Here is a 59807-nt window from a genome sequence, read left to right on the forward strand (position 1 = left end):
AGAAGCTGTTTTTCAGTCTCTCGGTACTGACCTCGCCTTCTGGATGAGAGCAGGGTGAACAAGCAGTGGCTCGGGTGGTTGGTGTCCTTGATAATCTTTTTGGCCTTCCTGTGACATCGGGTGGTGTAGGTGTCCTTGAGGGAAGGTAGATTGCCCCCAGTGATGCGTTGTGCAGACGTCACCACCCTCTGGAGAGCCTCAGGGCGGCAGGGTAGCCTAGTGGTTAGAGCGTTGGACTAGTAACCGAAAGGTTGCAAGTTCGAATCCCCGAGCTGACAAGGTACAAATCTGTCGTTCTGCCCCTGAACAGGCAGTTAACCCACTGTTCCTTGAAAATAAGAATTTGTTCTTAACTGACTTGCCTAGTAAAATAAAAGGTAAAATTAAATTAAGGTTGTAGGCGGGGCAGTTGCCGTACCAGGAGGTGATACAGCCCGACAGGATGCTCTCGATTGTGCATCTGTAAAAGTTTGTGAGTTTTTTTGGTGACAAGCTCGAATTTCTTCAGCCTGCTGCAAGCCTTCTTCACCACGCTGTCTGTGTGCATGGACCATTTCAGTTTGTCCTTGATGTGTATGCCGAGGAACTTAACTTTCCACCTTCTCCACTACTGTCCCGTCGATGTGGATAGGGGGCTGCTCCCTCTGCTGTTTCCTGAAGTCCACGATCATCTCCTTTGTTTTGTTGACATTGATTGTGAGGTTATTTTCCTGACACCACACTCCGAGGGCCCTCACCTCCTCCCTGTAGGCCGTCTCGTCGTTGTTGGTAATCAAGCCTACCACTGTAGTGTCGTCTGCAAACTTGATGATTGAGTTGGAGGCGTGCATGGCCACGCAGTCGTGGGTGAACAGGGAATACAGGAGAGGGCTGAGAACTCACCCTTGTGGGGTAAGGTTTGATTTAATATGTCCGTAAGCACACCAGCCAGCTGGTCTGCGCATGCTCTGAGGAAGCGGCTGGGGATGCCGTCTGGGCCGGCAGCCTTGCGAGGGTTAACACGTTTAAATGTTTTACTTACGTTGACTGCAGTGAAGGAGAGTCCGCAGGTTTTGGTAGCGGGCCGTGTCAGTTGCACTGTATTGTCCTCAAAGCGAGCAAAGAAGTTGTTTAGTTTGTCTGGGAGCAAGACATTGTGGTCTGCGACGGGGCTGGTTTTCCTTTTGTAGTCTGTGATTGACTGTAGACCCTGCCACATCCCTCTTGTGTCTTGAGGGCTACTCGGACATGGGCGATGTGATCCTCCAAGGTGGCAAAGTAGACCAGGTAGACCAGGATGTCGTCAATGTACATGACCATACACGACCGTCAGGTGCCCTCATTCACGAATGCCTGGAACACTGACGGAGCATTAGCTAATCTGTAAGGCATCACCAAGTACTCACAGTGCCCAAACATCGTGCTGAAGGCTGTTTTCCATTCAACCCTGTTGCAGAGCCTCCTGGATGTACTTCTCCATGGCCTCGGTTTCAGTCACCGACAGAGGGTAGACGCAGCTGCGTAGAGCCTGCAAGCAGGCCGATGGCACAGTCCCCGGGGCGGTGAGGAGAGAGACAGGTGGCGCGGGTCTTGGAGAAAATCTCCCAGAGATCCTGGTAAACCTCTGTGATGTCCGGCTGGAGGTCAACCACAGGACCTTTAACTGACATTGAACCACAGGGTAAGGGAAAGCAGGTCCTCCGGCATCCGGGTTCCCAGGTGGTGATTTTCCTCCTCGACCAGCAGATGGTGGGGTCATGACGTTGGAGCCACGGGAGGCCAAGGATGACTTTGTGTACGGGTGCTGTGATGAGGAGGGGAAAGCTTTCTTGGTGTATGGGTCCAATGGTGATGGTGAATAGTGCTGTGATGTGTGTGATTGTACTAGATCCCAATGGTCGATTATCCAGGGCTAGAACCAGAAAAGGAGAGGAGAGCGGGTACAAGGGGGTGTTCAGGGAGGAGGCGAGGGCCTGGTAGATTAAATTCCCTATGGCACCGGAGTCCCCTAGAGCTGAAGTGACAACACATGAGGGATGTCTAGCCAGGAACAGTTTGGCTGAAAGTGATGATGGAATACTCAAGCCTACCGCGGAAGACGGATGATCATGAGGCCGCCCCTCTGCCCCCGTGGACCCAGGGTTGGGATACACCAGACACCGCTGAAGCTGGTGCCCCTTCTGGCCACAATAGAAACAGCCCTAGCTGTCTCCGGTGACGGAGAGGTGTGTGGCCCCTACCTACATGGGTTCAGGCTCTGCCTCAGAACGGCCAAAGGAGGAAGGCGAGAGGCGAAGGGGACCGCCGGCGCTCCCGAAGAAGGTTGGCCAGACGGATGGCCACTGCGATGAGCCCGTCTCAAGGAAAGGTGGTAGTCCCGGCACATCAACTCCGTCTGGACCTCCTCGCACATTAGTCTTCGGAATAGGGTGTGTAGCGCCGGCTCAATCCCTCCGTGGGAGGTTGCCAAGGGCCAGCAGGGTGCAGTCTGGGCACCCTGCGGGAGTTGGAATATTCACTTACCTCCCTCTATGCCTTCCGGTGGATGCTTGAAGACCGCCCTGAACAGAGCCATGAACCTCTCGTAGGAACCCAGCTCTTCCTCTCCTCTCTCCCAGACAGCTGTAGCCCACTCCAACGCCCGGCCGATCAGCAGGGAAATGACTGTGGAGTCCTGTCTTACTTGTCCGGGAGGGACAGTCGGAAATCATTTCACTGGGCGGACTGCTGTGTAGGCTTGGGGGCTGGCTCGCTGGAACTACTTGTGGTAGGAGGCCCTCCGCTAGTTGGAGGTGAATCCTCTCGGATGGTGTCGAGGCGGTGGAGGATGTGGAGGACATCATCCATAGCCGCACCCAGTTGCGCCAGCTGATCATGGTGTTGGTGGAGTAGGTGTCCCTGTTCGCCAAGCATCTGGGAGATGTCTTTCTTTTCTGCTGCTTCCATATAGTGAGGAAGCATTCTTTAATGTATACACTGGGAGTCAGGAAGCAGGTGCAGAAGGTGAGTTTAATTAATCATTAGAAAAAGGCAGATAAACAAAACAGGACCAGTGTACTGAACGTGACAAAACCAATACTGGCTGATGAGTGAAGCTACTGAGGGCTAAATAAAGGGAGAATAATCAAGGTGATGATGAGGTCCAGGTGTGCGTAACTATGGGGAACAGGTGTGTGTAATGATGGTTGCCAGACCAGTGGTTAGTAGACCCCCCCCCCCCCCCCCCTAAAAGTGTAATCTGTAACATCAAGCTTTATATACGGGCATATCATGATGTTTCTACTTAGCAGGGTTTCCCTCATGATGGCGCTCATGGTAGCACTGTCAAACCTTTTGAGATTTCAACAGATTTTTACAGTTTATTGTAAAATGAATAAATGATTGTCTTTATGTAAGGACATTCCAACCTTGTTTACCATTACCTAGTCCAATTGTGGCATGATTGAACTATTTGTATTCGTTAACACCAGTTTCAATGCAGGACTTTTCTTTTGAAGGCGAACCGCTGATTGCACTCATCGCGAATATTGCTCACTTCACAGTCGTGACCAGAAGAACGAGCTGAGCTAACGTAATCATTCGGCTGGTCAAGTTTGTAACGGCAACGTTAAAATATCAGTGCAGTCAAAGGCTGTCGACAAAGGAAAGCCAGAATATCATTCTATATTGATACCCTTGTCTCAACTGTAAAAGTAAAATTGTCAATTTTTGTAAAGCTAGCTAGGTAACTAACACGTTAGGTAGTTCGCCTTACACTACAGCTAATTGATATATGCTAGTTAGCATCACGTAGTTAGCCTGTGCTCTCCTTCGACAACCGCTCCCTGCTACGCACTGGCAGAATGGCCTTAAAACGAATTCACAAGGTAAATGGATTGTTGTTTGACGCTTTGCCGTAAATACTGCTTAATAAGTTAGATCGTCTGTAGCAGGTAGCTAATGTGAAATTGATATGTCGTTTTAGTTAGATAACTACGTTAATGTCGTACAGTGGGCAGCTGACTATAACGTTAGCTAGCTCGCTATAACCTTAGCTCGCTATAACGTTAGCTAGCCAAGCGTGCTGCCTTGGCTTTTGGTTAGCCATTTTAGCTAGCAGTAGCAAAGTGGCAACAGGGCCTAGCTTAGCTAGCTAGTTTTAGCCACTTTAAAGTGAGTGTGACCAAAACATTAGTAAAGAATCTAAGTAGCTAATATCCAAGCTAAATGACTTGACCAACGTTAGGTTAGTTAGTGTAAAGTTTGTAAGCTAGTAACGTTATCCCTTAAACTTCTACTGGAGCTAATAAGATATGGTGAAACCTGATGAGAGGGAGGATAAGGCTGTTGCATACCACTAACGTTACCAGCTCGTGGCATGTTTCGGGTTGGAGTTCCTTGTTGGAAATATAAACCTTGTCATGCAAGCTAGCCAAGTCAAGTGTTATCCTGGTGTGGGTATTTTATTCTGGCCTCTACTATTTTAAGAAACCACGGGCATAAAAAATAGACTTAGCTAGCTGCTGTGGTGTTACTACTATGTTCGTCTGGAATTGCTGTACCCCCCCCCCCCCCCCCCCCCCAAGCCAAGTTCAACATTAAACACCTCTCCTAATATTGGTTTAGAGGTGGCATTCACTGGCACTTGAGTTGAAAATGCAAGTAAATGTAGTTAGTTGAACGCATACCATATTACTGCGCTTTGAATGTTATAGGGCCATGGTGTTAAGTGATAGGTATGCCTATTCTATTGTCATTGGCAAATATTCAAACTAAAACACCATGGATGAGGTCACCACCATTACATTGCTGTAGTAGGTGTTAAACCAATGTCTACACCCGTAACTTTTTTTTAGGGCAGGGGGGGGGGGGGGGTGTTATGTAAGGAGTATCTTATAAATGTTCCTTTTGAATAGATGTAAACGAATGTTGGCCTATGCTGCTAGCTGTTCACCTTAAGTGGGACAGGGCCCATGCCTAAAAATAAATTGTTGGTATTCCAGGATGTTGCTTAAAAGCCCTTTGAGTCCTGCCTGAAAATAAAGGGGAACATTGGTTGTTACTGTACAAATAACTTCTAGCATAAATAACCTATTGGAATTAGTTTCAAAGGTACTAGTAGATTCAAAAACATGAGCTGGCACACACCCAGAAAAATTAGTTTGTGTGGAGGTGCTGACTAACGGTGAATAAACAATAAGGTACAGTGATGCCTTTACCAACGACACGTTGGTAAATACCCATTAAAGTGCTGTGAGTTTATATATGGAGTATGCAACTTTATTTTGATAGATTATAGTTTCAAAGATACTGACACAATTGAACTGAATTGAACCCAGCATAGTTTATGAAACCAACAACAAAATGTAGACCTAAATATTAAGTACGATGCATATAACTCTGATTGATTAATTTGCTTATCAAAAACCTAATTTCACTAAGCCCACTCTTTAGGTTTGCTCAACCACAGAGAAGTGCTTGAGTGCAGATAGACACACACTGACAGCAATGCTGCTGTTGTCTTTCCCTCCCGTTTGGGCTCCCACAGTATAACACTGGTCAGGCCAATCCTCATTCTGACTCAGGTGTTTGAGTAAGACATTGCCACAATTTGTCAGGGTTAAGCTTTCATCTATATCATGCAAAGTTCAGTATTCCCTATCGTCCGATGCTAATTACTTGCCCCAACTCACATACGCATCACTCAAGTCTTTACAGGCCAATGTTTATTACTGAGTTATAGCAGGTCTGTATTTACATAATGGGTCAGTGTTGATCTTTCTAACCGGTTAGTTGACCATAGTGGTGGAATCCTAGGCCAATGTCACACAGGCTGTTACTGGTTGAGTGACAGCTGTGTATCTTTATACGCTAGCTCAGATTTGCACAAACGCCACCTGTGCCTGACGGAAATACAGCCCACAGCTTTCAACCTGTTCAAGGCTTGACTTACACGTCTTTTACTAATCTATTTGATGACAAACATTGTCTCATCCTCTCCCAATCAGACCGGTATGCAATATAGACGGTAATCAACAGGACCCTGAACAGCTTCTGCTCCCAAGCCGTAAGACTGCTAAATAGTTAGTCCAGGTAGCTATTGGTTATCTGCATTGACCCATTTTGCACTAACTCTATTGACTCACCACATATGCTGCTGCTACTGTTTATCTATCATGTTGCCTAGTCATTTTATCCCTACCTACAGTGTGTTTGGAAAGTATTCAGACCACTTCCCCTTTTACACATTTTGTTAAATCACAGCCTTATTCTAAAATAGATTTGAATATATTATCCTCCCCCTAATACCCCATTATGACAAAGCGAAAACAGGTTTGTAGATATTAGTGATATTTTCCTTGCCCAAAAAAACGATACCGATAACCAATATTTAAAAAAGAGCGGCCTTTTAAGCATTCTAGTACAGTTAAATAGTTAAAACACACATATGGACACAGCGGTCTAAGGCACTGCATCTCAGTGCAAAAGGCATCACTACAGTCCCTGGTTCGAATCCAGGCTATATCACGTCTGGCTGTGATTGTGATTCCCATAGGACGGCGCACAATTGGCCCAGCGTCGTACAGGGTTTGGCCGGGGTAAGCCGTCATTGTAAATAAGAACAAATTCTTAACTGACTTGACTAGTTAAATACAGGTTACACACATCACACTGACCAAGTTATTGTGTTGGCATTTACGTATGTCCCCAGTACCAGTAAAACATAATCAAAACCAATTTTTTTCGCTTACTTGCTGTGCTGTTTCGTTGTTTGTTTGATAAGTCGTTTGGCGTGTCAAATAAGCTTGTGGACCAATCAGGACAAGAATAGGACTGCACATCACATAATTTAATGCGTTCATTTTTTATGTAGTTATTACACATTGATTACACTATCACTCATATTTCATGTCACAACGATTCATTGATACGTATGCTATGATGCTAAAGTTGTCTCACGCACCTACAGTGCTGGTCATAAAAACAAAAGGTAGCTAGCTTATGGATGCAAACAATGTTCTTCGCCAAAAACATAGCAAAACATTGTTTCATTATCTATAGTTTGCTATGTGTCATCATATAAAATAACTGTAATTTATAAGACAGTTCTTATTTGATTAATGGTCGGACCCATCTATGTGAAGCTAGCCACAATAAGGATTAGCCACAATAGTGGAATTTGCGGTCAGCCTTCAAAATATAAATATGGTGTAATTCTGCTGTTTCTATTAATTTCCATCACTGTCAATGACATACTTTTTTATTTTGAAGGCAAAGTGCAAATCCCACTATTGTGCCTAATTCGTTTTGTGGCTAGCTTCACAAAACAACCCGGTCCAGTCAAGCCTAACTAGCCAGATGAAGCTAGCTGGATGCTTATAACGTTATCTTTGGGCAACAGGGTTAAGTAGCTGTCTAGCTATTTATTTTCATGAGCTGAAGTAAAATTTCAATAGGCGAACAACAAGTGGCAACCTAGCTAATACTTACAAGGATTCCTAAATCGTTGCTAAGAATAATGGAAATGACTGCAGTTTTTACTGGTCATTGTTTTCAGGCTGGTTGTATTGTTGCTAGCTGGGTACCAAGCTAAAGCTAGCTACCCTAGAAGTTGCGGTCTAACAAATGATGCTATATTACCAAAGTGCTATTGTAAACACATCGTTTGTGGCCGGTGTTTGCAGACTTTTTCGTACAGCTTTGACAGTGCTATTTTATATTTGTTGACACGCAAAGACCCAAACAGCGTTCCATAGTATGTATGTCGTGAAGCTAATCACTGTGTATCTCCAGTAGGGCAACATCTGAAAAATAGCACACTTGGTAGTGTGTCCTGGTGCTCAACCAGTTGGCGAGAGCCAGCATCACCCACGACAGAGAACAGTTGATTGTCAAGGGCAATGAATTCCATTATCTTGGCTTTAATGGATTTCACCTTTGAAATGTTATTCTTTCAAATGACTGCTCGACTTGTTGACTGCTCGATCCACACAGAAGACATTGTGGGCTAGTTTAGGAATGCTGTGTTGCACGAATAGCGCACAATTTTACGTGTCATCAGTATGTCATGTACCTACGTTATATAGGTATGCACGACAGCTTTGACATCGGTTTTGCATGTATCGGCCGATTCCGATGTTGGCATTTTTAGTTAATATCGTCCGATTCCGTTATGTTCACCGATATATCGTGCATCCCAAGTAGAAATGTTTGCAAATGTATTAAAAGTAAAAACGGATACCTTATTTGCATAAGTATTCAGACCCTTTGCTGTGAGACTCGAAATTGAGCTCAGGTGCATCCTGTTTCCATTGACCATCCTTGAGATGTTTCTACAACTTGTGGTAAATTCAATTGATTGTACATGATTTGGAAAGGCACACACCTGTCTATATAAGGTCCAATAGCTGACAGTGCATGTCAGAGCAAAAACCAAGCCACAATGTTTGAGTTGTCCGTAGAGCTTTGAGACAGGATTGTGCAGAGGCACAGATAAGGGGAAGGGTACCAAAAAATATCTGCAGCATTGAAGGTCCCCAAGAACACAGTGACGTCCATCATTCTTAAATGGAAGTTTGGAACCACCAAGACTCTTCCTAGAGCTAAACCTGTTTTTGCTTTGTCATTATGGGATATTGTGTTTAGATTGATTTGAGGGGGGAAAAACAATTTTAATCCATTTTAAAATAAGGCTGTAACGTAACAAAGTGGAAAAAGTCAAGGTGTCTGACTACTTACATACTTTACTGTATATGTACATATCTACCTCAATTACAACTGCACATCGACTTGGTACTGGTACCCCGTGTATATAGCCAAGTTATCGTTAGTCTTTGTGTATTTATTCCTTGTGTTATAATTTCTATTATTCTCTCTGCATTGTTGGGAAGTGCCCATAAGTAAATATTTCACTATTAGTTGCACGGTATACCGATAACATGATACTTATGATACCAACATTTTAGAATTCTGTAGTAACGTTTCATATGATACTACCACATTTTTCAGCTCTTCTAAAGAACCAGCTGGCACCTATTATAAAAGTTTTATGGAGGCAGTTTTGTTCCTAAATTCAGTTGAATTTAAGCAAAATCCACTGGTATGCGCCGGTCTAATAATATCCACTTCACTTTAATGTGTAAATCACGTGGCAGCTGTAATCCGCCAGCCGCATCCCCTGCCAACCCTCACTCACCTGCTTCTCTCCATCCGCTTTTCCTGCGCATCTGTTGCGCCACCCTTTTTTAAAATATAGTTTAACTGTGATGGCGAGCAGGGATGCAGACCCTGATGAGTCTTCTGTTATATTTGTACATTTGTGACATTGGAGCAGAGCGAGAGAAGTTGATACATTGTATAATGTAATCGCCTGTTATAACCATGAGCACAGGCCAGTCTGATTACACTGCAAATTCGCTGTCATGCAGACTCTGAGCGCCAGAGAGGGGAAATGGAGCACAGCTTTGCGGCTGGCATGCTTGTAGCTTTACAGCAGAGAACGGCTTGTCTCTAGCCTAAATGCTTAAAAAATGACCTTTATTACAGGTGCTACCTATAATTTATACTGGTCAAAAATTTAAATGCAACATGCAACAATTTCAAAGATGTAACTAAGTTACAGTTCTTATAAGCAAATCAGTCAATGGAATTAATTAAATTAGACCCAAATCTATGGATTTCACATGACCGGGAATACAGATGTGCATCTGTTGGTGAACCTGTTGGTGTGCCTGATGAACCAAACCACACATTTTTCTGATGATACCAACATATTTCATCACTTTGCTGCAGACAAGTTTAATATGGTTTTTCCAGGATAACTGTTCATAAATTAGAACTCCAAGGAATCTAGTGGATGTGACTTGTTCCATTTCATTCGCACCAATTGAGATCCTAGCTCAGTTTTACAATATTTCGTGTTCTTACTAGTGAATACAATAAAGTTGGATTTTTGTCAACGTTTAAAGATTAACAAATTATCTGGAACCATTCAGAAAATGTGGCCATGCCTGATTTGGCTTCATTAATTAGTAAATCAAAATTCTTGTGTGATGAACATCTAATTGGTATCATCAGCAAAGAGAATGGGAAGTACGGTAGAGGACACAGCAGCAAGGTCATTGATATCGATTATGAATAACAAAGGTCCAATTATCGAACCCTGTGGGACGCCACAGGATATCTTGGCCCTGGTAGATGCTAATGCCATTTGCCCAAAAAAAAATCTCTATCATAAACATAACTATATAATCATGAAAACCGTAATAATGCAATTTAGAAAGTAATAGTTTGTCAACCATGTCAAATGCTTTGGATAAATCCCAAAAAATGCCAAGAAGGGTATTTTTAAGTTTTTTTAAGTTGCAAAAGAGCCATATCTGTGTGATATTTTTTACAAAAACCATATTGGTGCTCACAGAGAATAGTTGATTTTTAAAAAAAAATCTACGCTCTTTTGTACACCAATTTTTCTAGCATTTTAGAAAAACAAGGTAGTACAGATATTGGGTGACTATTTGTAAAACATCTTTGATCCACAGATTTTAATGATGGATAACAATTTTCTAATCTTTAGGAACAATACTTGTTTGCATAGATTTGGTAAAGAGTTGAAGTCGGAAGTTTACATATACTTAGGTTGGAGTCATTTAAAACTCATTTTTCAACCACTCCACAAATTTGTTGTTAACAATCTATAGTTTTGGCAAGTCGGTTAGGACATCTACTTTGTGCATGACACCAGTAATTTTTCCAACAATTGTTTACAGACAGATTATTTCACTTATAATTCACTGTATCACAATTCCAGTGGGTTAGAAGTTTACATACACTAAGTTGACTGTGCCTTTTTAAACAGCTTGGAAAATTCCAGAAAATGTCATGGCTTTAGAAGCTTGAGATAAATGTACTTTGGTGCGAAAACTGTAAATCAATCCCAGAACAACAGCAAAAGACCTTGTGAAGATGCTGGAGGAAACGGGTACAAAAGTATCTATATCCACAGTAAAACAAGTCCTATATCGACAACCTGAAAGGCCGCTCAGCAAGGAAGAAGCCACTGCTCCAAAACCGCAATAAAAAAGTCAGACTACGGTTTGTAACTACATGGGGACAAGGATTGTACTTTTTGGAGAAATGTCCTTTGGTCTGATGAAACAAATATAGAACTGTTTGGCCATAATGACCATCATCATGTTTGGAGGAATAAGGGGGAGGCTTGCAAGCCGAAGAACACCATCCCAACTGTGAAGGATGGGGGTGGCAGCATCATGTTGTGCTGCAGGAGGGACTGGTGTACTTCACAAAACAGATGGCATCATGAGGATGGAAAATTATGCAGATATATTGAAGCAACATCTCAAGACATCAGTTAAAGCTTGGTCGCAAATGGGTCTTCCAAATGGACAATGACCCCAAGCATGCTTCCAAAGTTGTGGCAAAATGGCTAAAGGACAACAAAGTCACGGTATTGGAGTGACCATCACAGAGCCCTGACCTCAAGCCTATAGAAAATGTGTCGGTAGAATTGAAAAAGCATGTGCGAGCAAGGAGGCCTAGAAACCTGACTCAGTTACACCAGCTCTGTCAGGAGGAATGGGCCAAAATTCACCCAACTTATTTTGGGAAGCTTGTGGAAGGCTACCTGAAACGTTTGACCCAAGTTAAACAATTTCACGGCAATGCTACCAAATACTAATTGAGTGTATGTAAACTTCTGACACACTGGGAATGTGATGAAAGTAATAAAATCTGAATTATTAAATAATTCTCTCCTATTATTTTGGCATTTCACATTCTTAATATAAAGTGGTGTTCCTAACTGACCTAAGACAGGGAATTTTTACTTGGATTAAAGGTCAGGAATTGTGAAATTGAGTTTAAATGTATTTGGCTAAGGTGTATGTAAACTTCCGACTTCAACTGTATATATTGTTTTTTAAAACCATCTGGCTTATGCCGCTCTATCATTGCTCATCCATATAATTATATGTATATATTCTTATTCCATTCCAAGCTTCTAAAGCCATGACATCATTTTCTGGAATTTTCCAAGCTGTTTAAAGGCACAGTCAACTTAGTGCATGTAAACTTTTGACCCACTTGAATTGTGATACAGTGAATTATAAGTGAAATCTGTAAACAATTGTTGGAGAAATTACTTGTCATGTACAAAGTAGATGTCCTAACCGACTTGCAAAAACTATAGTTTGTTGACAAGAAATTTGTGGAATGGTTGAAATCCAGTTTTAATGACTCCAACCAGTTTTAATGACTCCAACCTAAGTGCATGTAAACTTCCGACTTCAACTGTACGTATGAGATGAGTAATGCAAGATATGTAAACATTATTAAAGTGACTAGTGATCAAATTATTAAAGTGGACATTGATTTCAAGTGCAACGAATGTGAAACGGCTAGCTAGTTAGCGCTGGTGCGTGCTAAATAGCGTTTCAATCGGTGACGTCACTTGCTCTGAGACCTTGAAGTAGTGGTTCCCCTTGTGTGAAAGTGGTTCCCCGCGGCTTTTGTGGAGCGATGGGTAACGATGCTTCGTGGGTGACTGTTGTTGTGTGCAGAGGGTCCCTGGTTCGCGCCCGGGTATGGGGCGAGGGGATGGTCTAAAGTTATACTGTTACATAGGCAGCAGCACCTCTAGTGGCAAGCCACATTTCTTCAGCCTCCTGTGGTTGAAGAGGTGCTGTTGTGCCTTCACCACACTGTGTGGGTGGACCATTTCAGTTTGTCCGTGATGTGTACACCGAGGAACTTGACTTTCAACCTTCTCCACTGCTGTCCCGTCGATGTGGTTTGGGGGGTGCTCCCTCTGCTGTTTCCTGAAGTCCACGATCAGCTCCTTTTTGTTTTGTTGACATTGAGGGATGGGTTATTGTCCTTGCACCTCTCTCCCAGGGCCCTCACCTCCTCCTTGTAAGTTGTCTCGTCGTTGTTGGTAATCAAGCCTACTACTGTTGTGTCGTCTGAAAACTTCCTGATTGAGTTGGAGGCATGCATGGCTACGCAGTCATGGGTGAACATGGAGTACAGGAGGGTGCTGAGGACGCACCCTTGTTGGGCCCCAGTGTTGAGGATCAGCGAAGTGGAGATGTTGTTTCCTACCTCCACCACCTGGGGCGGCACGTCAGGGGTTGAGACCCAGGGCCTCCAGCTTAATGATGAGCTTGGAGGGTACTATGAGTTTGGAGGGTACTATTGAATGCTGAGCTGTTGTCAATGAACAGCACTCTTACATAGGTATTCCTCTTGTCCAGATGGGATAGATTCCTCTTTTCCTCTGTCCCTAATTAACCTTTAGAAATACTTACTGTGCAGTGCTCTTTGCAATGGCAACAATGTAAATACAATGTAAATGCCCTTCGAAATACAACTGTGAGGTCTGTGCAGTAGCAGTATCATGGAATTTGCTGTTTCCAGTTGTCCCATAAAAGAATCACCAATGCACATGTGTTTGCAACCACAGCCATTATGCTGGATCAGCTAAATAGGTGGAGTTGAAGGGATGAGAAACTCAATAACTATGTTGGTAGGGGAATAGTGGGACTGATGGTGTCCTGGTTTGGTCCCTCTTTCAGGAGCTGAACGACCTGGCCAGGGACCCTCCTGCACAGTGTTCCGCCGGCCCTGTTGGAGATGACAGTAAGGCCAAACTAAGCACTTTTATTTGAGTGAACATTCTCAACATTGAAACATGTTTCTAACTGTATCTACTTTCTTGTTTTCCAGTGTTTCATTGGCAAGCTACAATTATGGGGCCTGTAAGTATAATTTATAAAGTGTGTGCTCGTTGAAGTTGCATTAGTTTTGGCTGGTCAGTGTGTCGTTGACATTTTTGTTTCTTTTCAGAATGACAGTCCATACCAAGGTGGCGTTTTTTTCCTGACCATTCATTTCCCCACAGACTACCCCTTCAAACCACCTAAGGTAATTATTTTCTCTCCTCTTCCTCTGTTCTATTACAATTAATAGTTTTCTTGATGCATGTAGACGATTGAGGAAGTATGGTTTCCGTTGATCTTATGTAATCATGTGTTTGATTGCTGCTCCAACCTTTTCATTGCAGCTAGCATTCACCACAAGAATTTATCACCCAAATATTAACAGTAACGGCAGCATCTGCCTGGATATTTTGAGATCACAGTGGTCTCCAGCATTAACTATCTCTAAAGGTAGGATGTTTGTTGTTTTTCATGCTTTTGATACACATTTTTACCTTGACTTCATTTCAATTCACATGCCTAAGATCTACTTCTAATACTTGTTTCTAATCTCCTTTTCAGTACTTTTGTCCATTTGTTCTCTCTTATGTGACCCCAACCCTGACGACCCGTTAGTGCCAGAAATCGCCCGTATCTACAAAACAGATACTGAAAAGTAAGTATACTGTAGACCCAGCTTTGTCCTACATTTTGTTCATGAACTGCATACTCTAATATTTGCGAAAAATATTATGCCACTTTTTGATCCGAGACTTGAACGAGATAGGTGCTAAATGATAGTTAATTCCTATAATGTCATATCTTTATAATATAGGACCTTTCCTTCCATGTCAGGTATAATAGACTAGCGAGAGAATGGACAGACAAGTACGCTATGCTTTAGGGTAAGACTGCCCTGCATTGTGAAGGGAGTGGACCGTGTGTGTGTCTGTGGTGGAGCTTTATGGGTTGTGACCAGGGGAGAAGGACTCCTCTCCCTTCTCATTGAAGCCACGAAGTTCAAGGCCGACCGTGGTACTGCAGGCATTGTTTGCAGAAAACGACCCCCGTTATAGTGAAGTGGAAAATGACAATCTTTGTGTAAATAAAAATAGAATTTTTGATGACAATCATGGCACCAATAATTACTTTTACTACACCAGGTGTATTTCCTGATTATTTTAAAATCGTACACAGGTTATGAGTATAATTTTATAGCTAATGGCAGCCTGCAGTACCCCGGTCGGCCTTCAATTTGAGATACTCAATGAGAGGGGGCAGCACTGAGCTAGCCTGCAACGTCACTTCCCGGTGTAGCTCAAACTGCATGTTATGTCTACATAAATCTCTGACATGAGACGCCATCGCAACTGATTTATTTGACTTCAAATGCGGGAATGAGTGGTGTCATGCGATCAATAGCTTTGGCCAGACATTTTTTTGTGGGTGGGCCTGCAGAAATGTGAGTGGGCCCAAAAAAAAACGCACAACGTCTAACTTCCTGCAATTCTACACATTTTGTCATTGGGTAGAGAGGAAACTGTGCCGTTTTATAGCTAATCTCATGCTATTCTACACATTTTGCCATGAGGTTGAAAGAATTTTGCATTTGAAAGCTAATTAAAGTTAAAGTATAAATGTAACTGTGATAAAGGCACTGGATTATGAGCTGTCTTGTTTGCTAATGAAGTAAGCAGTGGCATGGTGCATATAGCCATAGAAGCACAGTGGTTTCTGCCTCAATGCAGTCATATTCTTGGCTTATTAGTGGTGTGGCTTTCAGTTAAATGTCATTCCAGTTCATCTGAATGTCATTCCAGTGCATTGCTTGCTATGAATTCTATCTGATGGTGTTTGCATGTTTAGGTAAAAAGACAAATGTCCTGTTTGGAACACTAACAAGTAGAGAGCATTAAAAAAATATACACAGTACCCCTCAAAAGTTTGGACACCTACTCATTCAAGCGTTCTTCTTTATTCTTTACTATTTTCTATATTGTAGAATAATTGTTTAGACATCAAAACGTAAACAACACATATGGAATCATGTAGTAACCAAAAAAGTGTTAAACATATATTTGAGATTCTTCAAAGTAGCCACCCTTGATGACAGCTTTGCACAATCGGCATTCTCAATCGGCATTCTCTCAACCAGCTTCATGAGGTAGTCACCTGGAATGCATTTCAATTAACACGTGTGCCTTGTTAAAAGTTGATTTGTGGAATTTCCTTAATGCGTTTGAGCCAATCAGTTGTGTTGTGACAAGGTAGGGGTGGTATACAGACGATAGCCCTATTTGGTAAAAGTCCAAGTCTGTATTATGGCAAGAACAGCTCAAATAAGCAAAGAGAAATGACTGTCTGCCCTTTGGTCTAATGAGACCAAATTTGAGATTTTTGGTCCCAACCGCTGTCTGTGTGGTTCCCACCATGAAGCATAGAGGAGGTGTGATGGTGCTTTGTTGGTGACACTGTCAGTGATTTATTTAAAATTCAAGACACTTTTAAAAATTTATATTTTAAACTTTTACCCCTGTTTCTACCCAATATCGTGGTGTCAAATTGTCTCATCGCTGCAACTCCCATACAGTCTTGGGAGAGGCGAAGGTCGAGAGCCATGCGTCCTCCAAAACACAACCAAACCACACTGCTTCTTGACACAATGCCTGCTTAATCTGGACGCCAGCCAGACCAACGTGTCGGAGGAAACGCCGTACAACTGGTGACCATGTCAGCGTGCATGCACCCGGCCCGCCACAGGAGTCGCTAGAGCGCGATGGGACAAGGACATCCCTGTTGGCCAAACCCTCCCCTAACCCGGACGACCCTGGGCCAATTGTGCGTCGCCCCATGGGTCTCCCGGTCGCAGCCGGCTGTGACAGAGCCTTGACTCGAACCAGGATCTCTAGTGGCACAGCTAGCAACTGCGATGCAGTGCCTTGGACCACTGCACCACTCGGGAGGGCCCAAGATACACTTAACCAGCATGGCTACCACAGCGTTCTGTGACCCAAAACACACCTCCAGGCTGTGTACGGGCTATTTGACCAAGAAGAAGAGTGATGGAGTGCTGGATCAGATGACCTGGCCTCCACAGTCACCCGACCTCAACCCAATTGAGATGGTTTGGGTTGAGTTGGACCGCAGAGTGAAGGAAAAGCAGCCAACCAAGTGCTCAGCAAATGTGGGAACTACTTCAAGACTGTTAGAAAATCATTCCTCATTAAGCAGGTTGAGATAATGCCAAGAGTGTGCAAAGCAGTCAAGGCAAAGGGTGACTACTTTGAAGAATCTCAAGTGTAAAATGTATTTTGATTTGTTTTAACAGTTTTTTTTTTTGGTTACTCCATGATTCCATATGTTATTTCACAGTTTTGATGTCTTTACTATTATTCTCCAATGTAGAAATAGGAAAAATAAAGAAAAATCCTTGAATGAGTAGGTGTCCAAACTTTTGATTGGTACTGTGTGAGATGTATACCAAACATTAGGAACATCTACCTAATATTGAGTTGCACCCCCCCCCCCCCCCCCCTTTTGCCTTCAATATGTCAGGGCATGGACTCGACAAGGTGTCCAAAGCTTTCCACAGGGATGCTGACCCATGTTGACTCCAATGCAGTTGTCAAGTTGGCTGGATGTTCTTTGGGTGGTGGACCATTCTTGATACACACTGGAAACTGTTGTGTGGGAAAACCCAACAGCGTTGCAGTTATTGACACAAACTGTTGCGCCTGGCACCTACTACCACCCTCTGAATTGCACACACACAATCCATGTCTCAAGGCTTAAAAATCCTTTTACAAGTCTCCTCCCCTTCATCTATACTGTTTTGAAGTGGCTTTAACAAGTGACATCAATAAGGGATAATAGCTTTCACCTGAATTCACCTGGTCAGTCTGTCATGTAAAGAGCAGGTGTTCTTAATGTTTTGTACACTGTGTGTATATACACTGAACAAAAATATAAACCCAACATGCAAAGATTCTACTGAGTTTTTCTAACCTCTCTGGATTAAAACCTAATTATATGTGCTATATTATGCATGGGATCACACAAAAAAAAATCACATTTTACATTACTGTGTAGTTTACCAATAAAATGGTCTAACGGGGATGTGGACATACTCAGTATACATATCCCAAAATAAAGAAATGATCTCACTCCAATAAATGTTTATAGAAAGTTAGCAAAAATAGATACATCTTGCGACCATGGAAAGGAAAATGCCTGTCTATTTGTGGAAAAATCACCCTGATTAACTCTTTAGTCATATCACACTTTACCTATTTGCTTATGGTTTTGCCTAGTGACCTGCTTTTTAAATTATATGAACAAAAAATATTCAATTTTATTTGGAATGACAAGCCTATTTATATAACGAATATGAATTAGGAGGGCAGAAATGATTAAATATTAAAGCATTAGACCTCATTAAAGGCATCAGTCATACAAAAGTTATACTTAAATCCAAACTGGTTCTCTTGTAAATTGGTAGGAATGTCTCACCCCATCTTCAAGAATACATTATACAACTGCTCAATTTCGGTTATTTGAAATCAAAATCATTTCCAAAATATCGTCATATTTTAAAACAAGCTTTAGAAAGTTGGTTGCAATTTCAGTTAATCCACCTGAAAAGACAGAACAAATAATACAACAAATATTGTGGTTAAACTCAAATATACTAATTGATCAAAAATAAAAATAAACCTTTTTCGATAATGTTTTAAAGGTATAATTTTAGTGAATGATATCATAAATTAGGACTGGTGGAGTTGTCACACATGCAGCTAACACAGACATGGGAATGTCTGCTCTACCCAAAATTACAACCAACTTATTGCAGCATTACCACAAAAATGGCAGAGGAAAAAAGTAAGGAACTTGAATGGCGGCCCTGCATTAAAGAACATAAATGGTTAAAGAAAAGTTTGATAAATACAAACATATATCAATTTAAGGACCAAAAGATTAACAGCTGTGCCAAATACATTGCAAAATAGTTGGGAAGAGATTTTCGATGTACCCATTTCATGGCAAAGGGTTTATGAATTGATACGCAAAACACCGGATTCAAAACTTTGAATTTTTCAATTTAAATTACTGTACAAAATTCTTGCGGGATACATTCTTCCCAGCTCTGCAGATTTTTGCTGTGAGGCAGTCATTAGATCATTCATTTTGATACTGTCCATATGTAGCTCGTTTTTAGTTACAGGTCCAGGAATGGCTGAAGAATTGCAACATTTACCTAGAACTAATGCTGCAGATGGCAACACTGGGTGATTTGAAAAGCCATAGTCAAATCGATCAATAATCATTAATTTAGCAAAAATGTTTATTTTAATTTACAATCTGTAGAAGCTATGAGAATAGAAAGGTTCAGTGCTGTTGTGAAGCATCACAGCACAGTTGAAAAATATATGGCAAATAGAAATCCAAAATGGATGGTGATGGGAGGGGTTGAATGGAGCTGAAGGGTGGGACTAATAAACAAGATAACAAATGTAAAACATACAGGGTCTGTAAAATGTATATAGGTTCAGAAATGTTGTGAAATAGCACAGTTACAAATAGAAATCAAACTGGATATACATCAGAAATAGAGGAAGGACTAAAAACAAACAAAATATAAAGATTGTAAAATAGATTGTGTATAATAAGTATAAACTGAAGGTAGAAGCCTAAGTGGTGGTGTTTATTAGTTTACTCCAATTGGGGGAAGGGTTTGCAGGGAATATGAAAGGTATATTTAAAAAATAAAATAATATTTGTCTGTATATGCGTGTGTGTGTACATATCTCAATCTAACACACACACCAAAAACAAGATTTTAGAGAAACTTTTTGTGCGTAAGGAAAATCTCTGAATTTATGAAACTCATGAAAAATGGGACCAACACTTTACATGTTGCATTTGATTTTTTGTTCAGTGTATATATCTTTTTTGTTGTTGCTCAATATGATTGGGTGGTCCTGGCTCTTCAGTGGATGGGCTGGGACCACCGCTGCCTTTTATACAGTTGATATATACAGTCATTGGTTGTGACAGTGATATTATTGACAGCACTTCACCTAACTCTAGGCAGACATATTTGGCCGCTCTAAATAAATCTGCCTTTGCTTCGGTAGATTTGGGCTTGGTTCTGACAGTATTTCCACTGTCTGGGACTGTTTATATGCCATTTTGGTGGGACTATGGGGGATTTTATGTGTGAACATCGTAGATCTCAAGTTCAACTTGGGTAGTTGGCAACCTGTTGCTGTGTTGTAATGCATGGCGTACTTGATCTTCACACCCCTTGTCTATTGTGTAATGACAGTCTATTTTCTTTTTGCTGATTTGTTCTATCTCCACAGGTACAACAGAATAGCCCGGGAATGGACTCAGAAGTATGCCATGTGATAATCTGTCATGGTCATAACAACTTGCATTATAGATGGAATAAACTTTCAATTACTGTAATTCTTTTGCCCATTCGGCCGCAATCCCTTACCATCAGCCAATAACAGTAATTATATTTTTTGCCCCCACACCCCATAAATTTATTATTTACATGCTCTTAACAAGGAAAAATGTCTCCATGGCCCCCTTCTTTCCAAAACATGCTAATTGATCAGAACTCTCATTGGAGCATGTATCTGTATAAAGCCAACCACAGCCACTTTGGGAAGAGCTCTTGATTTCTCGAAGTTCGCGCAGAAAGTGCCAACTAAAAGGAATAAGGATTCTCCAAATGCCACAATTTCTGTATTGAGAGGATCAACATGGTGCAATCACATTTTTGTAAGATTTGCCAATATCGTTAGAGAACTGAGGTCTGTGAATATTATACACTTACTCTTAACTGTTTGAATGGAGAATTGCTGAAGTTAGCTATATCTGCAGTAAATAAGGACAAACATTTTATGCATGTTAAGATAAATAATTGGTTTATGTGCTGCTGAGAATGAAAAGAGTTGAGAGGAAACGTGTCCACTTTTTAAAGTTTCACCTTTTTTGTTAATCCTTTTCCTTTTGTTGTTTTTAGAACGGGAGCCATTAGTTAATCCATCATCCACAACACTGTTCTCGCTTTTGCACTGAATACGTTATTCAAAGCTCTATGGCTGATCGATCAACTAATAGCTCTGCTATTTAATGGTTACTTTTATTTTTTTTCTCAATAAAGTTGAACAAATAACCCTCTGGTATTCTGGTGTGTTTTGTAACAACTACTTTTTAAATGTATGAACATGGCGATGCATTGGGACTGTTGTTGTTAGTCTGTTCTGGTTGCACTACAAGTAGAAAACGATATGCTGCTGAGAACCCCTCAACAACTGTGGGGCTATTTATATGCCCCCCATGACTAGAGCAGCTATGGCCTTTCAGATGTAATCGTAGCCATGTCTTTTCCTAGACTCCTTACCTCCATTTAAGCAAATCTTTGAAGACTTGGACTGGTCAGAGCAAGTCCACATCAGTATTGAGATGCACCTGGATGCTGTTCTCTGGATGCTGAATGCCTGCATTTTGAATCCGTAAATGTTTATTTACAGTTTGGTCATTTAGCAGACCTATCCAGAGCGACATAGATACCCTATTATACTGAATACAAATATAACCTTCATGTAAATTGTTGGTTCCATGTTTCCCAGGAATGTTCCATACGTACCAAAATCATATTTCTCTTACATTTTGTACACAAATTTAACATCCCTGTTAGTGAGCGTTTCTCCTTTGCCAAGACAATCCATCCACGTGACAGGTGTGGCATATCAAGAAACTGACTGATCATTACACAGGTGCACCTTGTGCCGGGGACAAAAATGCCACTGAAATGTGCAATTTAGTCACAACGCAATGCCACAGACGTATCACGTTTTGAAGGAGCATGCAATTGGCATGCTGACTGCAGAGAATGTTCACTTCTCTACCATAAGCTGCCTCCAATGTCATTTTAGAGAATTTGGCAGTACGTCCAACCGACCTCACAACCGCGTAAGTAACCACGCCAGGACCTTCATGTCCGGATGGAGGGGATGCCAAACAGTAATTCTGTCTAATTTTGTGGGGAAATCCTGATTGGGTGGGCCTGGGATGACATAGATTTTCCCCACAAAATTAGACAGAATTACTGTGGCTGTGGCTGCGGCCTGTGAAATCCATAGATTAGGGCCTAATGAATTTGTTTAAATTGACTTTCCTTGACTGTAACTCTGCAAAATCTTACTTGTTGCATGTTTATTTTTCTGTATAAAATATTGTCCTATTATACAGTGTACAGTTGTGGCAATGACACATTCATTTCCACAAAGTTTGCTGCTTCATTGTCTTAGATATTTTTGTCAGATGTTGGTATGAAATACTGAAGTATAATTACAAGCATTTCACAAGTGTCAAAGGATTTTATTGACAATTACATGAAGTTGATGCAAAGAGTCAATATGTGCAGTGTTAACCCTTCTTATGCAAGACCTCTGCAATCTGCCCTGGCATGCTGTCAATTAACTTCTGGGCCACATCCTGACTGATGGCAGCCCAGTCTTGCATAATCAATGCTTGGAGTTTGTCAGAATTTGTTGGTTTTTCTTTGTCCACCTGCCTCTTGAGGATTGACCACAAATTCTCAATGGGATTAAGGTCTGGGGAGTTTCCTGGCCCTGGACCCAAAATATTGATGTTTTGTTTCCCCAAGCCACTTAGTTATCACTTTTGCCTTATGGCAAGGTGCTCCATAATGCTGGAAAAGGTATTGTTCATCACCAAACTGTTCCTGGATGGTTGTGAGAAGTTGCTCTCTTGTACAATCCCTGTACCTTTTGCAGAATATCAGTCTGTCCCTGCTGTTTTCTTCTGGAGAGAAGTGGCTTCTTTGCTGCCCTTCTTGACACCAGGCTATCCTCCAAAAGTCTTTGCCTCACTGTGCGTGCAGATGCAGTCACACCTGCCTGCTGCCATTCCTGAGCAAGCTCTGTACTGGTGGTGCCCAGATCCCGCAGCTGAATCAACTTTAGGAGACGGTCCTGGCACTTGCTGGACTTTCTTGGGCGCCCTGAAGCCTTTTTCACAACAATTGAACCTGCTCTCTTTGAAGTATTTGATGATCCGATAAATGGTTGATTTAGGTGCAATATCCTTGCCCGTGAAGCCCTTTTTGTGCCAAACAACGATGACGGCACATGTTTCCTTGCATGTAACCATGGTTGACAGAGGAAGAACAACGATTCCAAGCACCACCCTCCTTTTGAAGCTTCCAGTCTGTTATTCAAACTCAATCAGCATGACAGAGCCTTGTCCTTGTCAACACTCACACTTGTGTTAACGAGAGAATCACTGACATGTAAGCTGGTCTTTTTGTGGCAGGGCTAAAATGCAGTGGAAATGTTTTTTTGGGGGGGGGAATACAGTTCTTTTGCATGGCAGAGGGACTTTGCAATTTATTTGATCACTCTTCATAACATTCTGTAGTATATGCAAATTGCCATCACACAAACTGAGGCAGCAGACTGAATTAATATTTGTGTCATTCTCAAAACTTTTGGCCACGACTGTATAGTTTTTTTTTCTTTCTCTATAAATAGCCTCAATGTCTTACGTTTGTTTTCTTGGAAAGCTTTGAATGCTACTATGATGCAATATTAGTACTTGTTGCATATTCAACTTGTCTAAAAAGCCCCATCAACTGATTTGAGCCAGGCTGTGGATTAACTGCATTGTTTGAATGGAATGTTGGAAGTGAATATGAAAAATGTATGGTATCATTCCTCAAACTGTGGCTAGCTATCAGAACATAGTGGAGATAAGATATGCATTTTAAGAGTTTATCACAGCACTGGCTGACCTTTAGACTGTCATAAGATTAATGTCCATTCTAGTATTCTAATTCTATGGTCAAATACTTGCCATCTTCCCCCAACTTGTTGTGCAAGTGCGTGAATATGTACGGGCCTTTGTCCACCACTAAGAAGCTGCTAGAATATGGGGAAAAGACATTCCACACAATTAACAATTTTATTAAAAAAGTATTACAATAGAACCCATTAAAAAGCAAACCTTTGACTATACAAAAGTTTCACAGGGTACAGGTATAAATATTGAAGCTCCACACAAAGTGAAGCGGTGCTTGCCTATTAAACCTTTGGTTTAGGATTGATCTCAAAATGCCAGTGTTGTCAGGAAAATGTTGAAACAAATCTTTCAATGTCCATCTGATGTCGATAAAATAAAGAGGGTTTATGAACACCAAATGACTCACTGAATACTTAATTTCAAAATGGGAAAGAACAATGAAGAAAATAAAGCACCACTCATTCTCCAACATGTCTTCACCGTGGTCTTGAAGCAGAACTTGATAACCTGACTATGAACGTGTGATAAAACAATTCAAACTTAACCAAGTGCATTGATAACAAAAGTAAATATTACTATAAACAAATGGCTTTCAAAAGTGAGTTTAGACCCTACTTCATACAGACGTCAAGGGGTACGATGAAAAGCTTGTCTACACAGGAATGAACTCAAGGCTATTCAAAAGTGGTTTCTGTACTGTAGTCAAGGCTGAGGATTGTGTTTTAACAGGCTTCATGATTATTACAATAACCCATTATTATACGTACAAATCACTGGTAGCACCACTTCCATAGGAAATGTAATTAGACTTTGTTGTACATGATACAAGAGCATGTATTAGTGGTTGCTTGGTTTCAATACAAACCACTCAACAGTAACCATTCTATCCATGTGATATTTCCACAGCTACGGGGTCACTTTATGAGTGGGGGATATATAACGGGCCATCTATCCTTTTGGCAACTACTGCTGTATATAGAGGCAATTTTCATTTAATATCATTTATCAGACACTTTTTTCCAAAGTGGCTTACGCCTTGTAAATCAGGGGGTGTTGGAACTTATTTCTCTCGGGCTTTGCCAAGGTCCAGAGTGCCACACTCAAAATTTATTATTTGAATCGGCTGCATTTTTGACCGCCATGCTCCAAATGAACTGTAGTGTGGGGAGAACATTTCTGATCATATCATTTTGAATCTAATAATCTCTTAAAATTACAAATGATTAAAATAGTTTTTTCCACATTTATACCAAGCCTCTGAGTTTTCCCCTGAATAAAACACATTCATGATGTTAATTCAAACAAGATTCAAATAGATTACATTCAGGTTTCCTGAAATGTCATTATGCAAACATAACATGCATACTATGTTTACGTATACAAAGCCACTTTCAAAACATTAAAAGTAAGGATATTTAGCATGATGTGTGAGGAGACGAGCTTGCTAGAGTGTCCCTTTCAGAGAGAAATTGTCTGTAGCCTGCTTATAGGAAGTAGAAGCCTCATGAAATCCTGACAAGGTCAGGGCCCTGATGTGTGATTAACCAATCTGGCAGTCACGCTGTGGAGAGCTCCACCCCACTGTCACACACGCCACTGTCCTCCTGTCCGTCCAGCTTCAGATCCTGGACACGTCCTGAGAGACAAGTGGGGGAGGGGGTTAAGGGCAGGTGACATATGCCAGATGATTCTATTTAAATCTTATAAGGTATGCTAGTATATATATATATATATCAGCTAGTAGCTGAGCTACTGGCTGAGTCCTTTTTGAGCTTACCTAAGAGCTCTGTGGTGCTTCGGGGAGCTAGAGGAGCCTGCTCCGTTTCACACAGTGCCACCTGCAGTACTGTCAACGCGGTGGAGTTCTCCACCATCCTGAGTCCCTCCAAAAGGTCCATGACCATTCCCCCAGATACCTACAGACAGGGGCATAGAAGTGTTACTTATCGACCAACGTTTCAATGAGTTTCAATGAGAACATATGAATTCATTTTCTGTGCTGACTTGAATTCAAGGTGGGAGAAATCTGAGCAAAAAAATAAGCTATCAATGTGAAATGTATAATCTTACAATGCCTATGTTTCCCCCTCATGTCTTTGTCTGAATGTAGATTAATGTGTCCTGGCACAACACCAGAGAAAAGGAGGAGTAAGTTTCCAGAGAAACATCAGCTTTCTTAGGTTGGGATAGTGTGTGTGTGTACCTCGTAGCTGTCCAGCAGTGTGCTGGCGGGGGAGGGGCTGAGTCTGAAGGCGCTGTTGAGGATGCCCAGCCCCAGCGTGTTCGCCAGGCTCTCCCAGCTCCCCCCCTGGCACTCAAGGGCCTGGCATAATGCCCGCTTTGTGTCTGAGCCCAGGCTCCGCATGTCGCCTACAGAAACATGACACCGTTAGCTGTACTCCACAGTGGACAAGAACCAAGATGAGACAGCAGTATATCCCTATGGCTTAGAGATTACAATGAAGGGGGTTGTTTAAACTGAAGTGCAGGAGCCAACCTTGAGGGGGGATGAAGACTGGGATGGTGGACTCTGGCTTGTACTCTTTGCCATTCAGAATTTCCAACACCTAGAAGTACAAGGAAGAGAGAGGATATTTAGCGAACATTCAAATAGATAAAAAGGAAATGTTCTTTCAGCTCGTGAATTCACGTCAGTAGTTTCGTCGTCATAAAATGACATGCATGTTATCTTTAGAGTAAACATGTAAAGGTGTGAGAAAGGACTGTAGCAATATTAGTCAGTTGAGTGAGATACGTGCAAGACGATAGCAGAACATGGAGGAAAATGACTTCCAGAAAACACATCAAAGTGTGTGCATGTGAAACCCACCTCAGGAGTGGCAGCCATGTTAAGAGGAGTCATCCCTGGGATGTAGCCTTCATCCTGCTCCTCTTCCTCATCCACACAGCAGTCATCCTCTCTGAAGAACAGGGGCTCGAAGTTTTCTTTGTGAGGATTGGCACCTAGACATGAAAAGATTGATCAAGTCATGTCTGCCTTTGAGCTAGGACTATATTACCAAAGAGCAGTTACAGAGAAAACAAAGACATCAAACTAAGCCATTTTCACAAAAGGGGACAGGTTGAAGAAACTCAGTCATACCTGCAGCCATGAGGAGAGCGGTCAGTTTGACAGAGCCCCGGCCTGCTGCTATGTGGAGAGGGCTGGAGCCGTTGTAGGTGCAGCAGTCCACATCAGCATTCCCCTGCGGAGGGAGAGAACACTGTCAACACACATCTTACACCCAGTGGCGACCCGTCATTCTGACATGAGAAGTGCCCATCCATGAAGGCTCAAGGTCATTGGCCACAGATAAAATGACGTCAAATCATGTTATATGTACAGTGGCTCTGATTGGACTGATCATGTCAACATCATACTTTCAAGAGCTTAGCTAGCAGTCATCATCATGAATCAAGTCGACAATCTACTGGCAAATCCTTTTCAATCCTTGTCACGTGATGATAAATAATGAAGAGAAATTCTAGATAGAACGTATCGGTGCTCATCGGCCATTGCACATAAACATTACACAACAAGTTGGAAATCGCAAATTCAACAGTGAGTGGTTTGGAAGGTGAGTCCAAATATGTATTGTATGCTGCTGCATAAATGATGTAATATGCCAGTGAGATATGTATACTGTACCTAAGAAAGTAATCATCTATACCTCCATGTGGCTCACGCTAATCATTTGGTCCCTTTTCCCCTCTTAATTAGCCTATAGCCCGTTTTAGAGAAATGTAATCATCGAATATTTTAAGAGCTTTCGTTGCTTATATGCTCCCGTTATCTATACTATGGTTCTGACTTGGTGTACAGGGAGAATACTGTAAGAACGGCTCATGTCCTGAATTCTGTTGCTGTACATTTCTAAAGTGCTGAACAAATAGTTATATCGACTACTTGCTCATTAATGTCTTAATCGAAATTAAGGCTTGCCTCTTATCCGCTCGTCATTCCCTTATGCCATAGTTACATCTCAATTGTCAGTAGAAACTACATTCGTTTAAACAAGTCAGCCATATAACCTATGTTTTTTTTTAAAGCCAGTAAATGAGGCCGAATGAACTGTTTCGCTGCCAGACAAGGCTCCGCTGACAACCAGGTGTAGCAGTGGTAAGGTGTCAGGACAGCTTTATGTAGGCCCTAACAGTTTGTGGGAACCGTTTGACACCGTTATAGCGCAATTAATGTATTTTTTAGTGTAGTGGCTTTGCTGGCATGCGTAATTATTATTTTTACATTTAGTTTGCCCCACCAAGATGTGCATGCTAAAATCGCCACTGCTTACACCCATCCACCGTCACAAGGAAAGGGCTACTTGAGATGTGCTAGTTTGTTACGTTCTAGTTTCACCTTACTAATTACACTCTAGCTCTCCCTTCCAGGTATTGACCAGGCCCAACTCTGCTTAGCCTCAAGATGCCAGCCATTAGAAAGATGCAGGGTGGTAGGCAAGGCTTCTACGGTACATACCTCCAGTAGCAGGCAGCCTGCCAGGGAGACGTTGTCCAGCTCAGTGGCCAAGTGGAGTGCCGTGCGGCCGCAGCTCCTCTCCTGGCCCTCCACATTGCCCCCGCTCACCAAGAGGTCCCTGAGGGAACATAGGCTATTGGCCAGCACAGCCAGGTGGAGGGAGCAAAATCCTGGAGGACAAAAGCACTGTCATGCTCTAGTTGACTCTTCACTTTCTACTATGCATGTGTCTGTGTGTATAGGAGTGTGTTGTACCTGCTGTGTTGGGGAGGTCCACTAGTTCCACCACCTCTCTGTGTCTTAGTAGAAATCCTACCATCCCTCCCTCCTTCTGCTGAGTGGCCAGGTGTAGAGCTGTGTTTCCGTGACGATCAGACAGAGTGACATCAGCCCCAGCCAATACGAGGGCCTCGGCCGCCTCCTTCTGCTGGGTTATCACCGCTAGGTGCAAAGGAGTCTGGGATAGAGGGATACAAATATAGGATATTACTGCCTGCTCTGTCACAGACGGACTAAGATCACCACAGAAACACAAGGCTTGTCAGTGTACGTGTTTGTTACCTGGTAGAGGTCATTCCTCATGTTGAGGACCTCCTCTCCAGGCAGGGCAGAGAGCACCTGGGCTAGACTCCTGACTGCGTCTGTCTGGCTGTGGATCACCCCTAGATGGAGACCACTGGAGAAACAGAGGACAAGTCCAGATTGGCATGTGCTACTGGAGAAACTATGCCATATCAGGGTTATATTTCCCATTGGCATCAATGCAAAGCTGAATGCTGATGGACACAAGATGGAAGCAAATCAATGCAGTTAAAAAAGTTAGACAAATGCAGTGAAAGTCAGAGTTATGTTTATGTTATGATTAGGTCTGAAGTGATAGGTTGGGGGGGACGTACGTGTCGCCGTTCTCGTCCTGAGCCGTCATTAGGTGGCGCTGTGGAGCCAGCAGGTAGCGGACGTCTCCAGTGACGGCGTAATGGAAGAGGGCTTCAGCCTGCCTCTCAGCCACATCCACCAGCCTAGCCTCCAGCATGCATTCTGGACACAAAACCACTGTCATTAACTACCCTGGCCTCCAACACAAACACACAGTCCTACACTGACAAGTACAGTAGTCTGTTTCCTTGTCCAGTGGCCCACTCTGGCTAATCACTATACTAATTTCCCTGTTGGGCACACCGCCAGTCCTGTCCCCTGGTCGTAGCTCCACACCAGCCCCTCTCTCCTCACTTGTCTCCCCAGCAGAGGCATCCTCCTCCGACTGGGCTCGGTCCGCCACCACTGCCCCAGAGGACGGGTCATCGCCCATGTCGCAGTCATCACCGCTGTCCTCCGCTCTGCCCTGTGTAGCTGTGTCGAGGGAACATGGTTGAGCTTCATTCCTATCCTGAACTTAAATGGAATTGCAGACAGACAAACACGCTCACCATGTTTAATGCCCGCCCCGCCACCACTCATGCCAGGGGAAAAGCCAGCGCTATAGCCGGTGCCGTAGTTATTGTAGGTGGAATAGGCCTGGAAGTAACCTAAAAGATAAAACAAAGTTGTTCTTTTTAAGTGGTTTCACATTTCCTTTGAGCCTAAATAGACAGTAAAGCTTTTGAACTTGTACTTCGTCTCGTGTGAAGAACTTTGAGAAATTTCCCATTTGAAGTTTACATGGCTTGTCTCGTTCACCTTAAAATCACATTCCTTCTGTGTAAAAATAACGACTCATCAGAAAAATTTTTGGGTGTACCTCCTCCCCCTGAGCCGGGTCCTCCCCCTGTAGCGGAGCCTCCTCCCCCTGGTCCCCGGTACATGCCCCCTGCTCCACCTTGGCCGCTGTAGTCCTGGAAATTAGGCAGGGTCTTCTGTCTTTTCCTCTGCACCTCTTCCTTATCTGAGGAAGAAGACCAGGGGCAAGATGAGCAGATTGACATGACAGTTGACAGAATAGTGGGTTATGTCCAATTTGAACCCCATGGCATAAGAATGGCACAAACTATAGTGGGTTGGGATAGAGACCAGCATGCACAGAGGGTCTCCAGGACCAGGTCTGGGGGTGTTTCAGACCGGCTCACCTATGATCTGTGGGTGGTAGGTGAAAGGCTTGGGCTCGCTCGTCTCGTTGTCCGATTTACGCTTCAGCTGCACAAACACTGAGGTGGGCTTCTGGAGGTTCAGGTCTCTGTATTTGGGGGTCTTGAAAACAATGGCAAACTGTGGAAGGGAGTGGAGATTTTACCAGTGGTTAGGTTATAGTACTGTTACAGGGGAGGACATATAAACAGACTTTATTGTGTGTCACTGACCTGTCGATGGACATCAGTGGGGGAGAAGTCCCCAAAGGCCTCCCATGTCAGCCCTGTCTCGTCATCCTCATAGAAACGCACCTGGATGTCATCTGTAATGACAGGGGAAAAGGTACACTGTCACAACCCCACTTTCAAACTAGGAGTTTGAAAAAACAAACTAGTTTGCGCATATAGCCTTCAGGGGTTGATGAGAATCTTTCACTTGTCATCGTTCATGGAACCACAAGGAAACGTCAATATCTTTCCAAGATAACAAGGAAGTGGTGCCACCCACTACTGACCGTCCCACAACTACCGTAGTATTGGAATGTTTTAGCTGCACCGTACATGTCCTTGACAAGAAAACTCAAGTCCTGGGAGAGCTGCTGGGTGTGCAGACCTTTGCTCCAACCCAACACTAATATTTCAAAGAATCGACTAAAATCGTGATCTTCAGTATGTTTTGTCTGAATGAAGTGTCTTAGAACTGGGCTGAAACAAAAGCCTGAAGGGCTGGAGTAGTATACCACTGATTGACTCTGCAAAGCATGATACAGCGAGTGGACACTCTTACTGACAGTTGTGGCTGCTTTGCGTGGTGTATTGTTGACTCTACTTACTTGCCCTTTGTGCTGTTGTCTGTGCCCAACAATGTTTGTACCCTGTTTTGTGCTGCTACCATGTGCTGCTGCCATGTTGTGCTGCTACCATGCTGTGTTATCATGTGTTGCTGCTATGCTATGTTGTCGTCTTAGGACTCTCTTTATGTCGTGTTGTCTCTCTTGTCATGATGTGTGTTTTGTCCTATATTTTGAATCCCATCCCGGTCCCCACAGGAGGCCTTTTGCCTTTTGGTAGGCTGTCATTGTAAATAATTTGTTCTTAACTGATTTGCCATGTTAAATAAAAAGGTAGAAATAGACTCGAGATGAGGCCCTTTGTTTGGAGGTCAAACAGCAGAGCACAAAAAAAGACGAACTGAGGTCTACGTGTTTCCTCCAGCATCTTCACACGGTCCTTTGCTGTTGTTCTGGGATTGATTTGCACTTTTCGCACCAAAGTAAGTTAATCTCTAGGAGACAGAACGCGTCACCTTCCTGAGCGGTATGACGGCTGTGTGGTCCCATGGTGTTTATACTTGCGTACTATTGTTTGTACAGATGAACGTGGTACCTCAGGCTTTTGGAAATTGCTCCCAAGGATGAACCAGACTTGTGGAGGTCTACATCTTTTTTTCTGAGGTCTTGGCTGATTTCTTTTGATTTTCCCATGATGTCAAGCAAAAAGGCACTGAGTTTGAAGGTAGGCCTTGAAATACATCCACAGGTACACCTCCAATTGACTCAAATTATGTCAATAGCCTATCAGAAGCTTCTAAAGCCATGACATCATTTTCTGGAATTTTCCAAGCTGTTTAAAGGCATAATCAATTTAGTGTATGTAAACTTCTGACCCACTGGAATTGTGATACAGTGAATTATAAGAGAAATAATCTGTCTGTAAACAATTGTTGGAAAAATTACTTGTGTCATGCACAAAGTAGATGTCCTAACCGACTTGCCAAAACTACGTGTTGACTACGTGTTGCTTCAGACTACGTGTTGACTACATGTTGCTTCAGACTACGTGTTGCTTCAGACTACGTGTTGCTTCAGACTACGTGTTGACTACGTGTTGCTTCAGACTACGTGTTGACTACGTGTTGCTTCAGACTACGTGTTGACTACGTGTTGCTTCAGACTACGTTATCTTCATGATAACGGTGATAAATCACACTCGGGATCATAGATGACAAATCCATTCCAGTCACATACTGTACCTTTCTGGACCTTGTCACAGAGCAGGTAGACCTCTTCTCCTCCTGTCACACAGCCAGCTGTGCGGTCCATCCGCACAATCTTCAGGTTGGATGCATTAGGAGCTTCTACAAACAGAATAAGGGAACTCAGATCTTCTGTTTAGTGCAGGCAGAATACCGTTACTTCTCATTTATTGACAGCTAATAGGTACAGTTCCTTCAGAAAGTATTCAAACACCTTAACATTTTGTTTTATGACAGGCTGAATTCAAAATGGTTTAAAAAAATAATAATCTCACTCATCTACACACAATACACCATTACGACAAAGTGAAAACATGTTTTTATATATATTTTTTGAAATGTTTGTTTTCACACCCGAGTCAATACTTTGTAAAAGTACCTTTTGCAGCGATTACAGCTGTGAGTCTCTAACAGCTTTCCACACCTGGATTGTGCAACATTTACCCATTACTATTTTCAAAATTCTCTAAATTGGTTGTTGATCATTGATAGAAAACCATTTTCAGGTCTTGCCATAGATTTTCAAGCAGATTTTAGTCAAAACTGTAACTCGGACACTCAGGAACATGTCTTCTTGGTAAACAACTCCAGTGTACATTTGGCCTTGTGTTTAAGGCTATTGTCCTGCTGAAGGGTGAATTAATCTGTCAGTGTATGGTGGAAAGCAGACTGAACCAGGTTTTCCTCTAGGATTTTGCCTGTGCTTAGCGTCACTCCGTTTATTTTTTTTATCCTAAAAAAACTTCCCAGTCCTTAACGTTTAAAAGCATACCCATAACATGATGCAGCCACCACTATGCTTGAAAATATGGAGAGTGGTACTCAGTAATGTGTTGTATTGGATTTGCCCCAAACATAACACTTTGTATTCAGAACAAAAAGTTAATTGCTTTTCCACATTTTTGCAGTATTACTATAGAGCCTTGTTGCAAACAGAATGAATATAATTATTCTGTACAGGCTTCCTTCTTTTAACTCTGTCAATTAGGTTAGTATTGTGGAGTAACTACAATGTTGTTGCTCCAGCCTCCATTTTCTCCTACCACAGCCATTAAACTCTAACTGTTTTAAAGTCACCATTGGCCTCATGGTGAAGTCCCGGAGCAGTTTTCTTCCTCTCCAGCAACTGAGTTAGGAAGGACGCCTGTATCTTTGTAGTGATTGGGTGTATTGATATAAGTGTAGTTAATAACTTCCCCATGCTCAAAGGGATATATATATATATTTTTTTTAATTGTGTGTGAATTTTACCCCCCTTTTCTCCCCAATTTCGTGGCTTCAAATTGTTAGTAGCTACTATCTTGTCTCATCGCTACAACTCCCGTACGGGCTCGGGAGAGACGAAGGTCGAAAGTCATGCGTCCTCCGATACACAACCCAACCAAGCCGCACTGCTTCTTAACACAGCGCGCATCCAACCCGGAAGCCAGCCGCACCAATGTGTCGGAGGAAACACCGTGCACCTGGCAACCTTGGATAGCGTGCACTGCGCCCGGCCCGCCACAGGAGTCGCTGGAGCGCGATGAGACAAGGATATCCCTACCGGCCAAACCCTCCCTAACCCGGACGACGCTAGGCCAATTGTACGTCGCCCCACGGACCTCCCGGTCGCGGCCGGTTGCGACAGAGCCTGGGCGCGAACCCAGAATCTCTGCCCTTTAACCACTGCGCCACCCGGGAGGCCCTCAAAGGGATATTTAATGTCAGCTTTAAAATATTTTTTTTTGAAGTACCCATCTGCCAATTCTCTGCGAGGCATTGGAAAACCTCCCTGGTCTTTTTGGTTGAATCTGTGTTTGAAATTCTGTGTTTGAAATTCAGTTGAGGGACCTTAAATATAAATTGTATGTGTGGGGTACATAGAGGAGGCAGTCATTCAAAAATCATGTTAAACACTATTATTGCACAGAGTGGATCCATGCAAATGTTTACTCCTGAACTTATTTAGGTTTGCCATATCAAAGGGGTATAATACTTATTGACTCAAGACATTTCAGCTTTTCATATTCACATTCATATTGGATTCCTTGTAAATCCTTGAAATTGCCCATTGTTATCAAACTGGAACCACTATTTTATTTATTTCTCTATAAAAATATTTTCTAATTTTAAAAAACCACAGAGACATCAAATGTGAAAAAAAAAGACTTGACACAAACTGTGTGGATGCTTTCACACAGTAAAGGGCAGGCATCAAAATGAAATTGAAGGCCTAGTTTCAGCCTGCGAGAGGAAGCCGAGTAAGAAACGTGACGTAGCGGAAGAACAGAGCTAGGAAAATGCAACCAGTGCACACTGATGTGGTTTTTACTTCAATACATCTTAAACTCAGTGACTAATTACATGAATTCAGTATTGAGAGGCACAAGAATGGTTCTATTCATTTGTTCAAACAGTAGTTCCTTCCTGAGCTTCATTAAGCTGAGGCACTACTGGGTACTATGTAGCCTAATATGGTGTGTGTCTATGGTGAGGTGGGGGACCTTTGTCATAGATGGACTTCGTGAAGTGTAATGGAACATCCTTCACTGATAATGTAAAGAAGAAACAAAATGGTGGAGCACAGACAGTTCTTATTGGGTCATGGCTAAAGACTGTTTCAGCTAGATAGCTAGAACCGTTGTCTTGTTGGGGTCACAGCACACTGGGAAACACAGCACTAATGGCCATAAATCATGCATTGATGGCAACGGGCACATTTTCACAAGAACTGTAGTTGATTTGGAGCTTAGTGACGAGGTGGCTGTTAGTGACTTACTGCTGTCGAAAATTGGGTCTGATATGACGGGGTCCAGTCTACGGGAGAAGCCCCCGTCACTATCTGGGAGGAAGGCTGTGAACATGAGGCGCACCACGCTTAGGTCCATCTCTTTAGCCTGCTTGGTTGCTGCACTGCAGATCATGCTTCTCTGGTGATCTGAAGGCAGACACACACACGAAGGTTGAGTGTGAAGTTGGCGATGCGTATATATTCATATATATATGCAAAACAACAAATATTCTTAGTGCTCTGCAGAAATACATTATTTCAATCAAATTGTCTTAAAGGTGACTGACCAGTGAGCTCCCGGGGGATGCGAACCTCTCCCTGGATGGCGTCTATCTCGGGGTGGATGACAATGCCACAGTTGTAGCCCACCCTGTAGGCCTCAGTCATGCGGTCCTCCAGTGTCTTAATCACATTCTTCTTGGTCACATGGAGGATGCCCAGGTTGGGGAAACTGTCACAAGGAATGTCTGATTTACATGTGGTACATTTTTAAGAATTACTGCAAGATATAACACCTTAAGGTCAATTCAAGTTAGATGGGGAAACCCTAAGTCAGAAATCACATCATTACATATGATCTCAAAGGAAGGATCCATAATGGTCCTATAGGATGTCCAGACATTTCTGCAATGTTGTCAATAAGCAAACAGTTAAAGGTGTTAAACATACTAATTTACCGGTAAGCTAACTGGTTCTGTCGGTGGTGTGTGTTAGGGCTGTGAAGATCATGGAATTTTGGTTAATGGTTTGCAAAATTAAGTTAGGTAAATCTTCTGTCCTCAAGTGGGTCAATCCATCACGTGCAGTGGTCATGCCTCTGGGTTATGTACATAGACCTAACGTTTGCTAGCCTATTTGATCTCAAGTTCGTTTTTTATAACATTGATAATTCACTTTTGCTTATACAGTGCATTCGGAAATATTCAGACCCCTTGACTTTTTCCACATTTTATTACGTTACAGTCTTATTCTCAAATGGATTGTTCCCTCAATCTACACACAATATCCCCTAATGACAAAACAAAAACAAGTTTTTAGAAATGTTCGTACTTTTTTTTTTTTTTACAAAAAAAACAAATATGACATTTACAAGTATTCAGACCCATTACTCAGTACATTGTTGAAGCACCTTTGGCAGGGATTACAGCCTCGAGTCTTCTTGGGTATGACACTACAAGCTTGGCACACCTGTATTTGGGGAGTTTATACCATTCTTCTCTGCAGATCATCTCAAGCTCTGTCAGGTTGGATGGGGAACGTCGCTGAACAACTATTTTCAGGTCTCTCCAGAGATGTTCGATTGGGTTCAAGTCCGGGCTTTGGCTGGGCCACTCGAGGACATTCAGAGACTTGTCCCGAAGCCACTCCTGCGTTGTCTTGGCTGTGTGATATGGGTCGTTGTCCTGTTGGAAGGTGAACCTTCGCCCCAGTCTGAGGTCCTGAGCACTCTGGAGCAGGTTTTCATCAAGGATCTCTCTGTACCTTTCTCCCTTCATCGTTCCCTCGATCCTGACTAGTCTCCCAGTCCCTGCCTCTGAAAAACATTCTCACAGCATGATGCTGTCACCACCATGCTTCACTGTAGGGATGGTGCCAGGTTTCCTCCAGATATGATGTTTGGCATTCAGGCCAAACAAATCAATCTTGGTTTCATCAGACCAGAGGATCTTGTTTCTCATGGTCAGAGTCCTTTAGGTGCCTTTTGGCAAACTCCAAGTGGGCTGTCATGTAACTTTTTCCTGGGGAATGGCTTCTGTTTGGCCATTCTACCATAAAGGCCTGATAGGTGGAGTGCTGCAGAGATGGTTGTCCTTCTGGAAGGTTCCCATCTCTGCAGAGGAACTCTTGAACTCTGTCAGAGTGACCATTGGGTTCTTGGTCACCTCCCTGACCAAGGCCCTTCTCCCCTGATTGCTCAGTTTGGCCGGGCGGCCAGCTCGAGGGAGAGCCTTGGTGGTTCCAACTTTCTTCCATTTAAGAATGATGGACACCACTGTGTTCTTGGGGACCTTCAATGCTGCAGACATTTTTTGATACCCTTCCCCAGATCTGTGCCTCAACACAATCCTGTCTCGGAGCTCTATGGACAATTCCTTTGACCTCGTTGCTTGGTTTTTGCTCTGACATGCACTGTCAACTGTGGGACCTTATATAGACAAAAATATCAAATAACCTGTTTTAACTTTGTCATGATGGGTTATTGTGCATAAATTGATGATGAAATGTATTTAAAATGTTATCAATTTTAGAATAAGGCTGTAATGTAACGAAATGTGGAAAAAGTCAAGGGGTCTGAATACTTTGCTGAATGCACTGAAAATGTCCACACTCACCAATAATGACATTGGCTAGCTAAATTCAGCAGACAGTGGCGATTCAGGTCGGATTTTGGCATATTTTTTAATCTTTACAAACCGGAGAATTATGTGTGCTGCAGCAGCATCTAAGGGAGTGTGCATTTTGAAGAACAGGGTGTGCCAAGACAGCGTGTGTCGGGAGGAGGTGGAGACAGTTTGATATCTAGATGGATTAAGGTAGCAACACAATTGTTCATAATCATTAATTTACACTACTGCTATTGTGTCAAATATACCTACTATTGAAAATAAAGTTCATTAAAACTTTTTTTTTGTGATCTATTAAACTGTATTTTATTTATGGTCTTCATCCATAAATTGTTGGTTACATGTTTATACAATTACCTTACCAGCCCTAGTGTGTGTTCATGCGCAACGCTAACTAGAGAGAGCGGTGGAGACACACCTGATGCTGGAGTCTTTGGGCTGTTGGTCTGTGATGCAGATGCCTTTGTCACACTGCTTGCCCACCAAACTGTGGGCATGGAGGTGGGCATCTTTAGAGTTGGTCACCAGCTGTACCACCACACGTGCCAACCCCTGGTAGTTACAGATCTGCAAAGACAACACCAATGTCCTTTTTAGAGGGATACACTTTAGACAAGCTATTAGAACGATAGCCTAGTGTGCCAGACTGCTTACATAGTATGGTGGTGTTTAAAAAAAAATAATAATAATCTTGTCAAATCTAAAATGTGCTCTCGGGTTTATTGGCTCTTGGCCTGTGTAGCTAGTTCAGTCATACCTTGACTGAGTGACAGTTAGGAGCTAGAGTGTTACTGTCACTTTGTGCTTTGTTTCTCATGTGGTTATTCAGACACTTTCTCTAGGGGGAAAATTAGTCACTTATGCAACAACAACAACACACACACACACATCATTCGAAACAGTTAAAAATCCCAGTCCAAATGGTAAACAATTTCTGAGTGATGAATTAACCAAATGAGGTTAGTCACACACTTTCTCTAGGGGGGAAGTGTGTCACTCATACATCAAAAAACACACACATACAAATCACACATAAACACACAGCATTCAAAACAGTGGAATATGCCAGTAAAAATGGTAAACAATTTCTGAGTGATGCATCAACCAAATTAATACATTATTTTTAATTTTTTTACCTTTATTTTAGTAGGCAAGTCAAATTCTTATTTTCAATGACGGCCTAGGAACAGTGGGTTAACTGCCTGTTCAGGGGCAGAACGACAGATTTGTACCTTGTCAGCTCGGGGGTTTGAACTCGTTACTAGTCCAACGCTCTAACCACTAGGCTACCCTGGCGCCCCATGAAAGAAATGCTGAATGAAAACAGTTTTACACATGGCTCAGATTTTGACAAAGGGTTATATGCTGACCACACCGCCTGTGTTGTATGGGAGAGCGTTGCAAAATAAATGTACACATACATCTTATTCAATAATTTCATCCAAACGTTACCAGGCGCTAACATAGAACATGGTTCTATTTTAGACACTTGAGGCGCTGTCAATTCCCACCTCTCCCCACACACATACACGTGGGTGATTGACAGATGAACAAGGTCCACACTTCAGTAGGTTGCAGTAATGCACCTGAAAAAGTTGGTTGCCAACTGCCATAAAAAAATCCACAGAAGAAGACTGAACTAGGAGAGATTACTAGAAACGAACTAGGTTTCCCCTATGGATTAATTGTCGGAGTAGAGAACACACGATTTTGTGTGACTCAAAAATGGGTCAAAATTCTACAAAGATCCAGCAAAAAAAAAAATAAAAAAAAGGACATGTCTATATCTCAGGACAAATTAGCTGGCAACATCAAGCTAGCTAAATGTCCATGAATGTTTCATGTGTGTTTCAACCTTCTCCCAAATATAGTTGATTCAGAGTTTGTTTTGAGAACATTCCTGGTCATCCCTACTGCCTCTGATCTGGCGGACTCACTAAACACAAATGCTTCGTTTGTAAATGACGTCTGAGTGTTGGAGTGTGCCCCTGGCTATCCGTCAATAAAAACAATTAAAAAAAATAATACTTTCACTTTTCATACTTAAAAATATTTACAACCAAATACTTTTAGACTTTTACTCAAGTAATATTTCACTGGGTGACTTTCACTTTTACTTGAGTCCTTTTCTATTACTTTTACTCAAGTATGACAATTGAGTACTTTTTCCACCACTGCTAAAACAGTTAGGGTAAGGCAATTAAAAAGGTAACTATGCCTACCTATGCCTATCAATCCAGTGGCCATTTGATTTGAACACTCCATCACAAGTGTGCTACAGAAACACAGCTAGCCAAACAAAACCATCTGGCTGGTGCACATCTGAATTAAAAGGGTAACTTCACAAAAACAAATCAACATTTCTAATATTTTACCCAGACATAAAATAATTGTCCCTTATGTTGCTTAAGAATAGTTGTGCAGTTAAGAACTCCAATCATGTTTTTCTATATAAAAAGTGTGATTTTGATAGTGAAAACTGGGGGGGAAAAAAATCAGTCCTCCTCTAAAATAAATTATTTTTCAAAATTGGTGCGACCAAAACATGTTCTGGTGCCACCAACTAAAAATGTCAGTAGCACCAGTGCCACCAGTGGAAAACGTTAGTGTAGAACCCTGGGTTAGGGTAGGTTTCACAATCTCAGTCCTTCATGTAACCAGGGCTATTTTCAAACAATGGTAAAATGTCAAGTTCTTCCACAACTTCAGCTAAAGATCCCATCCTTCTAAAACCCTTCACAGGAAACCCCTCAGCTTATCAGTCACCCATTCTTCACAGAGAAGAGAATGCACATTTCTCTTCAGTGAACAGATATGAATTGCATGCAGATGAATGACTTTCTATGACACACACACCAACGTCTCAAAGTTCTGTTCGAACTAACAGGAAGCCAACATAGATCCAACAATAGTGTAAACATGCTTGATCTGTCAAAGGCTGATACCACTTATTTAATGCCGTCACAATGATGCATCACATACAGTACCAGTCAAAAGTTTGGACACACCTACTCATTACATTGTTTTTCTTTATTTTTACTATTTTCTACATTGTAGAAAAATAGTGAAGAAATCAAAACTATGAAATAACACATATGGAATCATATAGTAAACCATAAAATATTTAGATTTGTTTAACACTTTTCTGAGATTCTTCAAAGTAGCCACCCTTTGCCTTTGATACTCTTGGCATTCTCTTAACCAGCTTCACCTGGAATGCTTTTCCAACAGTCTTGAAGGAGTTTCCACATATGCTGAGCACTTGTCTGCTTTTCCTTCATGCTGTGGTACAACTCATCCCAAACCATCTCAATTTGGTTGAGGTGAGGTGATTGTGGAGGCCAGGTCATCGAATGTAGCACTCTATCACTCTCCTTCTTGGTCAAATAGCCCTTACACAGCCTGGAGGTATGTTTTGGGTAATTTTCCTGTTGAAAAACAAATGATAGTCCCACTAAGAGCAAACCAGATGGCACGGTGTATCGCTGCAGACGGCTGTGGTAGCCATGCTGGTTAAGTGTGCCTTGAATTGTAAATAAATCACTGACAGTGTCACCAGCAAAGCACTCCCACACCATCACACCTCCTCTTCCATGCTTCACGGTGGGAACCACACATGCAGAGATCATCCGTTCACCTACTCTGCGTCTCACAAAGGCAAACCAAAAATCGCAACTCATCAGACCAAATGACAGATTTTCACCGGTCTAATGTCCATTGCTTGTGTTTCTTGGCACAAGCAAGTCTCTTCTTATTATTGGTGTCCTTTAGTAGTGGTTTCTTTGCAGAAATTCGACCACGAAGGCCTGATTCACGCAGTCTCCTCTGAACAGTTGATGTTGAGATGTGTCTGTTACTTGAACTCTGAAGCATTTATTTGGGCTGCAATTTCTGAGTCTGGTAACTCTAATGAACTTGTCCTCTGCAGCAGAGGTAACTCTGGGTCTTCCTTTCCTGTGGCGGTCCTCATGAGAGCCAGTTTCATCATAGCACTTGATGGTTTTTGCGACTGCACTTGAAACTTTCAAAGTTATTTACATTTTCCAGATTGACTGACCTTCATGTCTTAAAGTAATGATGGACTGTCATTTCAATGCTTATTTTAGCTGTTCTTGCCATAATATGGACTTGGTATTTTACCAAATAGGGCTATCTTCTGTATACCACCCCTACCTTGTCACAACATAACTGATTGGCTCAAACACATTAAGGAAAGAAATTGCACAAATGAACTTTTAACAAGGCAAACCTGTTAATTGAAATGCATTCCAGGTGACTACCTCATGAAGCTGGTTGAGAGAATGCCAAGAGTGTGCAAAGCTGTCACTTTTTTGGTTACTACATGATTCCATATGTGTTATTTCATAGTTTTGAGGTCTTCAGTGTTATTCGACAACCGAAAATCGTACACATGTAAAAAAAAAAAAAAAAAAATGTAATGAGTAGGTGTCCAAACTTTTGACTGGTACTGTAAATGAATAACTCTGGGAGTGACGGATGCTTATGGATATCAACACATGTAATAGACACAAAACGTAAAAGTATGCCATCTAACCACTTTGAAATCTTACACAAAATAATTACTACACTGTAGACAAATGTCTTCACTTCACCTCTTTCTGGTTCTCCCAGCCAAAATTGGCCTACATACAAAACCAACCACGTTCCAAGAAATGGTACATATGCTGTTAGGTGCAGCAGTCAGAGGGTGAGACTGAAGAACACATTTTGAATTTGCCTACCTAGAAAAGTCTTTAGCCTGCCCTGGAGTTCAAATGTCTCTCGCCTCAACCCCCGTCTTTATCCACTGCATTTAAAAGAGAACTCATATCAATGTACTATGTAACTTTATGTACAGAAGCACAGCATAGACAGTGGGCTATATCTGCCTCTACAACCTATAGAACAGGTTTGAGAGACACCTCTATGTTTTACACTGAGGCAGTCAAGATTCTGAGACCGTGGAGGCCATCTGAAAACACAGTTTCCTGTTGGTGATGCCACTCGACAGTCCCTAGTAATTACCTCTATGACACAGGAGGAAATTCCCAACAGGCTTGAAACAAAGTAAATGGCAGGGAGAGGAGGGGGGGGGATGATTTGTATACACTCCCCTCCATATGTATTTGGACAGTGAAGCTAAAATTGTTAATGTGGCCTTATACTCTAGCATTTGGGATTTGAGATTTCATGAGGTAGGGATACAGAACGACACATTTTATTTGAGGGTATTGTTATACATATGTTTTACCATTTAGAAATTAAAGCACTTTATATACAGTGGCTTGCGAAAGTATTCACCCCCTTGGCATTTTTCCCCCTTGTTTTGTATAATTTAATTTACACAACATGCCTACCACTTTGAAGATGCAAAATATATATTTTTTATTGTGAAATAAACAAGAAATAAGACAAAAAACTAAACATGAGCGTGCATAACTATTCACCCCCCCAAAGTCATTACTTTTGCAGCAATTACAGCTGCAAGTCTCTTGGGGTAGGTCTCTATAAGCTTGGCACATCTAGCCACTGGGATTTTTGCCCATTCTTCAAGGCAAAACTACTCCAGCTCCTTCAAGTTGGATGGGTTCTGCTTGTTCTGATTAAAGAAGCTATAAAACTGGCCTTCTTTAGACTAGTTTAGTATCTGGAGCATCAGCATTTGTGGGTTTGATTACAAGTTTGCTAGAAACAAAGAACTCGTCAGTCTATTCTTGTTCTGAGAAATTACGGCTTTTCCATGCAAGAAATTGTCAAGAAACTGAAGACCTCGTACAATGCTGTGTACTACTCCCTTCACAGAACAGCGCAAAATGGCTCGAACCAGAATAGAAAGGAGTGAGAGGCCCCGATGCACAACCGAGCAAGAGGACAAGTACATTAGAATGTCTAGTTTGAGAAACAGACACTTCACAAGTCCTCAACTGGCAGCTTCATTAAATAGCACCTGGAAAACACCAGTCTCAATGTCAACAGTGAAGAACTCTGGGATGCTGGCCTTCTAGGCAGAGTTGCAAAGAAAAAGCCAAATCTCAGACTGGCCAATAAAAATAAAAGATTAAGATGGGCAAATGAACACAGACACTCTGCCTAGAAGGCCAGCATCCCGGAATCGCCTCTTCACTCTTGATGTTGAGACTGGTGTTTTGCGGGTATGATTTCATTTCAGTTTAATCCACCTGAAAAGACAGAACAAATAATACAACAAATAGTGGTTAAACTCAAATACACCAATTGATTAAAAAAAGTATTTTTCTATATAATTTATCATTTAAAAATAATGTATCATAAATAAGAACATAAATGGTTAAAGAAAATTGTTTCAGTTTAATTTAAGGACCAAAATTGACAGCTGTGCCATATAAGTTGCAAAATAGTTGGGAAGAGATTTTCGATGTACTGATTCCATGGCACGTGGTTTATGAATTGACACGCAAAAAACTACCCCGGATTCAAAACTTTTCAATTTAAATGATTATACAAAATTCTTGCAACCAATAGAATGTTATATATATGTGGGATACAATCTTCCCAGCTCTGCAGATTCGGCTTTGAGGAGGCAGAGTCATTAGATCATTTATTTTGATATGGTCCATAAGTAGCTAGTTTTTTGGTCACAGGTCCAGGAATGGCTGAAGAATTGCAACATTTACCTAGAACTAACGCTGCAGATAGCAACACTGGGTGATTTGAAAAGCCATAGTCAATCGATCAATAATATAATCATTATTTTAGCAAAATCAAAAATGTATCTTTAATTTACAATCTGTAGAAGCTATGAGAATAGAAAGGTTCAGTGCTGTTGTGAAGCATCACAGCATAGTTGGAAAATATATGGAAATAGAAATCCAAAATGGATGGTGATGGGAGGGGTTGAATGGAGCTGAAGGGTGGGACTAATAACAAGATAACAAATGTAAAACATACAGGGTCTGTAAAATGTATATAGGTTCAGAAATGTTGTGAAATAGCACAGTTACAAATAGAAATCAAACTGGATGGACATCAGAAAGAGAGAAAGGCCAGGACTAAAAAACAAACAAAATAACTCTTGTAAAATAGATTGTGTCTGTAAAATGTGTAAAATAAGTATAAACTGAAGGTAGAAGCCTAAATGTCTTTGTTTATTAGGTTTCTCCAATTGGGGGAAGGGTGGTAGGGTTTACGGGGAATAATAAAGGTATATTAAAAAAATAAAAAAAAACAAGTACAAAAACAATCCTGTGAACAGAACTTAGAGCTTACTGAAGAAATTAAGAGGACATTCCTCTTTCCCCTGACCATTGAATGACTATCCATTCTCATGTCTTGCTCCAATAAAATATCACTTAAAACCTTTTAGCAAAAAACCCTCAGGTGTAAAGGTTAAAATGTATTGAAACAAAAGCACACTCAAAAGATGAGAGGTTGGAGTAAGTGACTCATCACCAACAGACAATACCTACTCTTACTGCTTGAGGGAAATATTTGGAGGCATAACAAGAGGGGATTTCCCAGAGTACAGTCTGAACATAGTTCAAATTGCCTAAAGATACAAATAATGTATCTGTGTGTGTTTGTGTGGGGGAAAATTGTGTTATTTGTATGAACAGATTTCTGTCAGGATGGACATTTAAATGTTAGCTTGAAATGCAGGCGGAGCTTATTAAAAAGTTTTCATTCACACATGAAAAAAATGATTACACCTCAAACAGGTGAGACACAAAATTCCTAGGAATCTCATGGGGAATTCCTACTTCCGCTTGTTTAGTTGAAAAATCAAAAGAAGAAAGGCGAGAAGGACAGAAGGCAGGCCTCAAGGAGGGAAAGGAAAGAACAAAGGAAGGATGGAAAGACAGAATGAAGGACAGAAGGTGTGACTGAAGAATGGAAGGAAAAAAATAACATCGGGAAGGACACGTTGGTGGGACCATAGAGATACATAAAGGACTCATCTTTGTATCTATGCCATTATAGCATCTGTGACAGCATGGGCCATTGAGGCAATCTCTGTTTTGAAGTAGTCAATTTTCTTCTTCACAATTGGCTGATCCCTCCTTATGACCCAGTTGGACATGACTCCCACACAGGTCCCACCCAGTTAACTACATTAAAATGGTGGAAGCCCTCAATTAGAGGTCTTCACAGATCCACCTGTACCCGAATACCCGATCAAGAACTCAAAATAATGTCACAGGTCTGGGTCGGATCTGATATGTCTTGGGTATGTATAATTTAAAAATGACTTGTCCGGAAGGGCCCGTACAGATCCAAACACGACTGCTGCAGTAGAGAGAGAGACATTTGATCCTTTATGCTGCTGCTCTTGCTTTTCACGAGAGTGGAGTGTGTGGCTTGTTGTTTGACAATCTTAAGTCAACAAAGCGGCAATAGGCTACAGTCATAGAACCTCGCACCGTCTCTGGCAAAAGTTAGGAGATATCTAATCAATGGAAGATGGAATTAAAATGACAATTAAAAGTTAAAGAAGGAAGATAGGCCACAACGACCAAGAGCCAATGTGTAGGCTGCTACTTAATTTTCTGAATGGAGTTGTTATTATTAACTGTAGGATGAGAAAGCGCATGCAGCCTCAATTAGCCTACCTAGCTAGCTAACATTAGCTACCTTAAATAGCTTCTCCCGGTTTAATGCAGTCAAGACTGGTACTACGTAATCATATTGGATGATTAATAGCTGCATAGCTAGGTTATTAGTCTACTATAGCGCGCGTCAGCTTGGTTGGTTGCTGTCTCTTCCTACTCAACTTGTCACTCGCTCACACTTGCGCTTTATCAGCGGCGGTTAATAAGGTAGCTCAAAATTACTTTTCTCCTTCTTCCCTCACTCGGATCGGACCGGGTCTGCATCCGACCAGGTCTATACAGATGGGATCTAGCTGTCTTCGGGATCGCTCGAAACGGGTCTCTATATTTAAAAAAATATTTATGCATATTGGGTCTGAGTGGGAAAGACCCTGGTCCATTTCGAAACGGGTCCACCTCTACCCTCAATGGCGCTGCCCATGCTAATACAGCCTTTTGGTCACTAGAGGCCTCTATCTTTCTCTATGGGTGGGACTTACCTTGACCTGGGGATATGACTTCCTGTTCTTCTCGCTGGAGGCCCCTGGAAGCCCACCGTGAGAGGGTCCCTCACACCCATAACGGAACCTGAAGCCCCGCTGGAACAGACATGAATGATAGTCAAATAAACCATTTTTAATATCACTTTGAAATATGTTAACATTTTAATTTTGAGTGTACTTTGATTACATAGCCTATGCTGTAACTGAGAAAAGGAGCACACTGAAGACAAGGGTTACCTGTTTAGGCTGTTCAATGATTTCGAGGTAGGGTCCATCTGCTGTAATTAAGAACAAATAAACAAATAAACTAATGGTTTACATTAGTTTTACAGCAGGACTGGCTGACCCTCCTACTGTATTGGGTGTGAATGATTTTGCTCCAGCTCTGCTTTAACACACCCGATTCTACTAACTAATAAGCGGCCAATGAGGACATTGATTAGCGAAAGCAGGTGTTAGAGCAAGGCTGGAACAAAACCCTGAACAACCAGTAGCTCTCTAGGGCCATCCCTCTTCTTAACAAATATCTTTAATTGAGCTCAGGTGCTGTAGTAGAGGTTGTATTTTGAATCAGATAAACAAAACTAACAAAGTTATGACCCTTTAGGAATGGGGGCCTGGGCTCTGTAGTTCCATGTCAACAAACCAATGGTTGAGTCTTTTACCAAATATGACAAAACCGCTTGTGATAGTCGTCTCATCTTGCTCCTCAAACAATTGTTAGCTGAGCCAGCCTCTTCCTCTTCCTGCCTAAAGCAGCGCCCGCTGCCTAAGCCACATCCTCCCTCCGATGTAACTTCAATCAAACACCTTATCAGCCAAATTATACTCGGCTTCGGCTCTCTATAGAACAGACGACCTTCTTCAGGACATTGAAATTCAACATTTTCCTTCAGCTCTAAGAATGGAGCAGAGCCCTCACAGGATGGCTGTATCCATACCTGTAAGATTAATGAAGTAATGAGCATCAATATAAAAGATTGAGGGGTATGCCCATTCATTTAGACTGCTCTTGAATATGCCATTTGTGGGTAAAGAGATGGGTATCCCCCGAGAAAGTAGTAGTTTCCATTATTCCCATTCCCACAACCTAACCACTAGTCTCACTTAAACATTGGTTTTAAAACAGGCCACTTGAGGACAATGGAGAAGTGAAAGTTAGAGAAGGAGAAGTAGGCTTATGTCTACATTATAACTCTGCAACAATATCATGACATAAAACTGAGTTAAAAAAAACGACCTTTACATAAAAGAGGTGGCGAGGAAGAGCTTACTCTTGACAATAAAAGCGCTCTCCAATTTTAGCCTACCACTGGCATTCACAAAATTACATCTTTGGATAGACCCATTTAATCTCTATTTTGGAAACATGGACAGGGCATTCGGAAAGTATTCAGACACGTCACTTTTTCGACATTTTGTTACGTTACAGCCTTATTCTAAAATGTATTGAATAGTCCCCCCCATTCAATCTACACACAATACCCCATGAAGAAAAAGCAAAAACAGGTTTTTAGAAATGTTTGCAAATGTATAAATGTTTTTAAATAAAACTGAAATATCATATTTACATAATATTATGACCCTTTGTTATGAGACTTGAAATTAAGCTTAGGTGCATCCTGTTTCATTGATCATCCTTGAGATGTTTCTACAACTTGATTGGAGTCCACCTGTAGTAAATTAAATTGATTGGTCATGATTTGGAAAGGCACACACCTGTCTATATAAAGGTCCCACAGTTGACAGAACATGTCAAAGCAAAAACCAAGCCATGAGGTCAAAGGAATTGTCCTTAGAGCTCCGAGACAGGATTGTGGGTACCAAAACATTTCTGCAGCATTGAAGGTCCCCAAGAACACAGTGACCTCCATCATTCTTAAATGGCACAAGTTTGGAACCACCAAGACTCTTTCTAGAGCTGGCCGCCTGGCCAAACTGAACAATCGGAGGAGAAGGGCCTTGGTCAGGGAGGTGACCAAGAACCCGATGAGCACTCTGACAGAGCTCTAGAGTTCCTCTGTGGAGATGGGAGAACCTTCTAGAAGGACAACCATCTCTGCAGCACTCCACCAATCAGGCCTTTATGGCAGAGTGGTCAGATGGTAGCCTGCTGTGGGGATGTTTTTCAGCGGCAGGGACTGGAAGACTAGTCAGGATCGAGGGAAAGATGAATGGAGCAAAGTACAGAGAGAGCCTTGATGAAAACCTGCTCCAGAGAGCGAAAGTTCACCTTCCAACAGGACAACAACACTAAACACACAGCCAAGACAAAGCAGAAGTGCCTTCGGGACAAGTCTCTGAAGTTCCTTGAGTGGCCCAGCCAGAGCCCGGACTTGAACAAGATCAAACCTGTTTTTGCTTCGTCATTATGGGTTATTGTGTGTAGATTGACAATTATTTTTTATTAATTTTAGAATAAGGCTATAACGCAACAAAATGTGGAAAAAGTATAAGGGGTCTGAATAGTTTACAAATGCACTATATACACTAGAGGTCGACCGATTATGATTTTTCAACGCCGATACGGATTATTGGAGGACCAAAAAAAGCCGATACCGATTAAATCGGACGATTTTTATATATACAGTTGACGTCGGAAGTTTACATACATTTAGGTTGGAGTCATTAAATCTCGTTTTTCAACCACTCCACAAATTTCTTCTTAACAAACTAAAGTGTTGGCAAGTCGTTTAAGACATCTACTTTGTGCATGACACAAGTAATTTTTCTCAACAATTGTTTACAGACAGATGATTTCACTTATAATTCACTGTATCAGAATTCCAGCGGGTCAGAAGTTTACATACACTAAGTTGACTGTGCCTTTAAACAGCTTGGAAAATTCCATAAAATGTAATGGCTTTAGAAGCTTCTGATAGGCTAATTGACATCATTTGAGTCAATTGGAGGTGTACCTGTGGATGTATTTCAAGGTCTACCTTCAAAATCAGGGCCTCTTTGCCTAACATCATGGGAAAATCTAAAGAAATCTGCCAAGACCTCAGAAAAAAAATTCAAGACCTCCACAAGTCTGGTTCATCCTTGGGATGAAAACGCCTGAAGGTACCACGTTCATCTGTCAAACAATTGTACAGAAGTATAAACACCATGGGACCACGCAGCCGTCATACCGCTCAGGTATGTTCAGTTCTGTCTCCTAGAGATAAACGTACTTTGGTGCGGAAAGTGCAAATCAATACCAGAACAACAGCAAAGGACCATGTGAAGATGCTGGGGGAAACAGGTACAAAAGTATCTATATCCACAGTAAAACGAGTCCTATAATCAACATAACCTGAAAGGCAGCTCAGCAAGGAAGAAGCCACTGCTCCAAAACCACCATAAAAAAGACAGACTAAGGTTTGCAACTGCACATGGGGACAAAGATCGTACTTTTTGGAGAAATGTCCTCTGGTCTGATCAAACAAAAATATAACTGTTTGGCCATAATGACCATCGTTATGTTTGGAGGAAAAAGGTGGAGGCTTGCAAGTCGAAGAACACCATCCCAACCGTGAAGCATGGGGGTGGCAGCATCATATTGTGGGGGTGCTTTGAGGAAGGAGGGACTGGTGCACTTCACAAAATAGACTCAGTTACACCAGCTCTGTCAGGGGGAATGGGCCAAAATTCACCCAACTTATTGTGGGAAGCTTGTGGTAGGCTAACCCAAAACATTTGACCCAAGTTAAACAATTTAAAGGCAATGCTACCAAATACTAATTGAGTGTATGTAAACTTCTGACCCCCTGGGAATGTGATGAAAGAAATAAAAGCTGAAATAAATAATTCCCTCTACTATTATTCTGACATTTCACATTCTTCAAATAAAGTGGTGATCCTAACTGACCTAAGACAGGGAATTTTTACTAGGGTTAAATGTCAGTAATTGTGAAAAACTGAGTTTAAATGTATTTAGCTAAGGTGTATGTAAACTTCCAACTTCAACTGTATATATATTTGTAATAATGACAATTACAATTACAACAATACTGAATTAACACTTATTTTAACTTAATATAATTTGGTTTAAATAATGCAAAAACAGTGTTGGAGAAGAAAGTAAAAGTGCAATATGTGCCACGTAGAAAAAGCAAGTTCCTTGCTCAGAACATGAGAACATAAGAAAGCTGGTGGTTCCTTTTAACATATGTCTTCAATATTCCCAGTTAAGATGTTTTAGGTTGTAGTTATTATAGGAATTATAGGACTATTTCCCTCTATACCAATTGTATTTCATATACCTTTGACTATTGGATGTTCTTATAGGCACTATAGTATTGCCAGCTTAATCTCGGGAGTTGATAGGCTTGAATTCATAAACAGCGCAAAGCTTGAAGCACAACGAAGGGCTGCTGGCAAACTCAAGAAAATGCTGTTTGAATGAATGCTTACGAGCCTGCTGCTGCCTACCATCGCTCAGTCAGACTGCTCTATCAAATATCAAATCATAGACTTTATTATAATAAACACACAGAAATACGAGCCTTAGGTCATTAATATGGTCAAATCCGGAAACTATCATTTCGAAAACAAAACGTTTATTCTTTCAGTAAAATACAGAACCGTTCCATATTTTATCTAATGGGTGCCATCCCACAACCTTCAATGTAATGTCATAATTATGTAAAATTCTGGAAAATTAATTACGGTCTTTGTTAGAAAGAAATGGTCTTCACACAGTCTGCAACGAGCCAGGCGGCCCAAACTGCTGCATATAACCTGACTCTGCTTGCACAGAACGCAAGAGAAGTGACACAATTTCCCTAGTTAACCTCTCTGAACCACCCATCCCGGATCCGGTATAATTGTCATTAGTAACGCTGAATAGCATAGCGCAACAGTCAAATAATATTACTAGAAAATATTCATATTCATGAAATCACAAGTGCAATATTGCAAAACACAGCTTAGCCTTTTGTCGTTGTTAACCTGTCGTCTCAGATTTTGAAATTATGCTTTACAGCAAAAGCAATACAAGCGTTTATGTAAGTTTATCGATCGCTCGACAAAACAATAAGTACACTTAGCATCAGGTAACTTGGTCACGAAAATCAGAAAAGCAATCAAATTAATCGTTTACCTTTGAAAACATCCGAAGATCATCACTCACGAGACTCCCAGATAGACAACAAACGTTCCTTTTGTTCCATAAAGATATTTTTTATATCCAAATACCTCCGTTAGTTTGGTGCGTTATTCCCAGCGGTCACGACAACGCAGACAAAAATTCAAAATTATATCCATAATGTCCACAGAAAAATGTCAATTTTTTTTATAATCATTCCTCGGGGTGTTTTTCAAATATCTATTCGATAATATATCAACTGGGACAGTTGGCTTTTCACTAGGACCGGGAGTAACAATGGCCACCTTTCCCTTTTGTGCACAACTCACTCTGAGAGCCCCCACCTATCCACTTACGCAATGTGGTCGTTCACACTCATTCTTCAAAATAAAAGCCTCAAACTATGTCTAAAGGCTGTTGACACCTTAGGGAAGCCATAGGAAAAGGAATCTGGTTGTAAATCCTTTTAAATGGTGCAATAGAAATGCATAACAACAGAGAGGTTTCAAAAACTGTGGCACTTCCTGATTGGATTTTCCTCAGGTTTTAGCCTGGAATATCAGTTCTGTTTAACTCACAGACAAAATGTTGACAGTTTTGGAAACTTTAGATTGTTTTCTACCCTAATCTGTCAATTATATACATATTCTAGCATCTGGTCCTGAGAAATAGGCCGTTTACTTTGGTCAGATAAAAAGATTATGCTCTGCCATGAAGTCATGACTTCTTCTTACCTGTCCGGAGTGAGTTGGTGAGTGACATGGGAGTAAAATTCAGAGGATCCCATATTGGCTCTATGTCATAGTACTACAAGAAAAGAAAACAAGAGATGACAAGGTTATTGAAATCTCATTTCACTGACAAAAGTAGGGGTACGACTATGAAAGAGACACAGGCAAACCTGTCAGTTCAAAATTGTGCCTTCAGAAAGAATTCACACTCCAACTTTTTGAAAATGTTGCTGTGTTACAGCCTGAATTTAAAATGTATTACATTTAGATTGTGTCACTGATCTACACACAATACCCCATAATGTCAAAGTGAAATTATGTTTTTAGAAATGTTTACAAATTCATTAAAAATGAAATGCTGAAATGTCTTGAGTCAATAAGTATTCAACCCTTTTGTTATGGCAATCCTAAAGAAGTTCAGGAGTAAAATTTTGCTTAACAAGTCGCATGGGCTCACTGTGTGCAATAATTATGTTTACCATGATTTCTAAAATGACTACCCCATCTCTGTACCCCACACATACAATTCTCTGTAAGGTCCCCAAGTTAGGTCTCTCTTGTTGTGATGTGTGCTTTTTCCTATATATAATTATTTTTTTATAGCCCGTGTCCCCGCAGGAGGCCTTTTGATAGGCCGAATTTGTTCTTAACTGACTTGCTTAGTTAAATAAAGGTTCAATAAAACATGTATAAATTTCAAATACAGATTCAACCACAAAGAGTAATTGAACACTGGTCACTTTAATACTGTTTAACCCACTTCATCTGTATATACTGCTTACACACCTTTTCTAATCATATACTGTGCATAATGTCTACACACAACATCATATAAACTCAGCAAAAAAGAGAAACATCCTCTCTCTGTCAACTGCGTTTATTTTCAGCAAACTTAACATGTGTAAATATTTGTATGAACATAACACGATTCAACAACTGAGACAAACTGAACAAGTTCCACAGACATGTGACTAACAGAAATGGAATAATGTGCCACTGAACAAAGGCGGGAGGGGGGGGGGGTCTAAATCAAAAGTAACAGTCAGTATCTGGTGTGGCCACCAGCTGCATTAAGTACTGCAGTGCAGCTCCTCCTCATGGACTGCACCAGATTTGCCGGTTCTTGCTGTGAGATGTTACCCCACTCTTCCACCAGGGCACCTGCAAGTTCCCAGACATTTCTGCGGGGAATGGCCCTAGCCCTCACCCTCCGATACAACAGGTCCCAGACGTGCTCAATGGGATTGAGATCTGGGCTCTTCGCTGGCCATGGTAGAACACTGACATTCCTGTCTTGCAGGAAATCACGCACAGAAGGAGCAGTATGGCTGGTGGCATTGTCATGGTGGAGGGTCATGTCAGGATGAGCCTGCAGGAAGGGTACCACATGAGGGAGGATGTCTTCCCCCACACAGTGTTGAGATTGCCTGCAATGACAACAAGCTCAGGTCGATGATGCTGTGACACACCGCTCCAGACAATGACGGACCCTCCACCTCCAAATCGATCACGCTCCAGAGTACAGACCACGGTGTAACGCTCATTCCTTCAACGATAAACGCGAATCCGACCATCACCCCTGGTGAGACAAAACCGTGACTTGTTAGTGAAGAGCACTTTTTGCCAGTCCTGTCTGGTCCAGCGACGGTGGGTTTGTGCCCATAGGCGACGTTGTTGCTGGTGATGTCTGGTGAGGATCTGCCTTACAACAGGCCTACAAGTCCTCAGTTCAGCCTCTCTCAGACTATTGTGGACAGTCTGAGCACTGATGGAGGGATTGTGTGTTCCTGTGCTGTTGCCATCCTATACCTGTCCCACAGGTGAGATGTTCGGATGTACCGATCCTGTGCACGTGTTATTACACGTGGTCTGCCACTGCGAGGACGATCAGCTGTCCATCCTGTCTCCCTGTAGCGCTGTCTTAGGCGTCTCACAGTACGAACATTGCAATTTATTGCACTGGCCACATCTGCAGTCATGCCTCCTTGCAGCATGCCTAAGGCACGTTCATGCAGATGAGCAGGGACTCTGGGTATCTTTCTTTTGGTGTTTTTCTGTAGAAAGGACTCTTTAGTGTCCTAAGTTTTCATAACTGTGACCTTAATTGCCTACCGTCTGTAAGCTGTTAGTGTCTTAACGACCGTTCCACAGGTGCATGTTCATGAATTGTTTATGGTTCACTGAACAAGCATGGGAAACCGTGTTTAAACCCTTTACAATGAATATCTGTGAAGTTATTTGGATTTTTACACTTGAAAGACAGGGTCCTGAAAAAGGGCCGTTTCTTTTTTTGCTGAGTTCACATATTGTTACAGGTTTTGGTTTTTCCATTTATGTTTTGAGTTTGGACTTTAGCGAGTATAGCTCATTAGCGCATAAGGCGCACCGATTGGAGTCACCTCATTAGTCAGTATGTGTTACACCAGTGTTGGTTGCCATCTCGTTAGTGGGGAGGTGTTTTACCTGTGCTGGCCCAGGTGCTATTTAAGAGTGGCTGACCCAGTGCTCTTGAGATATGTGGAGGGTTAAACACCTTTAGTTGGCTAGACAAACAATCCTTTATCTGATTTCCCTGATTTTGTTTAGCGCCACCTTTTCCGTTTGCTTACTGTCTAAGTGTGGTGTGGGTTTCAACTTTTGTTTACCTCTTGTTGGGAAAATGTAGTGGGTGTCTTTTAGGTTCCAGTTGTTGTTGCTAGTCAAATTTCAGTGGGACACCCCCATGAGTATCTCAGAACCCCTCTTAAAACCCCAGCGGTTTCGTTTTGGTTGTCGGTCTGTTAGTTCCCCCTTCTGTTTGAGCGACATTATTGGTTTTCATGCTGGGGAACGTAACACTACATATTTATATGTAATGGCTGCACTGTCAGAGCTAGAAACATAAGAATTTCACAGCAACTGCGGTAACATCTGCAAATTATGTGTACACGATCAAAAACGTTTGATTGAGCTTTTCCTATTGTTTGCAAAGAAGGTCACCACCTATTGGTAGATGGGTACACCGAGTCACTACAAAGATAAAGGGTGCCCTTCCTAAATCAGTTGCCGGAGAGGAAGGAAACTGCTCAGAGATTTCAGCAGGCCAATGGTGACTTTAAAACCGTTACAGAGTTTAATGGCTGTGATAGCAGACAACTGAAGATGGAACAACATTGTAATTTATGTTAGTATTATGGGTAAATACAGAGTGAAAAGAAGGAAGCCTCTACAGAATACAAATATTCCAAAACATGCATCCTGTTTGCAACAAGGCTCTAAACTTTAGTAATACTACAAAAAAAGTGGCAAAGCAATTAACTTTTTGTCCTGAATACAAAGCGTTATGTTTAGGGCAAATCCAACAACACATCACTGAGTAACTCTTCATATTTTCAAGAATGGTGGTGGCTGCATCATGTTATGGGTACGCTTGTCATCAGCAGTATGGAGCTAAGCACAGGCAAAATCCAAGAGGAAAACCTGGTTAAGTCTGGTTTCCAACAGACAGAGACAAATTCACCTTTCAGCGGGACAATAACCTAAAACAAGGCCAAATATACAATGGAGTTGTTTAACAAGACAACATTGAATGTTCCTGAGTGACCTAGTTACAGTTGTGACTTAAAATCAGTTTGGAAATTGGACGTTGGACTAGTAACCGAAAGGTTGCAAGTTCAAACCCCCGAGCTGACAAGGTACAAATCTGTTGTTCTGCCCCTGAACAGGCAGTTAACCCACTGTTCCTAGGCCGTCATTGAAAATAAGAATTTGTTCTTAACTGACTTGCCTGGTTAAATAAATGTAAAATAAATAAAAAAATATTGCAAGACTTGAAAAAGGTTGTCTAACAATGACCAACAATTTGACAGAGCTTGAGATTTCTTTTAAAAGAGTAATGAGCAAATACTGTACAATCCAGGTTTGCAAAGATTTTAGAGACCCAGAAATATTCACTACTGTATTTGCTGACAAAGGTGATTCTAACATGTATTGACTCAGTGGGTTGAATACAGTGCATTTGCAAAGTATTCAGACCCCTACCCTTTTTCCATGTTGTTACGTTATAGCCTTATTCTAAAATGGATTAAATAAAAGTCTACATGCAACACCCCAACTTGACAAACCGAAAAAAGGTTTGTAGAAAATTTGCAAATGTATAAAAAAAACTAAAACAGAAATAGTTATTTGCATAAGTATTCAGACCCTTTATGTCTCGAAGTTGAGCTTAGGTGCATCCTGTTTCCATTGATCATCCTTGAGATGTTTCTATAACTGGTGGTAAATTCGATTGATTGGACATGATTTGGAAAGGCACACACGTGTCTATGTAAGGTCCCACAGTTGATAATACATGTCAGAGCAAAAACCAAGCCATGAGGTCAAAGGAATTGTCCGTAGAGCTCAGAGACAGGATTGTGTCGAGGCACAGATCTGGGGAAGGGTACCAAAACATTTCTGCAGCATTGAAGGTCCCCAAGAACACAGTGGCCTCCATCATTCTTAAATGGAAGAAGTTTAGAACCGCCAAATCTCTTGCTAGACCTGGCCGCCCGGCCAAACCGAGTAATCGGGAGAGGTGACTAAGGACCCGATAGTCACTCTGACAAAGCTCCAGAGATGGTTGTTCTTCTGGAAGTTTCTCCCATCTCTGCAGCACTCCACCAATCAGGCTTAACTCTTTGGCCTTTCCTCTCATGTCTGGAGGAAACCTGGCATCATCCCTACGGTGAAGCATGGTGGTAAGAGCATCATGCTGTGTGGATGTTTTTCAGCAGCAGGGACTGGGAAACATTTTCGAAGCAAAGTACAGAGAGATCTTTGCTAAAAACCTGATCTAGAGCGCCCAGGACCTCTGACTGGGGCGAAGGATCACCTTCCAACAGGACAACAACCCTAAGCACACAGCCAAAACAACGAAGGTGTGGCTTCGGGACAAGTCTCTGAATGTCCTTTAGTGGCCCAGCCAGAGCCCAGACTTGAACCCGATCGACCATCTCTGGAGACCTGAAAATAGCTGTGCAGCGACGCTCCCCATCCAACCTGACAGAGCTTGAGAGGATCTGCAGAGAAGAATGGGAGAAACTCCAAATACAGGTGTGTCAAGCCTGTAGCGTCATACCCAAGACTTGAGGTTATAATCGCTGCCAAAGTTTCTTCAAAGTACTGAGTAAAGGGTCTGAATACTTATGTAAATGTGATAGTTTATTTGTATACATTTGCACACATTTCTAAAAAGCTGTTTTTGCTTTGTCTTATGGGGTAGTGTCAATTGATGAGGGGGGAAAAAAACAATTTAATCAATTTAAGAATAGGGCTGTATATAATCAAGATACACTCAGTTTCCCGTTTATTATGTACACCACCCCGTTCAAGAAAAAGCGGCCCCATTTGGCATGCAACCACCAACACTGGAGAATTGAGGAGTGGAAAATGGCCTGATCCGACAAATCCCGATTCCTGTTGCGTCATGCTGATGGCGATATCAGGATTTGGCGTAAGTAGCCACTTCTTCTTGTTTTTAGCTGACAGGTGTGGTTGTCTGCTGCAATAGCCCATCCGTGACAAGGACTGACGAGTTGTGCCTTCTGAGATGCTGTTCTGCACACCACTGTTGTACTGGACCGTTGTTTGCCTGTTTGTGGTGGCCCCATCCTGCATGGTGTTTGCTGGTGGTGGTGGTGTAATGGTTTGGGGAATGTTTTCCTGGCACACGTTTGGTCTCTTGATACCAATTGAGCAAAGTTTGAATACCACACGTTGTAGAATCCATGCCCCAGGGAATTAAGACTGTTCTGGAGGCAAAGGGGGACCAACCCAAGGCTAGATGGGTGTATTTTTATTCTTTTCCATTAATAAAAATAAAAATGTATTCCACTTTGACAGAGTATTTTGTGAGGATAGTTGACCATTTTAAAAAATGAAATCAATTTTAATCCCACTTTGTAACAACAACATTTTGAAAAAAGTCTGAAGGCACTGTACATCTTTCACCAATGTTAACCTCTACTTTTATAATTATATTGTTCTGAAGAGTTTTTTTTTTAATCTATAGATTTCTGCTTCAAACTTTGTGACAAACGATATAGCCTACAATATATAACAAATACAGAGATCCAGTGTAGACATAGTATGGACATGAAACACCAAGCCTACCTGTGGGTGAGGGAGGTAAGCCTCCTCTTCTGCCATGGCGTCTGAGAGAAGACAAATACCTTGAGAAAAGTCATGACTTATAAAATAGAATTGTAGTTTAGTGTACATATGCTTTATTACATAGCTAAATGTTTTACCGGAATTAAAGATTTTAGTGATTTTCTGCATCTCATCCAATCTCAAATGTGCCCTGAGTAGACACCTCTCGTGACATTTGGATTTGCTACTGGCATGCTGTGTATAAATCCACTTATCTAACAAGCTAACCAGCTAGCTAACTAAAACACAAGTGTCAATATAAATTAGCTAAAACAGCACACTCTCGTAAGTCAATTTTTCAAGACACCAAAACAAAGACAAATCCAACCGTCCGTTTGCTCTGGTCTAACTAAGTTAGTTAGCTAACTACTCAACTTCATTTTTTAGTGGCTAGCATGCAAAATAGCTAGCTAATTTGACAATGAGGAAGTGGACTTGGCTAGCTAGAAAAGTTATAACAATAAACTTAAATTGGTTACTTTTTATAATTACTAATATCATTACATTTAAATATTGTAGCCAAAGCTTACCTAGGTCACATGCGCGATTCCTACATCCACATCAGATGAGTCGAGTTTTGCACATTATTGCGCCCTGCTTAGGTAAACTGATTTGACCGAATCTAACAGTATCCTATCGTCAAACGTTCATATTATACAACACTTCTATGTTAATAATTTTGCTTCAGTTAACGAGGATGAAATATGACAGTGCTAGCTAGCAACATCGACTTGTACAGTTGTTCAGAAACTTCACTTCCCCACTGGAAATTCCCAGTGACGTAGGCTTGTGAAGGTCTTTGCAGCACCTGCCCCCAGGTGGCCAAAGCTGGGATGTTTCCTCACAACTAGGCCTCCTAAGGCAACAAAAACCCAGGCAAAGATGATCAATTATATTGACAAGATAACCGAGTGGCCGCTCTAACAATGAAAATACATCTACTCAATGACTGAGGCGAGATAAGGTGCGACCATTCTAGCCAATGAGAGGGTAAAAGAACGACCCTCTCCCATGGCCGAGCCACATATCGACCAATGAGATGGATATTTCACCGGATACGAAGCACCCGCTTAGTGTTTCCACTAACTATATGGTAGTGAGAAGAAGCCCATTGGCCGGCAGTGGGAAAATATGTAAAGAGATGGATTTTAGCCAACATTCTGCAAACGTTCTCATCAATTTAACATTTTATCTTAATGCAGTTCTGTTCGCAAAATTAACATCGGTTATGAACAGAGTGGACTAAGTTTGTTGGACTTTACCCATTACAAAAGTAAAACAATTAATATAAAAAATACATATCGTTGTTTAGAAGGACTGCAAAGACGAATTGAATTATTGCACACGCGCACTTCACATAGGAGGCGTTCCCTAACGGAAAATGTGCAGATGTCTGCTAGAACGCGCCAATAGGATCTCGCGCTTGGCTTTGCCCACCTCCTAGCTTGTTCTGCCCACTATGACTCATTTGTTCACATTGGAAACGAGAGGCATTGGTCTATCTTGGTTTAGTTATAAAGGTCTTTGTTAAAGCCCGCCGCCAACAACCTGCCGCAATTTAAGC

The 59807-nt window shown here is 41.7% G+C and overlaps 2 protein-coding genes across 9 annotated transcripts; one reads left to right on the top strand and one right to left on the bottom strand.

Moving 5' to 3' along the window:
- The first annotated feature begins 3454 nt into the window (after nt 1-3454).
- On the top strand, nt 3455-20861 carry LOC109864706 (ubiquitin-conjugating enzyme E2 D2). Of its 3 annotated transcripts, none has more exons than XM_020452582.2 (8): nt 3496-3845; nt 13551-13614; nt 13702-13733; nt 13822-13899; nt 14039-14144; nt 14256-14349; nt 14529-14578; nt 20036-20861. In XM_020452582.2, the coding sequence occupies exons 1-7, from the start codon at nt 3822-3824 to the stop codon at nt 14575-14577; spliced, it is 447 nt and encodes a 148-aa protein (XP_020308171.1). In that variant the 5' UTR covers nt 3496-3821; the 3' UTR covers nt 14578; nt 20036-20861. The 3 variants fall into 3 exon arrangements, with proteins under 3 accessions (XP_020308172.1, XP_020308171.1, XP_020308173.1); XM_020452584.2 differs by having other exon boundaries at nt 3505-3845; nt 14509-14578; XM_020452583.2 differs by lacking the exon at nt 14529-14578 and having other exon boundaries at nt 3455-3845.
- A 2797-nt stretch (nt 20862-23658) lies between these two features.
- On the bottom strand, nt 23659-59053 carry LOC109864709 (nuclear factor NF-kappa-B p105 subunit). 6 transcript variants are annotated; one of them, XM_020452592.2, is made up of 24 exons: nt 58774-59053; nt 58205-58245; nt 52076-52148; nt 46508-46548; nt 46268-46366; nt 37622-37770; nt 35146-35309; nt 34847-35005; nt 32086-32190; nt 30285-30376; nt 30054-30192; nt 29729-29872; nt 29418-29516; nt 29221-29340; nt 28887-29028; nt 28552-28666; nt 28246-28447; nt 27991-28160; nt 26614-26716; nt 26341-26474; nt 26008-26077; nt 25714-25880; nt 25288-25426; nt 23659-25146 (listed from the first exon to the last, which is right to left on the bottom strand). In XM_020452592.2, the coding sequence occupies exons 2-24, from the start codon at nt 58238-58240 to the stop codon at nt 25067-25069; spliced, it is 2742 nt and encodes a 913-aa protein (XP_020308181.1). In that variant the 5' UTR covers nt 58241-58245; nt 58774-59053; the 3' UTR covers nt 23659-25066. The 6 variants fall into 6 exon arrangements, with proteins under 6 accessions (XP_020308181.1, XP_020308177.1, XP_020308178.1 ...); XM_020452588.2 differs by having other exon boundaries at nt 29170-29340; nt 58774-59028; XM_020452589.2 differs by having other exon boundaries at nt 29170-29340; nt 58205-58263; nt 58774-59028.
- Between the last annotated feature and the right edge of the window lie 754 nt (nt 59054-59807).

The sequence above is a fragment of the Oncorhynchus kisutch genome, linkage group LG19, assembly GCF_002021735.2.
Source record: "Oncorhynchus kisutch isolate 150728-3 linkage group LG19, Okis_V2, whole genome shotgun sequence".
Taxonomy (NCBI): Eukaryota; Metazoa; Chordata; class Actinopteri; order Salmoniformes; family Salmonidae; genus Oncorhynchus; species Oncorhynchus kisutch.

Excerpts from the sequence above, each read along its gene's own strand:
- LOC109864706 (XM_020452582.2), top strand. The coding sequence starts at position 3,822 with ATGGCCTTAAAACGAATTCACAAG. Across the intron at positions 13,900-14,038 it reads ACCCCTTCAAACCACCTAAG|CTAGCATTCACCACAAGAAT; the intron begins GTAATTATTTTC and ends TTTTCATTGCAG. Across the intron at positions 14,145-14,255 it reads AGCATTAACTATCTCTAAAG|TACTTTTGTCCATTTGTTCT; the intron begins GTAGGATGTTTG and ends TCTCCTTTTCAG.
- LOC109864709 (XM_020452588.2), bottom strand. The coding sequence starts at position 58,240 with ATGGCAGAAGAGGAGGCTTACCTCCCTCACCCACAG. Across the intron at positions 26,717-27,990 it reads CAGGCTGCCTGCTACTGGAG|GGGAATGCTGATGTGGACTG; the intron begins GTATGTACCGTA and ends CTCCCTCCGCAG. Across the intron at positions 25,427-25,713 it reads CACTGCTGGACAGCTACGAG|GTATCTGGGGGAATGGTCAT; the intron begins GTACACACACAC and ends CCCTGTCTGTAG.